This window comes from Cryptomeria japonica, chromosome 9 (assembly GCF_030272615.1).
Source record: "Cryptomeria japonica chromosome 9, Sugi_1.0, whole genome shotgun sequence".
Classification (NCBI taxonomy): Eukaryota; Viridiplantae; Streptophyta; class Pinopsida; order Cupressales; family Cupressaceae; genus Cryptomeria; species Cryptomeria japonica.
Window position 1 is genome coordinate 480,490,097 of NC_081413.1, and position 72,089 is coordinate 480,562,185.

Here is a 72,089-nt window from a genome sequence, read left to right on the forward strand (position 1 = left end):
CTAAACATCAATCATGCATCTATATTCACTGAAACAATGTCTTTTCCCAACAAGAATGTGTGTGTGTAATATCAAAAATATTATCCCTTGTAATTAATGTGACAAACGATGCTTTTCCTCCATGTCATCAGAGGTCAAGATTCGCCATTATGTCCTTTTGTCCACTTAGACCATCCATGTCAGCTTTGGCTGAAGCATTACCAACTCTGCCAACTTGTCACCTTCGAGGACACATACATGGCACAAAGACATCCGTGCGACACACTAACATCCAATGAATATGATAGTTTACAGGTGGCCATTTGAGAATTACTCATATGCTCGAAAGGAATCGTAATGCCTCTGTATGCGCCCACCGACATATGAATTCCTTCTTGGGCCCTTATCTTTCACTCTAGAGGTATTTTGAAGGGATTCTTTGGGAATTTTGGCAATCTTCTTGTAGGTTGAGCTCTTGGAGATGAATTTGGACAACATTCCATCACCACCATCATTGTTGCAGTATCTCAAGCACACTACACCAACGTGTTCAACAATTGTTCATGAAAGAGGAGTTTTCCTTAATCTCTTTCTTTCATTTTCTAATAATTTTTATCAATCTTTTGTTGCATCCTTTCAATTATCTTTATTATATTATCATTCATGTGGCTTCTTGGGTTGTCCGTGGAGGTGGAAACACCAAAATAGGGTTCTGACCTAGGCAGGCTCCAAAACAAAACCCCAACATTTTCCCTTCTTGCTTGTGTGTAGGTTCATGGAGGTGAGAGAATCATCATTCATCAGGAGGCTTCAATCGTGGACCAATTGTGAGTGTTTTCATCATTTTCCTTTCCTTTTGTTTTATTTAAGTCGTTACGCATCTCTCAAATTTTATCTTAGTTCATTCATTTTTTGCATTATCCACGTATTCAAAAATTTCCATACATGCTTTGTACTTCATCTGTACAGGATGATAATGTGTCGTACTAGTGTCTCAGCTCTGCACACTCATCCTCAGGATATAGGTTTGATAGAGCTGCTTGTGAGTCCTGGATCATGGACAATTCCCCTGGTTCATCTTAGCGCCACTTTGCAGAGGTAATCAGAAGGAAAATTTTTCCTCAAGGATCCATCATCCTTGAGGTAGCAAATTCCCTCCATTACATTTTGGTGAACCCGATGTGAAACGGGATTATCTTTGCATCACTTGCTTTCCACTTCATTTAGGTGCATTTTCTGTTAAATTTTTAAAAGTTTAAAAATCTTAAAGAAAAACAAAATTATTTGCATTTAGTTTAAATCTCTACGTTTTCCGTTTATCATTTAAAAACCTACTTTATCATTCGATGTCCCTATAGTGTGGTCTTGAACATCGTGTGGCTTTTCTATGAGCTTTATGACTTAGACTAAAATAGGAGCTATAGTCAGGAGGCCATCTAGGTAGAGTTTTCCCCCTGATCACTATAGTCCTCCTCTACCTGACACCATGAAAGGTGAGCAGTCATCAAATCCCAATGAGCTCTTGAACTCTTACACTCTAAAATTTTTTCTGACTGGGGGGCCTTCTCCTTCTAATTCACAACCTAACTCTCCTAGGAGTTCTACCCCGTCTTCCCCTCCTATGGTTGATCATGATTCTGTGATCACTATAGACTTTGAGAAGATCAATATGTTGGAGAAGAATCTGAGAGACTTTGACGGTTTCTTGAATAGAGAGAATGTCCTCCCCCAGGCCAAGAATATTGTGAGTACCTTGAGAGATATGTTAATCTCTGACAAGAGAGGCCTAGAGATGTTGAGGGCTTTGTCAATGATTGTTAAAAGCCATGTGTCCTTGGTAGATGCACCCTTTGTGGACAATAAATATGATCCTTTTAGTTCCCAGGTTAGTGTTATCATTCCAGGGCTAATCATGCACATGGTGGAATCCACCATACCCAATATTAGGGCTTCACTCACTCCCTTGGGCTACACAGGCATGGTTAGTAGTTTGACCTCCGTCGCTGCTTAGGTTTCATTGATCAGTGCTAGCACTACATCTACCAGTGGCACTAGTCCTTCTAGAGGTTCTGGTGGAGGTTCAAGTGGATCTGGCCCACCTCCACCTCCTCCGCCTTCTAATCTTGTCCTGAATACAATCTTACAGAACATGGGGCAGTTGCAGTTGCAACTGACAAACCTAGCCTCTGCCTCTGGTCAATCATATATGTTTGCGTACTATAGGAAGAGCCCCCTTGACATTACCATCCTAAATACTATCCTTCCAACTGATATTGAGTCCTTGAAGTTTGATAGGTTCAATGGTGATGGGGACCTGAACATGCATATATATTCCTTTATGACTATGTGTAGCGACTACCATAGTCTAGATTTCATGTTGCTAAAATTGTTCTTGCATTCCCTCAAGGGGATAAAATGAGAATGGTATAGCTCCTTACCTGACCACTCTATTCATACATTTGATCAACTTATGGACCTTTTCCTTTAGCGGTTTCAGGCAAACATTGGTAGCAGGGTCACTATCGCTGACCTTGTCCATTGTAAACAGAAGCCCAATGAAAAGATCACTGATTTCATTTTGATATATCAAGATATCTCAACCAAGATCCCCTTTGCCCTGCCAGATAGTGATCTGTAGAGGATGTTTATTGGAAATCTAAAAGCGACATTGAGGGAGAAATTATCTCTTAATCGATATCAGAACTTCGGTAACATGTGCTTTGCTCTCACTGATTACTAGCACACTATGTCATAGTTTGGAGATACTTCTTCAAACTCTCACAGTGGGTCCTTTGTAGGCACAACCATGGATGGGTCTCTAAAGAATAAGGATATTGCTAATGTTGTTGCTTTTCCTTCAATGGCTGTTGCACAAGCCCCACAACAAAATAGAGTCTTCACTAAGTTGACTGACTCCTACTTGAGCATAATGCAACAGTTGTTGAAAGACAACCTCATTACCCTTCTGAAAATCAAACCATTGTTTGATAGTCGACCTTATCTGTGTTGGTATGATGGTTCAAAGTTCTATCATTATCATCATGTGCTTGGGCACGACACTGAGTGATGTTATCATCTTTGACATATTGTCCAAGACCACAGCGACAGTGGTGCAATCAAGGTAGATGCATGGAAACACAAATCAAACAAGTATGTTGATAAAACCAACAATGACTTGCAGATTTATACTGATCCTTTCCCTCCACATTTGACAAACTTTATCTCTGCATCTATTCCTTCTTCAGATGATGGTACATATGTGAACATGGTCACCATCACTCCCATTAGCTTACCTACAACCCAGAAGGGGAAGGTAACTAACTTGTCCTTGTCATTTGCCCCTCTGGATGCCTCATATTGCGGAGAGCCTACTCCTCTTTACATCCCTGCCAAGTTGAATGATCAAACTATCATAGGTGTGATGGTTGACCCATCTAGCAGAGTCAATGTTATCACAAAGGAGACTCTCTTTGTGAATGACTGACATAGACCGACATATGATGAGTGCCACACAACTTTTAGGACACATGATGGGTTCTCTATCTACCCCTTGGGTAGTATCACTTTGATGATCCTTGTAGGACCTAAGGTGGTGTCCTATGTGTTTGTCATCATTCTGGAATTGGACATCTTCCAAGTTAAGATCAGAATTCCTTGGTTGATTTCTATGGAAGAAGTCCCCTCGGTTGTGCACAAAGGTCTCAATTTTCCCCATGAGGGCATGGTGCATGTCATCTGGGACACTGGATATTGACCCCTGATCACCCATGGGGATTTTTCATTGGATCACTATTGTCTTGCTCTAGTGGGGCCCATGCTTCCTCATGGTGATTTAATGTATCACACTTATTATGATTATAAAATGGGGGAGTCGACCCCTAAATCTGTGCAACCAAGTGTTTCATTGCCACCTCCTGCATTGACCCCTCCTCCATCGATTCTGGTCTTGGAGCGGGTAGTGCGTCATGTCTCCTCATCATCGAGGGCCAAGGCTAAGCCTCCTCCCTCGAATAGACCTCCGCATCCACCTAGGACTACAAAGCCTCCAACAATGTTTATTGTTCCTACGATTGCACCCAGCGCAGCTAAGGGAAAGGCATCCATACTATCAAAGTTCGCAACCTGCCCTCCCTTTGAGCTACCCATCATTGTTGATATTCCTCAGCCCTCTCATTATGAGAAATTAAAGTGCTCTTCTCATGTCCCTTCATCACAGCTTGTGCCGACACCCTCTGTTCCTCCAGCCACTCCTCAAGCGAAACGAGGTTCGGTGCCCGTTGCTGTGGATGTGGTGCCTCTCCAGGATGTACCTCTTGTTTCATCGATTGGGCCTTCTCCCATCCTTGACATAATTCTGAAGGCCTCTCCTATGGAACACGATGCTCCTGAATCCTCTCCGGATCCAGTGGGTGGTCCTCATCTCTATTGGAATTAGCTTGCACATGAGCATAAATGCTTTTGACGGGCCTGGGCTCGTGAGCATGATGCTTCCTTAGAGTTTTCTAGTGTGGCTCCGACACCCAATGCTATTGTTTCAGAGTCTATTCCCTCAGTTTCTCATGTCTCTACACCTATTTCAGTCTCTCTCCCTCTCGCTTCAGGAGCTTTCGATCAACCTCCCTCTAACTGGGTGTAGGTTTTCATCGCTCCTTCTTTGGATCCTCCTCTTATCACTTCTCTATCAGACATGCCTCCCTTGTCCTGACCCCTTAACATGTTACATATGTAGGTGGTGCTGAGTGTAATTTTTTTTGCCATGCCTTCTTTGTCACCACTCTAGCATTTGATTTTTCTTGGGGTCCTTTAGCCTGCTACGATTGATAGGAGGCTTGACACTCCTATCTTGTGTAAACACAAATTTGAATAGGGCCATGTTCCAAAGTTACGACGATGCAATTCTTTGTAGGTATATTCTTCATCCCTTCCTTTACTTGTCTTAGTGCCTGCTAGTTTACTTGTTTCTATTTGCATGATCGAGAAGGCCTCACCTTGTCCTATGTTTGTCATTTCCCCTCTTCCAAAGGTTGCCATTCCTATTCTTGTTTCATCTTTTCCAAGTGAGTAACTTGCTTCCTCTATAGAGGTTTGCATGTTCGGATCCTTGGAGGACATCTCAACCTTGTCTACCATCTTCACACGATCGTTGACCCTCACCTCCTTCGATCCTGTAGATGAAGATGTCGCTACTGCTTCATCTCTTGCTCTCATTGCTGGTGAGGCACCCAGTGCGGCCCTTGAGACTGTCCCTCTCCGAGCTAGTCCCCCTTCTCCCTATGACCTAGATTGGGAGGACGCAACTCTTCTTAAGGATGATGATCTCTTGTAGTACGATCCCTTCCTCAGGGCTGATCGTTAGGAATTTTATTTTTATCTACATTTTCTTTCATGTGTGTGTGATTGTGTTTCCCTGTGCTTGTTTAATCTATTTGTTCCCTCCCAGAGAGCCCAAGTCACTCTGTAGGTACTTGGATATGGGAGGTTGATTGTTTTTATCTGTTGTGCTCTCCTAAAGGACCAGAGTTACTCCATAGGTGCTAAGATATAGGGGATTTTCTATTGTACACATTCCTCTCTTTATCTACCTCCTTCTTCTATTTGTCATATCTTGCTTTTCAACATTCGGGAATGATGCAAAGCATTGGGGGAATTCTTTTCCTTCTTCCATGTTGACCCAAATTTTTAAATATCTCTTTGTCTTCATGTGCTTTTCTTCAGATCCGAGAAATTCGGCACTATGACGATGCACCCATCTTGTAATGATACTATATATATTTTTGACATTGCTATGGGTTTTGATGCCAGACTATCGGATCCCCTTGTCCTCTTGCATTTCATCTTTTGATGTTGTGGATATTGTAGACACCCAAAAATGGTCAACGCTTGCGAGGTCATACTTTAACATTTGCGCATTGCCTCATTTTGGGTTTTTGCGTCGCATTAACATTTCTCCTATGTCACGCACTTGGTCTTTATCATTTGCGAACATCGAGTCATTCTTCTACATTTTTCAATCATCTCATCCTCAAATTTGGTCTTGTCGACAACATTATCTAGTCATGATTTTGATCGATTTTTATCTTATTGCATCAATGAGCATGCTTATTTGTCATCATTTTGGACATCGTCAATCCTAATTAGGGTTTTGTCCTCCTAGCAATCTTATCAATCTTATCATTTTGGACATCGTCAATCCTAATTAGGGTTTTGTCCTCCTATCAATCTTATCAATCTTATCATCAATCTCATCATTTTGGACATCGTCAATCCTAATTAGGGTTTTGTCCTCTTATCGATCCTGTCAATCTTACGATCAATTTGTCATCGATCGTTGTCCTCTTATCAATCTTGTCGATTTATCATCAATCCTTCAATCTTGTCGTTTTACGATCAATTTGTCATTGATCGTGGTCATGTCTAATCTTGTCATCTTGCAATCTATTTTGTCAATTTTGTCATTTTGCAATCAATTTTGCTATCGATCATTGTCTGTCTCAATTATGTCAAGTTGGATCAATTTGTCATTGTTCCTTGTCAATTGGCGCATCTATCAATCAAATCATTCTGTCGCATTGGTCCTTTATCAATTCAAAATCATGACATTAATTATCTCTAATCAAGACCTAATTGTCATCTTCGCATTTCTAATTCGTCTTCTAGGGTTTTATGATTTGGTCATTTAACCTAATTTGCCATTTCTTCCTCTAGGATTACTAAATTATTTATTAATCCTAAGTCTTCTTATTACAATTAAATCTTTATTTAATTGGCTAATTATTCCTCTTTGTGAATTGATTAATAAATGAAAAATTATTAATTAATTCACTAATTCACTAAATCCTATTTTTCATCAATTTCTAATTCCAATTTCCTAATTGGTCATCAATTTCAATTTCCTAATTTTCAAATTTCTAATTCTTTTTCCCTCCTATTTCATCTCCTAATTCTATGGGAGTGGCATTTCAATTTGTCATGAAATTGTCATAATTGATTAATCAATCAATTTTGACATGAAATGTGTCATAATCAATCAATCAAAATTGTGCATGGAAAGTGCATAATTTGCATAATTTGTCATAATTAACATATTGATTTGCAATTTCCATTTGAATTGCATCATGCCAATCTTGTCACTTCTCCAATTTCTCTATAAATTGGATAATTTTTCTTCAATCAACCCCTTCAATCACTTCATGAATTCCGAATTGCTATCAAACTATCGAATTTTCGTTCTAGTACTCTTGAGCTTTTTTGCTTTCAATTGTGAGAGCACTTGTAGGTGAGATCCACAAACCCATTGAAGAGGAAAGAACAACAATGGAGCCGCATGGAAGGAGTATTCAATTTCACATCTGGTTTGCACAATTTTATTTTTGAATACTTTGTTTCCATACCTCTATTGAATGTGCTTAGGATTAGGTTCATTTCAATGAGTGTTCTTTTGATTATGTTGTCATGTTTTGTGTTTTGATTGATCTACTTATCTTGTGATGAATCCTAATTTCTACGCTACATTAACTGGTGAAGCTGACGTGAATACTAACCTTCTAACCATCTTACTATGTTTTGGAGTGCTTCTAAGCTGATTTGCAGGTCAAAACTCAAAAACAGGGCCGTGCAGTGCATTCTGGACACATCCTGCGCCTGTGTGAAGCATCTTGCGCTTGTGTTGAAGAGTCTTGCGCCTGTGTCAATACATCTTGTGCTTGTGTTTGACAACCTGTGCTTGTGTCCTATCTTCTGCGCCTGTGTAAAGTCCAGATCAGAGGGTAAAAAAATACAGTTTACTTGAAATTTTTGATGTTTTTTGCTTTCTGTTTTCTATGCTTTGGATTTTGGTACTAATTATTTGTGCAGGATCTTGGCGTATGCATGAAAAAGACTAAAAATCAAATTACTAATGTGTGTTATGCAGATTCGATGGCCAAAGACAACAAATCAAACTTCTGACATGTGTTTTGCAGGTTGCCTTGGAGAAACAACCAAATTGTGTGTTTGAGTTTTCTAATTAGGCACTTAGTGATTTTTTTAAATAGGTTGGAAATGAACCCTTGTTTTCTTTGTTTTTTAAGTATGACATTGGAGTAGGAGAGTATGCTCTCATCCTTCATAGGGTGATCAGAAATCCAGATCTTCGATACCATGCTTGTCTTGTTGATTGTTTGTCTCCATTAGAGGGCCTGCCTTCCCGACCACTTTGCTTTAGCAAGCAAGTGATAATCATGAGAAGGGAACGACCCAAAGTGAGTACGGCTAGAATTCCTGGGCATTCTAACTCACTATAAACAAATACCTGATGAGCGAAAGCTTTGAAGGAAGTGTTACGTGGGAATTGTAGTTACTTGGGAAGTGATGCCCCTTGAAACTCTTTCTCATATCAACATCTAAGTAGGGCCTCTTGGTCTAAATCGCACTTGCATGACTACATTTGTTGGTATCTTGATGGGCTTAATGTCTCAATCATGCTTGCATGACATCAAGGAGTAATGCTTAACAGAAATCCTTACTACATACCTTGTTCTTAGAGGCCAAAAACCCTTCTAGTTGCTTGAGAAGGACAAATTCGGATACTTGGAAGAGATACTAAGTTCGCCATGGGGAGGTTCCATGGGGACTGATGCTTGGCTGCCCTGAGAAGTGAGTGCCGTGGAGGGGAGCCCGTGGGGTCAAGCATCTATGTATTCTCCTTGAATCCCATAATGAGTCTACCTCTCAAGTACCTAATGTCTTTGCCTACCCTAGGGAATGTGGAAATGAGCATGATTGTCTTGAGTCTAAGTTATAACATCTTGTATTCTTTGATTGTCAAAAGTTGAATACCATTTCAAGAACAAACACATTAATATAACATAAGATCAAGCACAAGAGACATTCATCCAACAAACATTCAACAAGATTCAAAGATCATACTTCAAGCATGGTTGTCCAACATTGGTCAAAAACTTGTCTCAACTCTTATGTCACTTACATTAGGTTCATCCTAGGTTGCATTTAGCAAATTCAATATCAAGTATCAAAGTTAGGATTCACCTAAGTCATACTTCTTTTGCTTATCAATAAAAGTCATCCATTTACATGAGTCCTCTTGCATAAGAGTAATATCATTTCATAATTAAACCTTAGGTTTCATCTTAGGTTGACATTGTCATACATTGGTATTTGTATATCCCAAGTCTCTTCATTAAGCCTAAGTCATTATCATATTAAGATCATTTGCATATTAATTATCCTTTTGCATATAGTATCAAACCTAGGTCTTGTCATACTTGAGCAATCCAAATCTTTGGTAAACCCTAAGTCATTGTTAAGAAGTCTAGACCTCATCAAGTCTTTTGTCCTTTTTGTCACCAATATGATTTCGTCAAACCTAGCTTAGTATCCAAGCATATAGGTGAGACATTGTCAATTTGTCCTTTTGTCACTTGGTCCTTTTGTCCTTTGAGGCCTAGGCATCATTTCAATTTCCTAAGGGTCCATCTCTTAGATTTGCATTTCAAAAGTTTGTCGAAATCTTCAAAAACAACCAAAAACATAGATTGCATTTTCATATATTTAGTTTGCATTTAGTTGCATATCATACATTATCCTTGAAAATTTCCAAAAAAAATTGCATTTGCATAAGTGACATGCCAGTTGAGACAAGATCAAGATCTAAAAAGATGAGTGAACCAATGTATCAATCCATGGATAACATAGTAAATTCGCAGTGTCAAACCAGTCAAACAGTGCAAGTTGAAGGTTCATCAAACACATCTCTACCACCATATGGAATGGTTCAACTTGGACCACCTCCATTATATGAACCAGTATTTGTACCCATGAAACCAGGACATGGGAGTGTTCCACCAACTCCAAGAGGAAGTGCACCTTTTAATTGGGATCAACCAAATTTGCAACATGACATTCGAACTCAAACACTGTATGAAGATCAAACTCTTTCACAAGGATTCGGTTCAGACCAAGGTATTCAACAAGAAACGAATCCAAATGTCCAACCAGATTCTTCATCTGATTCTGATGCTTCTGATGAGGTTGACATGTTCCTTCAAGATCCAAAGGTAATAAAAAGGATGGATAAATTCCTGAGCAAAGTCTTTAAAATGTATCCTCAAAAGTATCTTCACATGATGAGTGATATGGTTCCCTTAAATGAACCAATTAATGTACAAACACAACAAGGCAGTGAGCCATTAAGTTTCTCTTCGCATCTTAATGAAGAAAATGTTCAACAAGAGCTTCAACCTACATTGATGAGTAAACGTGCGTCAAAGGCATTAACAGTGACTATTCCTCAAAAGTCGTTGTTTGAGACGATAAATAATCCATTATTCAATACAACGCCTGCAATACAAGATCAAATGAAGACTATGCAAATATTGATAGCAGTTCCTCAACAAGAAGTGGTTCCTCATATGCATAAAATTGGATCAACATCCAAGATACAAGAAAGTTTCACAACTGGAATGCCTAATGTCAATAATGTCCAAAGCACTTCCATGATGCAACAAAATTCTTATGTATCTTTGTCAAACACTATTGTGACAAATCCTTCGATAATGGCTACACAAAGAGCTAAGGATAGTGGTGTGCACCATCAGCAATTGTTGCAACAATTGAGTAATACGCAGAAGGTACGATCGAATGTGCAAACAAATGAAGTGCAACAACAACAATGTCGCATTCGACAAGAAATTGCAGCGCCTTCGGCACCATTACAAGTTAACACAAACTTGCAACCATCACAAGCGATTGGACAAACAACACAGCAAGTTAATGTAAGTGCTATACCCCATCCTAAGGAGAAGCAACGAAAATCATCTAAACAAGCTTTTTTACAAATGATTGGATATACACCGCGACAAAAATTGGCACAAAGTCAACAAATTCCAACTCATCAACACCAACAATATGTGCCGCAATATGTGCCAAGACAAACAAGTTATCCTACTTCACAACCGCAAGTGGTGCCTATGCAATATCAACAGCCTACTCAATTGCAATATCAACCTGGGCTCCAAGAAGCACAACAACAAAGTCAATATCAAGGCATAGCACAACCGCAACAACAAGAAAAGTACCAAGAACTTTATATGCAAGAGATGCCAAAAATGGCCATTGCGGAGTATCAACAGCCAATCAGAAATACGATATATCAACAAAGAATACCAACTAGGATTAATGATGAACTTCTACAATCTGATACAATTGCGCAACAACTTGAGATGTTGCGACGAAAAATTGATGCATTAGAAGCTAAAGGAACAAAGAAGTTGTATACAGATCAAGATTTATGTCCTAATCCCTTTGACAAGAGTGTATACATGCCTCCATTCCCCAAGCATTTTGAGGCACCCCACTTTGAGAAATATAGAGGGAATGGCAATCCAAGAGATCATATTCGAGCATTTTACGCAGCATGCACAGAAGTAAGCTATGAGGAGACATATTTAATGCGATTATTTGCACGAAGTCTTGCTGGACAAGCTATGGATTGGTATTCACATTTGCCAGGAAATATAAAGACTTGGTCAGAACTGGCACAAAAGTTTATATCTCATTTCGCGTTCAATATCGATAGCGATGTGACTATGTCGGATTTATGCAATACCAAACAAAAGCAAGGTGAACCATTAGTGACCTTTTTGCAACGATGGCGAAGTTTGTATAGTCGTTCTTCTCTCGATATACCTGAAGAACAACAAGTGAATCTGTTTATCCAGAATCTAGTCCCAGAAATGATGTATGAGCTAAAATTGAAAAGTCCTAGTACTATAGAAAAACTCATTAAGAAAGGAATGAATATTGAAGCAGCTCTTGTAGCTAAAGGAATTATCAAGCTCAATAAGGACAATGACAACACAAATTATTCAGGGGATAGAAACAGATTTTGGTATAAGAACAAGAACGTCACTAATGATGGTGTTGTTGATGCGAGAGTGGTAAATGCAAATCAACCCCCATTCACAATCAAGAAGTTGAGTATTCCTAATATGTCGACTATGGAACAAAATCAAGTACCTAGGAACAATGTTACTCAACAGTTGCAGCATACACAACAGTCACAATATCAACAACATGCTCAATAGTCGCAATATCAACAACGTGCTCAACAGCCACAATATCAACCGCATGCTCAACAGCTACAATATCAACAACATGCTCAACAACAGTATGCTCAACAATGCAATCAACAACAAGGCCAACAACAAAATCAACAACGCAAACCCTTCCGATCGTGGGATGGGCCTCCTCGACAGTTTACACCATTGGGAGAGCCTATCGAATCAGTCATGAAGCAATTAATACAAGCGAAGTTTATCAAACTACCAGATATTAAGGCAGAACCAGCGGAAAAACCGCATTGGTGGAATGATAATGCGTACTGTGAATATCATCGGTCTAAAGGACATAAAACCGCTTCATGTTTTCAATTAAAACATATGATTCAAGATTTATTGGAACAAGGAGTAATTGAGATAGATCCAACCCATCCGACCTCTAATACTGATCATACTATTTTCAAAACTCCTTTGCTTGATCATGACAAGGGTAAAGCGTCTTCTTCCAATTCTGCTCAAACGGCTAATTATGCAAATATCAGTTATCACAATGTCATTAATTGTTTTCATGCGTCAAATGAGTATGTGTCTACCTTGAGAATAAAAGGACAAGATCCTTCTTGTGCAGTCACCACTCGTCGATCCAAAATAGTCGTAAAAGGAGCCCCTGCAGCTCCTCCCAAACCAGTGCCTGCGAGTCAGTATAATCTTTTGGATCATCTAGGAAAAACACCTGCACAAATATCCATCCTAGAGTTGTTGAAAATGTCTCCCATGCACCGTGCAGTCCTAGATAAAGCCTTGACTGAGTCCACTGTCCCAACAGACATTGATGTTGACCAATTTCAAGCGCGGATTGGACATTTAGCTGTTCCCCGAAGTGTTGCATTTTCCGATAGTGACATCTCACCTAACAAGCTTCCCCATAATGACCCTTTGCACCTAGAAGTCTTTGTCCACAATTGCAAAATCCGACGAGTCTTGATAGATGGCGGAGCGGGTCTTAATATCTGCACCTTAAGAGTGGTCATTGGCCTCGGATATTCAGAAAATGACATTGATGCTTCCAAAAGGATAACAATAAAAGCCTATGATGATGCTGAGCGCCCATCCAAAGGGATAATTGTATTGCCCATCAGAGTTGGTCCAGTAACGGAAAATACTTTCCTACAAGTCCTAGACCTTGACCTCCCTTATAATATGATCCTTGGCCATCCGTGGATTCATGCCATGAAAGCAGTTCCGTCCACTTATCATCAATGTCTGAAATACCCTTACAACGGAACTGAGATAACCATTCCAGGAGATCCTAATCCATTCCAGTTTTGTGCTACCCTAAGGGATACTCCTCAGCGGCAAGTACCAGTCAATACAGAAGCCAAACCAGACAGTTATGTGGATCCCAATGCATTGTTGGATGCTGTTAAAGGAAAACTGAAGATACAAGACCAAGGGTGTGGAGAATATTCAATGGACCAAACATTCCTCATTGGGAATTTGCCGATGTCTCCAAAGTCATATGGAAAACCGCATTTATTGCAAAAGGAACCCAAGGTCGTTATTCAATATCAGCCTCCCACTACATTTGCAAGATGGGGAGAACTTGACAAAGAAACTATAGATGATGATGCCATAGATTGGCTCTATAAGGATCCAACTGAAACTCCACCTGTCAAGTTGCCAGTGGAATTATATGGCAAAGGATTTACTATGCTGCAGAAGAAAGGATATGATGGCTGTAGTGGCTTAGGCTTGAAAAACAATGGAAGGATAGAACCCATCATACCTGAGAGGTGATCCCCGACTTTAGGGTTAGGTTTTGTACCATTACGAATTGGATCCACATCTACCAAAAGGTCCACGTGTCGAAAAGGGCGTGATTCTGATGATGAAATAACACCTGAGGTTACCCAACCAGAGACTGATTCTAATGACTGGGAGTGGAGTTCCTTTTCTTCCAGCTCCTATGCCCTTGACAATATCTTCATTGACCCTGATAACTTGCCTATGGAGGATAAACATGAAATAACTCCTCTTCCTAAAACCTGTCCTCATGCTTGGATCGAGTCATTTTGGGATCCCAGCTCCGAATCCGACACAAGCAGTTCGGATAGTGACACCACGGACATTCACATTTTTACCATATCAGCCCATTCTATCCTTACAATCGATGATGACATGCCCCTCATATATCCCCAACTTATCCAATATGACCAACAAGAACCGCTCACGTTGGACTGTTTTCAGAATGACGAAGCAATTGCAGAGTTCCTGGGACTACGGGAAGGTATACCACAAGGCGACCATAAGGCAGGCTTTGCTATTGACCTGGATTCAACGGCATATTTTGGGGAGTCAACTCCCTCTTCCAGTCATGAAAAAGAAAAAGAAAAAGTAAAAGAAAAAAATCAAAAGAATAGATCTTTGAGTGAAAACCGTAAGGCGCTCTCTGATCGTACAAAAGTAAAAATAAAAGACGTACCTGCGGGTGAAAACCTTTCTGAGGCACCCAAAGGTGGAAGAGTGGACGTACCCCTATCAACTCAGGACAAATCCACATTGTTGGTAGAGATGACCGAGGAAATCAATTTGGGTACACCTGATAACCCTAAGGTCATTCACTTCGCTGCCTCCTTGTCAAAACAAGAGAAGATTGATTTCATTAATTTCTTTCTGGAGAAGAAGATCAGCTTTGCGTGGTCTTATGCAGATATGCCTGGCCTCGATCCAGAATTAGTCCTTCATCATTTGCCACTGAAACCAGGTGCTAAACCTGTCAAACAAAAACTTAGAAAAATGCATCCTCAAGTGGCTCTTTTGGTCAAAGTGGAATTGAAAAAATTGCTAGATGTGGGCTTCATTAGACCCATTGATTACGCAGACTGGATTTCAAATCTAGTGCCAGTTAGCAAAGTAACTGGGGGCATCCGCATCTGCACAGATTTTAGGGACCTGAATAAAGCATGTCCTAAGGACGATTTTCCATTGCCAAATATAGACATCATAGTAGACATGACAACTGGTTATGAGATGCTTTCATTAATGGATGGTTTCTCTGGCTACAATCAAATCCGCATTGCACCCGAAGATCAGCATAAGACCGCATTCACCTGTGCTTGGGGCACCTATTGTTAGAATGTGATGCCCTTTGGCCTCAAAAATGCCGGTGCAACATATCAAAGAGAAATGACGACAATCTTTCATGATTTCATGCACACTTTGATGGAGGATTATGTTGATGACTTGTTGTGCAAATCTGTTACCAGAGATAGTCATCTAGCCATCCTGGGCCCAATTTTTGACAGAATGGAAACCTACAAACTCAGGCTCAATCCAAAAAAGTGTGTCTTTGGTGTTACAGCTGGCAAGTTGCTTGGATACATTGTTTCCCACCGAGGCATTGAGGTCGACCCTACAAAAGTCAAAGCAATCATGGATATGCCTCCACCTTCCAACCTCCGGCAATTAAGAAGTCTGCAAGGAAAGCTCCAGTCAATTCGTCGCTTCATAGCTCAGTTGGCTGACAAATGTCATCCATTTCAACATCTATTGCACAAAGGTGTCGCTTTTAAATGGACTGAGCAATGCCAATCAGCCTTTCAAGCTCTTAAAGACTATATGTTGTCGCCGCCTATCCTAATGCCTCCTATCGAAGGCAAGCCATTCTTATTGTACATCTCTGCAACTGAAACAGCATTAGGAGTTCTTTTGGCTCAACAATATGAGAATGGAAAAGAAAGAGCTATTTACTATATCAGCCGGACACTGGTAGGCTATGAGCTAAATTATTCAACTATTGAGAGGGCATGCTTAGCAGTGGTATTTGCAACACAAAAGCTCCGACATTATATGCTAAGCCATCAAACATTGTTGATTGCCAAAATTGATCCTTTAAAATATTTGCTCAGTCGAGCAGCTTTGACAGGTCGCCTAGCAAAATGGGTCATGATTCTCAGTGAATTTGACATTGAGTATATGGAGCGAAAGGCGATAAAAGGACAAGTCATAGCAGATCAACTAGCAGATGCTCCTATTTTAGACGATCATCCCATGTTGATTGATTTCCCAGATGAATCAGTCTTTCCTCTCACACCATCCAATGAATGGAAGTTATACTTTGATGGGTCCCACACCAAGTTCGGATCTGGCACAGGCATTTTGTTTGTCACCCCTCAAGGTGATGCTATTCCAAAGTCATACAGAATAAATTTCCAATGTACCAACAACATTGCAGAATATGAAGCATTGGTCACAGGACTTCGAGTGGCAGTCCACTGGAACATCAAGCATTTGCAAGTCTATGGAGATTCTCAATTAGTCATCTGACAAGTCAATGATGACTACAAGACAAAGGATGAAAAGCTTATTCCTTATAAGCACATGGTAGACTTCTTCAAGACCAAATTCACAGCTATCCATTTCAGTCAAGTGCCAAGAATACAAAATAAGTCGGTAGATGTGATGGCTACAATTGCTTCTATGATAAATATGCCTCATAATATGGACAAGTGTGAATTCCTGGTCGAACAATTGCTAGTCCCCTCTTTTGACATTCCGACTGCTGATGTGATGTGCGTTCTTGTTGGTCCCAATTCCCCTTGGTACAATGATATATATCAGTATTTGAAATCTCAGACTTTACCACCTAACCTTTCCGCTAACCAACGCCGAGCCTTTATTCGACAAACATCCAAATATGTCATCATCGCCGACACCCTTTACCGTCGTTCTTTTGACCATACCCTCCTCAGGTGTTTGGATTCTGATGAAGCATAAACAGCTTTACACGAGGTTCACGATGGTATATGTGGGGGCCATTTCAATGGTCTTAGCCTAGCCAAAAAGTTGATTTGTGCTGGGTATTACTGGCCCACTTTGGAAAAAGATGTTCATGAATTTGTTAAAAAGTGCTACAAGTGCCAGATTCATGGAGATTATATTCATGCACCAGCTCAAGAGCTTCATTCTGTTATATCTCCATGGCCCTTTTCTCAGTGGGGTTTGGATCTTATCGGCAAGATTCAGCCAACATCTGCAAATGGACACAAGTTCATTATTACAGCTACAGAATATTTTACAAAATGGATTGAAGCCATCCCCATGACCTATATCACTGGTGTCCAAATTTCAAAATTCTTGCTAAATTATATCATATGCAGATATGGGGTTCCCCTTGCCATAGTCATAGATAATGGTCGACCCTTCAAGAATAAAGATGTTAAAGAGCTTTGTTAAAAATTTCATATTCAACACCGTTTTTCTAGCCCATACTATCCACAGGGTAACGGTCAAGCTGAAGCATCAAATAAAACCATTATCAAGATCCTGAAGAAAGTTGTCAATGACGCTGGTCGAGATTGGCACGTACAGTTAAATCCAGCACTGTGGGCCTATCGCACTTCTATCCGCACACCTACTGGCGCAACACCTTATTCCTTGGTGTATGGTGCGGAAGCCATCTTACCTTTGGAAGTTGAGATTCCTTCCTTGAGAGTTTCCTTGCAAGACCTGATTGATGATGAGACACACAGAGTCTCTCGGCTGCATCAGCTTGAGATGTTAGATGAAAAACGTCAGACAACTCTGACACATTTGCAAGCATACCAAAACCGTCTCCGTCGCTCTTATAATAAGAAGGTCAAAGGGCGACACTTCGAAGTGGGAGACCTGGTTTTAAAGGCAAATCCCAAGAATGCACAGTCTACTGACATCATCAAGGGCAAGTTTGAACCCAATTGGGTTGGGCCTTTCATAGTAACTGCAGCCTATGGCTCGGGGGCATATCAGCTTGCGACTCCCGAAGGTGAACCTTTGTCTGATCCTATCAATAGCATGCATCTTCGCAAGTACTGGGCATAGTTTGCTGTCAAATTTTTCTTCAAATATGATCCTGAAAAAATACAAAAAAATGAAAAAAGCAAAAAAAAATACAAAAAAATGAAAAAAGCAAAAAAATACAAAAAAATAAAAAAAGCAAAAAAAATAAATAAATGATTCGCCCTCTAGTGAAAACCTGGCAAACAGGCACTTTGGGCAAGTACCATGGTGAAAACCTGGCAATCAGGCGCCATGAGTAATGAGATTATTGCTCTGTCATCTATCATGACTTCTAGATATGCTTTCTCTTGACCACTTTGTCATGCCTATCTTGATCTCGACCTAATGTTCTATTCCAAGTCTGTTATTGGTCAACATCGCTGTCTTGTCTACTCTAGTTTCTTGTACATATGTGTTGGTCCTAGTCTATGTGTCTTTCAAATGCGCATTAGGTGCCTTCCCCTTGTCATGATCGGTCACTGGAGCTTTTTGGAATCGAAAAATGTCCTGAAAAAATCCACAAAAATCGAAAAATGTCCTGAAAAAATCCATAAAAATTGAAAAAAATCCTGAAAAAAAAAAAAAATCAATCAATGTCCTGAAAAACTTCAAAAAAATCAAATAATGTCCTGAAAAAATTCAAAAAAATCAAAAAAATGTCCTAAAAAAAGAGTCATAAAAATCAAATAATGTCCTGAAAAAATCCATAAAAATCGAATAAAGTCCTGAAAAAAATCCATAAAAATCGAATAATGTCCTGAAAAAATCCATAAAAATCGAATAAAGTCTTGAAAAAAGTCATAAAAATTGAAAAAAGTCCTGAAAAAAAGTCTTAAAAATTGAAAAATGTCCCAAAAAAATTCAAAAAAATCAAATAATGTCCTGAGAAGATCCATAAAAATCGAATAATGTCCTGAAAAAATTCAAAAAAATCAAATAATGTCCTGAGAAAATCCATAAAAATCGAATAATGTCATGAAAAAATCCATAAAAAATCAAATAATGTCCTGAAATAATCCAAAAAAAATCATATAAAGTCCTGAAAAAAAGAATGAACACAAAAAAATTGTAAAATTCCAAAAAAACCAAAAACATGCATTTTTGCAATAAAGTATTCCCTTTATGCATTGACAGATCACTGAGCATTCCTCCAATGACTCGCAATCAAACACTGTGCTTTAATGAAATCACGCATTACCAGATGAACTTTTTCAACTCAAACCAAGCATTCAAACTGATCCAAATTGTCTTATCAATCAAATATCCGCATTAAAAATCATTTGTCCTTGTCACATTATCATGGGTCTTATACAGGGTGTGGTATACTCGAAACCAGACTGTGTCCTGTCTTAGACGGGGTATCACATGTCCTGAAACCAGACAGCATGATCATCCTATCAGCACTTTCAACTTTTGACAATAAAGATCAAGATGTTTGTTTGATTTGCTTAAATTTGTGAGTCTTATCTTCTTATTGATTTATCTTTGGCTTCGATCATGTTCCTATGTTGCTCGATGAGGTCACTGAGTGATTTAGAGTGACCGGGATGGCTCATGGTCTCTTTCTTTGATTGTGATTGTCGTTTGTCTATGCTATGTCTGTCTTTCGCAAATCGGGTTGCATTTTAGCTCTGGCCTTCAATGCCATGATGCTACGCATCCATTTTGCTAAATAAAAATAAAGGTTCTCACCTACAAAGTGCATTACTGAAAGCAAATTTTCATCATCTCTAATTGTCCTCTGTCTTATTTCTTCTTATTAACACTTCTTCCGTCCGGTCAGATAGTCAGTTCGGTCTAGTGCTCCGATATCCAAAACCATATTGTGTCCTGCATACATTTGGTTAATACATTTGCATTCCATTACATATTACATCACGCATTTTATACATTTCATATTATAAATACATCCAAAGTACATACAATGCATTCATACATGTTCATAAACCAGTACATAAGTCATCCATACATAGCAAAATCACTACATCAGTCATAACATATTGCATCCATCATATCGATGCATATCATATCACATATCATAATAATGTCGGAGTACAAAATCGGACTGCCTGTCCTAAGTATGGCCCGCAGGCTGACTACATAATGTCAAACTACATAATGTCCACTGTCTGTCATATGGAGCACATGCCTCTGTCACTGGGTGCTCCCTCTGTCCTCCTCATCCCTACCATGTCTCGCAGATGATGTACCTGGTCCTGGTCCTGGCTGCGGTGGTCTCATCGGTCCACTCCCTCCTATGCTGCTCAATGACCTCCGAGAGCGTGACCTGCTCTCTGTCCTCGATCGTGCCCGATATGAAGGTGCTCTCCGCTCCGGTGGAACTGCACCCTCATATAGTGTCCTCCAGTACAGTCTCTCCTCGCCGGTCTCTACCAGCATCTGTGCCATCTCCCGTGCACTGGCATCCCTGATCGACCCAATGAACTCAGTGACTCTCTGTCCCTCTCGCTGTGCCTGAGCTATGGCTGTATCCCGAGCCTCTGTGAGTCTGGCTATCTCCGCTCTGAACTGCTCATGCTGTCTCTCCAATGTTGCAATATAATCCTGCTAGCTCGCTATGGTAGCCCGGTACATGTCTATCTCCTCTGTCCTAGCTATCTCTGGCTCTATGGGAATATCCTGCAAAGTCTCCTGATCTGCTGTGTCTGGCTCCTCATCATCCTCCCCACCATCATCTCCCTCATCCTCCCCATCACCTCCATCAGCTCCGTCCTCCTCTCCATCACCCTCATCCTCATCAGCCTCATCATCCTCCTCGTCCTCATCCTCTCCCTCCTCTCCTGTGAGTGGGAAGTCCTCCTGTCTCCTCGGTACTGGAATATCCGGATCGGTCAAAGGCACTGGCCATTGCTGTGCGAACCATGTCTCATACTCCTCTGTAGTCCCAGCATCTACCACATCTGACATCCAATCCCACTATCTCTGCTGTAACTATGCAAAGTCGGCATATACTATACGTGGCTGAATCATACTACCCCACTGACTCGTCTCTCGGTGAGATCGAGCAAAGCATGCAGTCCTCCAAGGAACATCCTGTGTCTCTCCAAACTGTCACCGAACTCTCTCTGGAAGGTATAACTCAATCACTCTCTGGCGATTCACTGGTCGCCCAATCAAGTACCTCTCCTGTCTGCAGTATGGTAACTCCTCATGATCATCTGACCATCCGGGGCAATCTAGATATGGCCTCCATATGAACTCTCTCAGTCTGTCTAGCTCATGTCGCCAGTATAATATGTATCCAAATGGACCCTGTCTCAGTGCTCCACCATAGCTGTACACATATGGTCGGTGTGGTACAACCTGTCTATCTGTAATCGGCCGACATATGGCAATATGCTCAAATGCCCATACCTGAAGCAATGTCACTCCACAACTCAGCGTCTGCACTCCCTGATATGCTATCTGATGCAGCTGGAAATATAACATAGCAAGTACACATGGTCCCCATGCATACACTGTCCCCTCTGTCACCATCTGCTCTAATACTCTTCCCCAACCAATAGGGAATCCATGTCCTCGTCTGTCACCTGCCAGAAGACATGCTATCACCACTGCTATCACCACACATCGCTGCTCATACTCGGCTGCCATAGTCTCCCACCGAATCTCCCTCTCGACAATGTCTAGATCCTCTGCGTCACACTCAAACAGTCTGCATAACGCGTCTCTCCCTATCACTGGGTCGTACTCTATCATCTCCCCATGTATAGGAATGCGGAGGATGCGCCATACATCCTCTAGAGTCACTGTCGCCTCGCCAGTCGCCAAATGGAATGAGGAAGTCTCCGAATGCCATCGCTCTGCCAATGCGGTAAGCAATCCTATGTTTGCCCTAATCTCGGGCATATATGTGATGTAATACAATCCCAGTCCAGCTAATGTGTCTCTCTCTGTGCTCCTGAGTCTATGTCGTAGCATGAAACAGTCCGGTCGATTCTCCCGTGCGATCAATGGATATTGTCGACTCTGTATCACAATTGGGGCATCATTTTGTCAGTTTTCGGGTTTGTTCCTATAGGTTGAATGTCCTCATTTTCATGTCCAAATTGGGGTGTTTTTCATCTACATTGGCCTATCCTACCCATCCCCCCCCTTGTCAGGTCCTTTGCATGCCATTTCCAATCAAAAGTGAGTCATTTTTCAACTCTTGCGCTTGTGTAAGCTAAATTGCGCTTGTGTCAGGTGAATTGCGCTTGTGTCTTCCTACACAAGCGCAGAACATCATACACAAGCACAGGTTTAGATGACACAAGCGCAGATGTCCATTTTGGTGTCCCCTGTGGGTCCCGCAATGTCCCGTAAGCCATCAAAATTCATGAAATCAAAAACATGGGTTTTCGAGATACATACCGCTGCTCCTGCATCCTTCGGTCGTCTGAATGTGCGTACACGTTCTCCAAGGTGATCCGTCGTTGGAATGTTCGCCATCTGTTTGCAAGTGTCCTTGTCCAGAGCAACAAATCCTCCTCTTTAGCTAGTGCAAATGAGTCATTTTCACCCTCTTGGTCTCATTTATAGCTCTTTGTCATTGCATAGATAGACGTGCGTCCTCTCCATCTTATGTTGGTCGCGGTCTTGTGCACATTAAATTGATTGTCTGTCATGCATCCGATCTCCGATTGTCAGTCCGTTCGATCCTGTCATTTTTATCGATCAATTGGCCTCTTTTCTGCATGTTTCCGGCCAATTCCTCGAGGGGGCATGCATATGTCATTGTTATTATCTGGGGCATTTTCGTTATTGTTCTTTGAAACAATGCTCAGAATCGCATTGTCTCAAAGAGGGGCAAAATGTAGACACCCAAAAATGGTCAACGCTTGCGAGGTCATACTTTAACATTTGCGCATTGCCTCATTTTGGGTTTTTGCGTCGCATTAACATTTCTCCTATGTCACGCACTTGGTCTTTATCATTTGCGAACATCGAGTCATTCTTCTACATTTTTCAATCATCTCATCCTCGAATTTGGTCTTGTCGACAACATTATCTAGTCATGATTTTGATCGATTTTTATCTTATTGCATCAATGAGCATGCTTATTTGTCATCATTTTGGACATCGTCAATCCTAATTAGGGTTTTGTCCTCCTAGCAATCTTATCAATCTTATCATTTTGGACATCGTCAATCCTAATTAGGGTTTTGTCCTCCTGTCAATCTTATCAATCTTATCATCAATCTCATCATTTTGGACATCGTCAATCCTAATTAGGGTTTTGTCCTCTTATCGATCCTGTCAATCTTACGATCAATTTGTCATCGATCGTTGTCCTCTTATCAATCTTGTCGATTTATCATCAATCCTTCAATCTTGTCATTTTACGATCAATTTGTCATTGATCGTGGTCATGTCTAATCTTGTCATCTTGCAATCTATTTTGTCAATTTTGTCATTTTGCAATCAATTTTGCTATCGATCATTGTCTGTCTCAATTATGTCAAGTTGGATCAATTTGTCATTGTTCCTTGTCAATTGGCGCATCTATCAATCAAATCATTCTGTCGCATTGGTCCTTTATCAATTCAAAATCATGACATTAATTATCTCTAATCAAGACCTAATTGTCATCTTCGCATTTCTAATTCGTCTTCTAGGGTTTTATGATTTGGTCATTTAACCTAATTTGCCATTTCTTCCTCTAGGATTACTAAATTATTTATTAATCCTAAGTCTTCTTATTACAATTAAATCATTATTTAATTGGCTAATTATTCCTCTTTGTGAATTGATTAATAAATGAAAAATTATTAATTAATTCACTAATTCACTAAATCCTATTTTTCATCAATTTCTAATTCCAATTTCCTAATTGGTCATCAATTTCAATTTCCTAATTTTCAAATTTCTAATTCTTTTTCCCTCCTATTTCATCTCCTAATTCTATGGGAGTGGCATTTCAATTTGTCATGAAATTGTCATAATTGATTAATCAATCAATTTTGACATGAAATGTGTCATAATCAATCAATCAAAATTGTGCATGGAAAGTGCATAATTTGCATAATTTGTCATAATTAACATATTGATTTGCAATTTCCATTTGAATTGCATCATGCCAATCTTGTCACTTCTCCAATTTCTCTATAAATTGGATAATTTTTCTTCAATCAACCCCTTCAATCACTTCATGAATTCCGAATTGCTATCAAACTATCGAATTTTCGTTCTAGTACTCTTGAGCTTTTTTGCTTTCAATTGTGAGAGCACTTGTAGGTGAGATCCACAAACCCATTGAAGAGGAAAGAACAACAATGGAGCCGCATGGAAGGAGTATTCAATTTCACATCTGGTTTGCACAATTTTATTTTTGAATACTTTGTTTCCATACCTCTATTGAATGTGCTTAGGATTAGGTTCATTTCAATGAGTGTTCTTTTGATTATGTTGTCATGTTTTGTGTTTTGATTGATCTACTTATCTTGTGATGAATCCTAATTTCTACGCTACATTAACTGGTGAAGCTGACGTGAATACTAACCTTCTAACCATCTTACTATGTTTTGGAGTGCTTCTAAGCTGATTTGCAGGTCAAAACTCAAAAACAGGGCCGTGCAGTGCATTCTGGACACATCCTGCGCCTGTGTGAAGCATCTTGCGCTTGTGTTGAAGAGTCTTGCGCCTGTGTCAATACATCTTGCGCTTGTGTTTGACAACCTGTGCTTGTGTCCTATCTTCTGCGCCTGTGTAAAGTCCAGATCAGAGGGTAAAAAAATACAGTTTACTTGAAATTTTTGATGTTTTTTGCTTTCTGTTTTCTATGCTTTGGATTTTGGTACTAATTATTTGTGCAGGATCTTGGCGTACGCATGAAAAAGACTAAAAATCAAATTACTAATGTGTGTTAAGCAGATTCGATGGCCAAAGACAACAAATCAAACTTCTGACATGTGTTTTGCAGGTTGCCTTGGAGAAACAACCAAATTGTGTGTTTGAGTTTTCTAATTAGGCACTTAGTGATTTTTTTAAATAGGTTGGAAATGAACCCTTGTTTTCTTTGTTTTTTAAGTATGACATTGGAGTAGGAGAGTATGCTCTCATCCTTCATAGGGTGATCAGAAATCCAGATCTTCGATACCATGCTTGTCTTGTTGATTGTTTGTCTCCATTAGAGGGCCTGCCTTCCCGACCACTTTGCTTTAGCAAGCAAGTGATAATCATGAGAAGGGAACGACCCAAAGTGAGTACGGCTAGAATTCCTGGGCATTCTAACTCACTATAAACAAATACCTGATGAGCGAAAGCTTTGAAGGAAGTGTTACGTGGGAATTGTAGTTACTTGGGAAGTGATGCCCCTTGAAACTCTTTCTCATATCAACATCTAAGTAGGGCCTCTTGGTCTAAATCGCACTTGCATGACTACATTTGTTGGTATCTTGATGGGCTTAATGTCTCAATCATGCTTGCATGACATCAAGGAGTACTGCTTAACAGAAATCCTTACTACATACCTTGTTCTTAGAGGCCAAAAACCCTTCTAGTTGCTTGAGAAGGACAAATTCGGATACTTGGAAGAGATACTAAGTTCGCCATGGGGAGGTTCCATGGGGACTGATGCTTGGCTGCCCTGAGAAGTGAGTGCCGTGGAGGGGAGCCCGTGGGGTCAAGCATCTATGTATTCTCCTTGAATCCCATAATGAGTCTACCTCTCAAGTACCTAATGTCTTTGCCTACCCTAGGGAATGTGGAAATGAGCATGATTGTCTTGAGTCTAAGTTATAACATCTTGTATTCTTTGATTGTCAAAAGTTGAATACCATTTCAAGAACAAACACATTAATATAACATAAGATCAAGCACAAGAGACATTCATCCAACAAACATTCAACAAGATTCAAAGATCATACTTCAAGCATGGTTGTCCAACATTGGTCAAAAACTTGTCTCAACTCTTATGTCACTTACATTAGGTTCATCCTAGGTTGCATTTAGCAAATTCAATATCAAGTATCAAAGTTAGGATTCACCTAAGTCATACTTCTTTTGCTTATCAATAAAAGTCATCCATTTACATGAGTCCTCTTGCATAAGAGTAATATCATTTCATAATTAAACCTTAGGTTTCATCTTAGGTTGACATTGTCATACATTGGTATTTGTATATCCCAAGTCTCTTCATTAAGCCTAAGTCATTATCATATTAAGATCATTTGCATATTAATTATCCTTTTGCATATTAATTACAGATGCAGGAAAATAAAGACCTGAAAGAGGCAGCAAATGCAATGATGATGTTGGTCAAGGATGCAGAAGAGACTATAAATATTTTCACCTGAAATGTAATTTTGTTTTAGGTGTGCAAGTCTCTCGCTAGCCTTTTGCTGTTCTTTACTTTGGCCGTTGTCTTTTGTGTTGTTCTTTTGCAGCCTTTCTCTCTTTGTTCTGTCTTATCTAGTTTCTCTATTGCTTTTCTTTTCAATATGTAAGCGGGTTTTAGGTCCCTTAAAACTTGATTTTCCTTAATCAAAAACAATATCTATAAAAAATCTCAACATCATCTCATTGGGGGCAACCTCTTTGGATCAACGAAAATCTACCTCCCCATCGCTACTATTCTTTCTTTATATCTTCCTCTACTTTAGCTTAAAGTGGGGGAAAAATGTAATATCAAAAATATTATCCCTTGTAATTAATGTGACAAATGATGCTTTTCCTCCATGTCATTGGAGGTTAGGATCCACTATTATGTCCTTTTGTCCACTCAGACCATCCATGTCAGCTCTGGCTGAAGCATTACCAACTCTGCCAATTTGTCACCTTCGGAGACACATGCACGATGCAAAGATGTTTGCGTGGCGCGCTAGTGTCCCATGAATTTGACAGTCTATAGATGGCCATTTGGGAATTATGCATACGTTTGGAAGGAATCATAACACCTCTACATGCACCCACCGATGTCTGAATTCCTTCCTAGGCCCTTATCTTTCACTTTGGAGGCATTTTGAAGGCTTTCTTTGCCAAGTTTGACAATATTCTTGTAGGTTGAGCTCTTGGAGACCACTTTGGACAACATTTCATCAACACCATCATTGTTGCAGTATCTCAAGCATACTACACCAGCATTTCCAACAATTGTTCATGAAAGGGGAGTTTTCCTTAATCTCTTTCTTTCATTTTCCAATACTTTTTATCAATCTTTTGTTGCATCCTTTCATTTATTTTTACCATATTATCATTCCTATGGCTTATTGGGTTGTCTGTGGAGGTGGAAACACCAAAACGAGGGTCTAACCTAGGTAGGATCCAAAACACAACCCCAACATTTTCCCGTCTTTCTTGTGTGTAGGTTCATGGAGGTGAGAGAAACATCATTCAGCGGGAGGCTTCAATCGTGGACCGATTATGAGTGTTTTCATACTTTCCTTTCCTTTTGTTTTATTTCAGTCGTTTCACATCTTGTAACTTTTATCTTAGTTCATTTGTTTTCTGCATTATCCATGTATTCATAACTTTTCGTACATGCTCTATACTTCATTCGTACAGGACGATAGTGCGTCACACTGGTGTCCCAACTCTGCATGCTCATCCTCAGGACAGAGGCTTGATAGAGTCCCCCGTGAGTCTCGGATCGTGGAAAATTTTCCTGGTTTGTTATTTTATCCCCTGGCTCATCTCAACGCCAGTTTGTAGAGGTAATCAGAAGGACAATTTGTCGTCAAGGATCCATCATCCTTGAGGTAGCAAATTCCCTCCATTATAGTGTGATCAAGGTTTTTTAGGTCCACATGTTTGTCATGCCATTATATATAACATTTATGATTACATTCAAAGTTCATTGCACCATCATCAACAATTGTAGATATGAGGTATATCTCCTTAACATTTATTTCAATATTTTCTTTGTTTCATTAAAGGTTTTTCATTCCTAAACTGGGGTTTGACTTATGCAAACCCCTATCCCCAATATCTTTCCCTTTCTTTCTCTATATAGGAAACATGTACAAAAGATGTACTCGAGAATTCCGACACTCTAGATAGTGACAAACAAGTGTAGCTTTCGATGACAAAAAAATTGGAAGACTAGGGAGGATCTGTGCTACCTGGTCTTGAAAAATCAAGCCAAACTTCTGAGAATAGGTTCTAAACATCTTATTTTGCCCAAATATCAGTTGGTGGCTTCTTGGGACATGTTTAGCTTACTATTTCTATCAAATTACTTTAATTATCCCTCATTATACCCTAAATGAACTTAGAGGATAATCAATAAAAACTAGTTGAATCCAATCAAAATTTTAGTCTCTCTCCTCACTTGGATTGAGCCTAGATCTATTGGGTTTAACCCTCTTTCAATGTAGTGGTGTTAATTGGATTATTTAGTGGATTTACTTGGTGAAACCCTAATTCCCAAATTCCCTCCTTACATTTTGTTGAACCTGGCCTCTTTTATGCTTAATTCTGATTTGTTATCTTAGATCTGATTTGTATGCATTTTAGCTTTCAAATTTGCACTCATAGATCATATTTTTAATTACTAACATAATTTTAGTGGTTAATTTCATAAAAACCCTAATTTATTTTGCTCATTTTGGGTTGTGGGTTCCATAATTTTTCACTTATATTTTCATATCTGTAGGGTCGTAAATTGTACACCCTTAATTAGGGTTGTCCAATTTCACATTTAGGTTAGCACCCATCTTAGTGTGTTACATTTTTCATTTTCAAATTACTTTAAGTATTGAATTATTAATTTAATTAAATCTAAGATCCTCTTATATCATTCCACACATTATAAAATTGGGCCCTTAACCCTAAGTGTGCCCCTTTTTATTTTACCTTAATTAATTAGTTAATTAAATCCTAATAAAGTCCTATTTTGACCTTGAAGGCTCAATTTCACACATCTAAACACCTTGGATTGATGCACCGAACTGGATTTGACTTTGTAATCATGATACCTTGCATCCCAAAAAAATTGGAAAGAAGTCAACCAATACGGTCTGACCACCATACCAGTCTCGACTTTTTCTCCCCAAATTTTGAGATCATGTTTTGGTGGTATTATAATGTTTAAATCTTGCTTTGTGCTAAATTTCATCAATTCTAGGTCGACCTATGATCATAATTAAAGTCAGGGTTTCATATATATAACCTTTTCTTTCCTCATTTGAAGGATGCATTCTCTAGCAATTGAAGGAAACCTCTTATGAAGTGAAAGTGTAGGTTTAATGTGGAGTCTAAAATCAACACAATCATCATTCATCAAGCCTTCATAAACCTTTTTAATCATCAATGGAAGCTTAGGAGATGTTGAAGAATAGTAAGGAGATCACTGACTGTTGATTGGCTTGTACCTCTCCCTTAGGGTTTGGTATGGCTTGATGTTATTTTCATATCTCTATGTGAGTTTTCAAATCTATATAATTCATTTTCAGATTTTCTTTATTGCTTTAAATCCATATTGTATTTGTGGTTTGAAGCATTTACATTATGTTAATTTAGGGTTTTTTATTCCAAACATAGGGTAATACTCTAGTTTTGCATTCTAGTTCAGTAGGATCTTATAAACACATGAGATTATAGGGCACACACACTTTTCAATACTTTATTAGCTATTTTTAGAGGTGAAAATCACCAAAAAAAGGGGTTTGACTAAGGTAAAACTCTATATAGCCACCCATACACCATTTTCTAGATTGCAAGTATATTTGCAGGTTTTTGTTGGAGTTGTAATCTTTCAGGAAGTCAGAATCAACAAGAACATATTCAGATCTAGTATCAAGACTCTAGCCTCTAGGATTGGAGTGCCCAGTGCTTTGGTCCTGGACCAGAGCACCTAGCGCTTTGGTCCTCTGCATTTGGTGATAGTTTTTGGTAGTTCACATCTCAGGTGCCTCAATTTGTAGACCCTTAGTTTCCATCTCAGTTCCGGAACATGGACCAGAGCGCACAATCAGGCTCAAATTCTAGTGATAGATGCACATTAAAATTTGATTTTTATAACTTTAAGTTGTGTCTCAATTTCAATTATGTATCTTTTTATTATTGCAATTGATATAGTTGTTTTCATACATTTCACTAGCTTATCATACCATTACTTTGCATTTGACTAATTTCCCTTTCATATAAGCAAAGAAATATAAACCCTATAAGCATCCCTTGACTCTCTTTCACAAGAGGAAGTCAAAGTGAATCACTTCCTTAGGCTCTTTTGTATTCCAATGTGTGAATGCGAGTTGGATTAGGTCTTAGTCTACCCGATTCCATTTTCACCCAATACATTCTAGTGAAGTCGACGTGCTTACATTTTGGTTCATCGTGCTTACATTTTGGTGAGCCTTACCTTATTAAATTTGCATTTTTTGATTAGATCTAGTAATTTCATGCTTTCCTTTAATAAAAAACATAAAAATATCAAAAAGAAATTGTTATATGCATTATGTGTTTTAAAGTTTTATATGCACTTTTTGTTTAAAAAATGTTAGATCTTTATTGGCATAATTTTCACTCATATGATGATGCATTTGCTTATGATGATTATATGTTTAGTAAGGAAGAACTTTATGAGGATCTTGATGAGTTTCTTTATCCCAAGCCTTCTAGACCAACATTTTTTCAGAAACTAATCAACATAGTTACTATGCCATTTTGTAGTGATAATGGAAATAAGGTGTATGACTCTTCCCATGAAGTCATTCCTATTAAGTCATCCTCTAAATCTAGCAACATGGTGGTTTATAAAAATACCCTCTATGATGATTTGTCTCCTTTTGAATCCAAACCCAAACCATTTAGTAGTCATGACCATGCTATGTTTGATGATGCTCTTAATGATTTCATTTCTACTACAACTTCTTTAAACAATGATCACACGTCTAAGAGATTGATTTATATGATAAATGTGAATGAGAATAAATTTCAAACACCTCCCAATAAAACCATTATTGTGGTTCAAGGTGCTTTTCCTTCTCCTGCTTCACAACCTCTTAACATGCCTCCCTTTGTGGTTTAGGGTGGTTATAGTAATGATGCCTTATGCACCCCTAATAAACCAGTTATTATTATGCAAGGAGGATATCCCACTAAGTTTCTTGATGAGTATGCTAAACAAATTACTCAAGAGTGTTATAATTTGGTTTCTCATACATATAATACAAGAAATAATAGGCAACCTAATCCTCCTTCGATTATCCCTTCTTCACTTCCTACTTCCCAACCTACTCTTCCACAAGCACCTCGTATCTCACAAAACCTTGGAAAAGAGTATGATGTTATTGAATTAATTAAAGCTACCCCTACCAAGATATCCCAATGTGATTTAATTCAAAATTCATCTGTGCATCATGGAATTTTACAAGATTCTTTAAAGACTTTAGATGTCCTATCTGTACTAAGACCTAATAATGTGGTTTCTTTGATTGACTCTATGACTACCCCTAAAGCTCAAATTGTGCTCACATAAGATGAATTACCCTCTCATGAGTATCAACAACAATACAATCCACTCATTATTGTCATCCCTATTAATGATAATGCTATAAGACACACTCTTGTTTATAATGGCTCTGGCCTTAACCTATTGCATAAGATCAAGGTGGACACTTCCCTTATTAAACCTAATTCTCTTACTATTCATGGCTTTGATAAGGTGTCTAGATATTATTTAGGTACTATAACCTTTCCTATCAAGGTGGGACTTGTTATTTTACCTACATCTATTCATGTCATGCTTGATACTCTCACTTATAATCTTTTGTTAGGACGACCTTGGATTCATTGTATGCAAGCCGTTCCTTCAACTTTGCATAGGCAAATTAAGTTCATTTACAAAAATAAGATGTATACTTTGTTTGCTAAAACCAATTTACAATATTTTTTGCAAATCTCATATTCTAAGGTTTCTTCAACTACTTCTGATTCTTCTTCCAATACTACTTCTTCTTCAAGTACTCCCGATTTTTCTTAAACTCAAGCTGAATCACCCACTTCTCCTAAAGATAATTCTTCACTAGAAGATGTAATCTTAGGTGATGAATGGGGGTCTTTAGACTTTGCACCTTCTTTTGCAGGACAATATAAAGTCCCTCCAAGAGAACCTAAGTTTGAAAAGGAGAGCGATATAGAAGAACCTAACAAAAAATGTACTTTGTTTAAATAACTGAGTAACAAATTTGTGGCTACTTCTAAATATGAAAATTCTTCTAGCCCTTCTACCTCAACTAATTATGATATTCAGACATATGAGGCCCTACCTTCCCTTAAGGAAATGACTGCTCTTTATGGTCCTGTTTTAACATCTTAGCTAAGAGTGGATATAACGACAATGATTGTGGTGCGCAAGAATATGGGATAAAGGTTCCTTTAGAGAATAAAATTCGTGAAATATCTTTTGGACTTAGATATAATCCCTTCAAACCCACAAAAAACTCTAAGAGACCATACCTTAATTTCAATGTCATCTTCTCCTCTAATTCACTTTCATTAATACATCTTGAATACATTGAATTTGATTCTTATCAACATTCCCTAGATGTTTTCTCTACTGATGATTCATTGGTTGAGTTTTTGGGAGCTTATGATAATCTTCCTCGATATCGTCATAATCGTGGATTTCCTTATTGTTTAAATGTTGGCGCATACTTTAGGAAAGACACTGAATTAGATATTGATAATGATGATAAGACAAATAAGTTCCCTCAACCAATGGATGTTCTACAAAAAAGTGTTGGCAATTGACACTTAATTGGTTGGTTTCGCTATGTTTTTAATGATGTCAACATGGCATGGTGTTCTGGCTTCATGTTTTAGTTTAGTGGTGTATCGACAAACACTTCACAGATTCTACACTGGCACCAACAGGACAAAAGGATTTCTTTGGTTACCAACAATGCAGGCCGACATGGTTTAGTAAATATTATTGGTATTGGAGGCAGACATCTCTTGGATCTAGCATCAACAAATAGTTTTAATAGTTATGCATTTATTTTATTTGGCCGATATATAATTTGATATTGTATATATCTATGTAAGCCGACGTAAGGCATGATAATTTGTATAGGGTATATAGGTTAGTTTTATAGATCATTTTGATATAGATAAGAAAATAGGAGATTATGGATATGTGAATGTAATATGATGTGAAATATATCAGAGTGATCATGTATGTGAGAAAATTCATGTAATGGTTATTTTGGTAAAGGGTCTAGGGTAAGGGTACCTGAGCATATTGTAGAAAAATATTCAATCAACATATGCTTCATGTTAAAGAAGGATGAAACACTTATGGAAGCAGTTAAGCCCCAAAAAATTTGGATTGAAGAAATGGGTTGTGAGGTGGACGCACATATTCTTGATGCCTATGCAAAAATGCTGATTGATGCACCAATTGATGAGGTAGAGGAGAATTGCAGTACTACACAATAGAAAACACAAGAGGTTGAAACAAAGTTCAACCAGAAGAAAAGAGAGAAGTGAAGGGAAAGAAAGAAAATTTGTGGAGAAGGTCTCAAAGGAGATCAAAGCATTAATTGATGATGTCCTGGAGAAAGGCAGGAAGAGGAAGAATCTTAAAGTACACATTGAGCCTGTTACTGCTGAATCAAAATCTGAGGATGACACACCATTGGCATTTAAGAGGGTCGTTAGGAAGAAAATAGAGGAAAAAAAGGTTGAAGCTAAGAAGCCACCAGTTAGGAAGGTTACAATTAAAATACCGGCACAAAAGCAAGCACCAAAGGCAACACCTTTAGCTGCATCCGATACTGCAAAGAGGAAGAAGAAGAGTGACATTGACTTAGTAATTGAATTTGGTAATGTGACTATCATACCACCTAAAAATTGTGAAGAATTAGTAGATGAAATCAGTAAAGATGACATGTTGAAGAATGTTCAATTTTATTATGAACACTTAGAGGATGTTGAACAAAGAGAGGTAGAGGAAGTAGTCTTATTATACTTAGATATTTATAAGAAAGCCTTAATAGAAATTGAAAATCAAATACCAGCTGAATTGTATAATATGTTAGATGCTAGGAGGTTGTCTACTATGCAAAAAGATAAGCATATTAAAATTCTAGAGCTATTATCTATTTGTGTTACTATTTCTCCGGATGAAATGGAAAAGACAATTGAGGTGGTAGATAGAAAAGTTTTTAATAGCAAATATAGAACAACTAATTTAATGCTAGGAAGAGAATGAAATAATTAAGGAGACTAAAAAAGAATGGGATAAATTTCTTGGAGAGAACAAAGGATTCTTTACTTCACCGGAAACCAAGATAGACACTGTAGATACCCCAGTTGAAGGAAAAGGAAAGGGGATTTTGGATACTTCACCCTGAGTTTGGAAAAATATTAAGATAGTAGAAATTGAGCCCCCGATAAATATAGATGTACAGACAGATATTGAGGTACCGGTTTACATAGAGAGTGAACAAGATAATGTTGTACAGGATAATACTATTGAGGACAATAGTCCTCCAGATACAAATGTACAGGTTGAGGTTACAGTTCCTATAGAGGAACCGACAGTTACATAGACTGCACCAAGTGGCAAAGCCATAGATGTAAGTGAGGAGGTTATAAAGGATAAATCTTCAGAGGAGAATAAAGGGAAATTCGGCAGGGAACTGATAGTTGGTCCATCAATGTTGTCAATTGACACCTCACAGGTCGTAAAGAAAAAACATAACAAAGATGAGTCCTACTGAACTCATGATGATGGCAGCACAAAAACTAATGAAGGAGGGATCCACAGATAAAGGGATTATTGATCAATCAATCACTATTCTACACAGTATGTCCCAGAGTGTAAGATTGAAAATAAAGCAAGCCCATCTGGCAAGCTTAAGACAATTATTGAGCATAGTTCAAAGGATTTTCAATCCTTACAATAGATTTCAAACCAACAAGCACTAGAGAGGTTTACTCAAGCTAAGAGAGATGCATTTGATCAAGTAATTGAATCTAAGAAGAAGAAGATTCATGAGAAGCTAAAAGTAATAGAAAAGTCTTTTAAGTAATGTACACATATTTATAGGGTATGTTGTAACACTGATATACTTACACCTAATGTGGATAAGAAGATAAAAGAACTTCAGGAGAAAATTGCAAATATAGATAATTATTTTGATGGATTGATTTCATTGACTACATCAATTGATGGTCAAATTTTGATTTTGGAGAACCAAATTTTTGTTCTTGAGAAAGAAAGAGACAAAATAATAAGAATAGCCAGAAGTCTGAGAGGCTTGGTGAGTCCCTGGTTGGATTCACTCAGTGTACATAAGAAAGAATGCATGGATATGGTGGGAAAGACCACACCGACAGAGGTAAATGAGAAAGAGTCTTTTGCACATATGTTGAGTGGACTTGTATCTATTTCTGGCACATTCAAAACAGGTTGGGATACTTATCTTGAGCTATTGGAGAAGGCTTATCCAGAAATTTTGAAATTTGTCAAGCTCCGGTAAGATATTTTGGGATATTCATTATACAGTTATTTTTCTTTGACATCCTTTTTAGAATTTTTGATGGCATTGATGTCAAAGGGGGAGTGATATAGATGTGAAAAAGAATAAAAAGAGTTGTATAAATTAGGGGAAGTTATGGAGTTATAGAAATGTGAATTATTTTGCATTAATGGATATTCAGCTCAGGGGGAGTAGTGCAGGATGAAACCGATAGATGAAACCATGACCATTTTTCACATGAGTGTTGCCATCAATGCCAAAGGGGGAGATTGTTGGCAATTGACATTCAATTGGTTGGTTTCACTATGTTATCATTGATGGAAATATGGTATTGTATTCTGGCTTCATTTTTTAGTTCAATGGTGTACCGATAGACACTTCACAGATTCTACACCGACACCAGTAGAACATAAGGATTTCTTTGGTTAACGGCAATGCAAGCCGACATGGTTTAGCAAAGATTATCGGTATTGGAGGCCGACATATAATTTGATATTGTATATATCTTTGTAAGCTGGCACAAGGCATGATAATTTGTATAGGGTATATAGGTCATTTTGACATATCATTTTGATATAGATAAGAAAATAGGATATTATGGATATGTGAATGTAATATGATGTGAAATATATCATATGTGAGGAAATTCATGTAAGGGTTATTCCAGTAAAGTTTTTAGGGTTTTAGATTGAAACAAACATAGCTTAAACTGGAACTGTATTCAGGCATAGAAGATGCTATCTTAGTAGTTCAACACGTCTTTGGATTGTAGTCTGAAATTTTATGTAGTCAGTGAGGCTCCTTTTGTGATTGAGCAGTGTGCTCTAGGCTGTAAGACTTCCTGCAAGTGTAGGCCCCTCATATTTTGTAATATCTCTTCATATGGCCAGTGGATTGATATTGTGGGTCACAAATCCCACCATGGTTTTTCCTCTTTGAGGTTTTCCATGTAGAATTTTGTGTGTTGTGGTTCTCATTTATGTGATTGGCTTATTGGTTTCTTTACTTCTTTCAATTTTGTATGTACCAGTATACCGGTTGGTGTATGCATGTTTTATTAAGGCTAAAATTTATTATTCCAGTATAACACTGATTCACTCCCCCCTTTCAATGTTATTGGATTCCAACACAAATTAATCTTCTTGTGAGTGATACAGCTGATGTTAAGATGGATCCTTCTAAGGAAGAAAATATCATAAAGAATGGGAAGTGTTTAACTAATGAGGAACATAAAGAATATCTTGTCTTATTACATGAATTCCTTGAAAGATTTGCTTGGATTTATTCTAATATGCTTGGCATTGATCCTAGAATTGTCACTCATAACATTGTATTGATTCCTAATGCTAAACATGTGAAGAAGAAAATTAGAAAAATGAATCCCAAAATAGCTTTACTTGTTAAAGATAAAATTGAAAAACGTCTAGATGCACTAGCTTTATTCACTCTATTGATTATTCTCCTTAGATTTTCAATATTGTGACCATTTCTAAACATGATAATAAGATCAAGATGTGTATTGATTTTTGAGATCTCAATAAAGCTTCTTTGAAGGATGATTTTCCACTTCCAAACATTGACATGATAGTAGATTCTCCTATTGGTAATGTTGTGTTATCCTTAATGGATGGTTTCTTTGGATACAATCAAATCTTTATTAATCCTCAAAGATCAATTTAAAACTACTTTATCTACTCCTTGGGGTACGTTTTGTTGGGTTATGATGCCTTTTGAGTTGAAAAATATTGCTATTTCTATCTATCAACGTGCTATGACTGTCATCTTTCATGGTTACATGCATAAAATCTTAGAAGATTATGTTGATGACATCTTAGCTAAATTGATATCTCATCAAGACCATGTTAAGATCCTTCGGCAAATCTTCAAAAGAGTCTATAAATACAACATGCTCTTGAACCCCCAAAAGTATGTTTTAGGTGTTCATAGTGGAAAATTATTAGGGTTCATAGTATCACATTGTGGTATTGAGGTAAATACAAAGAAATTAGCTCTGCTATAGTCAACATGCCACCTCCTTGAAATATCTCTCAGTAGAAAAGTTTGCAAGGAAAAATTAAAGATATTTGTAGGTTTGTTTCACAACTTGCAAATCAAACTTTCCCCTTTACTAAGTTGCTTAAGAAAGATACTACATTTAGATGGAAAACTGATTGTCAACAAGATTTTGAGGGTCTCAAAAATTATTTGGCTAATCCTCCTATCTTGCAACCTATTGTTTCTACTCAACCTTTCCTTCTTTACACTACCACGTCTTCTCAAGCTCTTGCAACTTTATTGGCACAACATAATAGTGAAGGTAAAGAATGTCTGGTTTACTACATAAGCCACACTTTACTTGATTATGAAGTCTGATATACTATAATAGAAAGACAATGTCTTTCTCTTATTTTTGTAACTCAGAAGTTGAGACATTATCTTTTGAATGCTGAGACTCATGTCATCATTGATTTTGATCCTCTAAACCATCTCTTTTATAAAATTGATCTTTCAAAATGCTTAGCAAAATGGGTTATGATGTTAACATAATTTGACCTTAAATTAGTGTCTCAAAAAGCGATTAAAGGACAAGCTTTAACTGACCATTTAGTTGATGCACCTTCTCCTCTCAGCTTACCTAATCCAGAATCCTTTCCTAATGATTTCATCTTTCCTATTAATATTGATAGGACTTGGAAATTATATTTTGACGGATGTAAGTATTGAATTGGTTTAGGAGCATGTATTATTTCAATACCTCCTTCAAGAAAACCTACCTCTTTATCCTATCATCTCAATTTCCTCTGTACTACCAACATCATCGAGTATAAAGCTCATATTGCTAGTTAATAAGAGGCTTTATCTTTGAAAGTCCGACACTTACATATCTATGGTGACTCACAATTGATTATAAGGCAAGTTATGGGAACATATCAAGATAATCAAGATAAATTATCACAATATCATGACTTGGCCCTATCATTGTTAGAGAAGTTCACTTCTTACACCATGGAACTAGTTCCTTGAAGGGATAATTTGTTGGTAATTGACACTCATCCGGTGACTTCTGGTGGTTTTCGATGGATAATTATTGGTTTAGGGTTGTCATTGATGGCAACTCTTCATGGAGATTTGATCCGGCGGTCACAATTCTTCTTATCCAGAAGCAGGTGTTAATGGTAGCTGACTAACCAGTATTCTAGGTAGAACAAATCATTTTTGGGTTCAAAAGCTTTCCAGTGATTCTGGTGCACTGAATTGTGTTCTTTTTGATTGGGTGTACTTAGAAACATCATTTTATTACTATTTTGATGATCCAAACTTATCTTTTTGGATCCAGTCAAGCCAAAATGTTACTATACGTTACACCTTCAGGCCGACATAATGTATGACCTATTTTATGGGTGTCGGTATATAAGTTTGGTGTAGATGATATTTTTGGTGAAATATGCGAATATATGTGAGTGAGAGGTGATCGAGAATCCATTTTGGTGTAGTTTCATGTGCACATTCTTGATCCGATAGCTGACTGAGACAGTGAATAGGGCAAAACAAGGCAGAACAAAGAAGGTGCTCTAGTCAGTTCATTTGTGCTCAACCAAAACTCATCCAATCAAATTAGATGCTATCTCAGAGTTCATACATTGTAATTCACCACTGTAATTATCTTGTAAGTCGGTGATACTTCCCTAAGGGTTGTAGCCCTCTGGGTTATTGTAATTGAGCAGTGAGCTCTAGGCAGTGTGCCTAAATGTCTGTGCATTCCCATTTTGTAATATTATTTTTCTACTAGCCATAGTGGAATAATATTGTGGGTTCAACTCCCACCGTGGTTTTCCCATTTGGGTTTCCACATAAAAATATTGATGTTATGATCTTGTGGTTATTTGTCTCATATTTTTGCATTTCAATTTTAAGCATTTGCATCTAGTGGTTGAAAGTTAAGTTTGAAAATATATTAACTAGTAGATCACTGATTCAGCCCCCCTCTCAGTGATCCCTGATTCCAACAATTGGTATTAGATCCTAGTACCTCTAAGGAAGCTTAACCACTTGAGGAAGGTCCGAGAGATTGATTCAACGAATTTTGGTTTTCAGAGACAACTTAGTGTGGCACTTGAGGTCTTGATGCACCTAAAAATGAGGTCTGTACCTTGAAGAAGAACTTGAATACTGCTGATGAATTCATTAATGACCTAAAGGATCAAACAAACATCTCTAGAGAGAAGAAGGAATTAATGGACAAGCTAAAGGAGAAAGAAGATCGGATCATGGAATACTAGGATAAAGTTGATGAAGTTAACAAGCTTGAAAGAGAGAATGCTAACCTGAAGAATGAGATGTAATCCATTGTGATGAGGTTGACCAAGGAGATTGAGGACTGGAAGAAAAATGAAGAAAATATGGCACAATCATTGAAGGAAAGAGCAAATGAATGCTTCAGGATTACCTATGAGAATGATCAATTGAAGCTTCAGTTGACACAATCAAGGAATAATCCTTTGGTAAGACAACCTAAGGCTCACAAATTCAATGGTATACGCTTTAATTGCAATAAGTTTGGTCATATGGCAAAACAATGCAGAGGTAGGATGAATAATGGAATGAACAACATGAATACTATTCCTAGCTTTATCGGTCAGTGTTTCATATGCAATAATTTTGGTCACAAGTCAAATATGTGTAGAGAAGTAATGAATAACTTCAACAAAAAAATATTCTATGCTTATGGGATGTTTGGACATATCTCTAATCAGTGTAGGATGAGACCAAATCAAATGAACTTCAGACCTATGCAACACAATGTTCTTTGTCGAGCATGCAACAAAACTGATCACATTGCAAAGTACTATAGAAGCAAGAATAGTGTTCTAGTAAACAAGAGAAAATCAAATGAGAAGGGAAAAGTGAAAGTAGAAGAGATCAAGGAGAAGCATGAGAAGATGGGGGTAAGAAAAGATGAATCTAAAACTGAAAATGGGTCTGCACCCGAATCTGGTGGAGGATCTTCATCCGGTAACTAGGGCTTTATGCCTTGGGGGGAGCTTTTCATGCAAATTCTAAGAACCCCGTCTTCGGTGTTCTACAATCGATTCCAGAAGATTTCAGAAGGCTTGAATCATGAGTGCAGATGTTATTCGGAAGTCTTTAAGATGATTTGGTGATTTGGTATGTGATTTCATGAAAATCATGATAACCGGTTGCTGCATTTATTACAGTGGAAAATTATGTTTTTGAAGGATAAAAGTGCATTTTGAAGTTTCATTTGGCACATTGTGATCAAGCCAGTAGAGTAGAGAAGAGAGCAAGTGATTTGGCGATTTCAACAATGATTTAAGTGACTCCAAAGTGAATTTTAGCATTCGGTTGTGAGGCAAGGTATTTATCTATTGAGGCTTCCAGCTTTCACAAACCCTAGCATTTGAAATGGCTTTAGCTTCTGGTGTTGCTACCCCATTGGTGGCTGAGATTAAGGATAGGGCCTGACCAGTTTTCAAGTTGTTCAAGGATGATCTAGAAGGTGCATTTTTCATCTGTGCCCTACAACGTTCTCCATAACGAAGATATCAGAGCTTACATTCACTATGACCTTGAAGAGCTTGGGAATGCAGACATGCTAGATGTATACATCAAGCATTTGGCTGATGGTTTGGGCAATCTAAAACCCAAATACAAGGTGCTTCAAGATAAAGGTTTCTTGTAGTTTGTGCATTTTTTGTTGTTCGATGAGGCAGAATGGATCCAGTACATTCTTAGCTGTGTTCATGATGAGTTCATATAGCTTTATAGGCCACACAAAATCACCAAGTAGGTGATTCATACCACGACAGGCCTAGATGAAATCGGTGATGTGCCCAGTCTGAGGAAAGTGTCAAATGAAACTATCATAGCCACCACAGGATCTAAATTTGATAGCAGAGCAATGACCATTAACGACATCCTAGAGAATGATGTGAAGTTTGTATCAATGGTAGTTGGTTACAATGTTACCAATCCAGTAGGTACAACTTTGCCTCTGGTACTGTTATTTACTCTGCATACTAGATGCTTAAAGAAGATAAAAGGTATGACCTGTGCACTACCCTCCTAAATGAGCTATTGAGAAATTTGAAGAAGATCAAGCAGGATAAAAAGAACACATTCAAATATGTTACACTTATTTTCTTGGATTTGTACTTCTTAAATGAGATACCAAGTATAAAAGGTAAGGTCCAATGGGCGTATGATAGGCTGGTAGCTATGCAGATCAAAGAAGGATTATGTGGAGTTGGAGATCCAACCATGAAAATATCTTCTCTCTGGGATACTTCAAAACCTTCCAAACAATAATGAAGAACATAGAGAGGATCCCCAAGGAGGTTGTTGAAAAGTATGAGCAAACCATTTGCTTCATGGTCAACAAGGATCAGTGCCTAATGGAAGTAGTGGAACCTCAAAATAGTGTGGGTCATGCCCATGGGGTATGAAGTTGACTCTGTTACACTCAAGGCATATGACCAAAATCTTCTGAGTCAACCAGTGGATCCCAAGGAAGGGAGATTTGGGACTTTCAAAGAAAAGGACCTTAGTTTGCACATGCAACTCACTACACCAGCTTGGAAAAGAAAAGTTACTAAGATGGCTGAGGAGGTGGCAATTCAGATGGGTTTCACCTGGGAGGCAGTGAAGAAATCAAGGGAAATTTATGTGATGAAAGAGGCCAAAGAGGAAACTAAGAAACCAAAGGTTAATCTGGTTTCCTCCAAGGTCAAACCAAAAGAGACTAAGTCTTCTCCTAGTCTGGTGACTCAATCTGCAAAATCTAGCCCATCTGGGAAAGGTGTGATGAAGCAAAAGGAGAAACTTAAGAGAATCTATTTTGTAGTATCCCTGGTAGCTTTAGAGACATAATCTGAGGAGGAAGAAGGAAAGGTGAAAAAGAAAGGAGAATTTGTGAGAGTGGTGAGGAAGTTGCAGACCGGTGGAGTCCAACAATCCAAGAAAGCAAAATCTAATCCTGCTCCTACCAAAAGATCCAAAAGAGGTAGGCAGGTGAAAAGTCAACTTGATAAAGACCTTGAGTTTGGTAACATACAAGGTAAGTACAAAATTGTTCCTCCACTATCAATAGATCAGTTGATAGATGAAATAATATTTGATGACAATTTAAAGAATCTTGGAGTATACTTTGAGAATTTTGATGAAGGTGATAAGAGAAAAGTTGAAGAAGTAGTTGTACTATATTTACACAACTTTAGTAAGACATTGATTGAACTAGAAAAGTCCATTCCAAAGGATTTGTATAATCTGATTGATGCAAGAAGAATGACTGCAAGTAAGATTGATAGGGAGATGAAGGAAAGAGAACTAGTAAATGTTTGTATTTGTATTACTCATGATGAAGTCAAGAGACTCATCGAAGAGGAAAATAAGAAGGAATTTAGAAGTAAAAAAATGATTAACAGATTGATGATTAGAAATGTGGAGGAGGTGAGGAAAGAAACATAGGAGATATGGAGAAAGATCATTCAAAATGACCCTCTGTACAAAGATGCATTCAAGTCATCTCTGTCGCAAGAGAAGCAAAGTATTTTTGGAAGTCAGAAGGTTGAAACTCAATCCGAAGATCATCTAGAAGAATATGATAACAATCCACTTGATGCTAAGACCAGTGATGCTCCTCGGATGGTGGATAGCTCTACAGCCCCTAAGATCCAACAGGTTGATACTACACCAAGTGGCAGCATCGGTGCAACAGATAAAGGGGATAAGGAAGAGAAGAATGATGCTGAGATAACAAAGGCTAAGGTTTCTTAGGTTGACAAAGGAAAAGGTATAGATGATCCAACAATTGTCACTCCTCCAGTTACAGGGACCCCTCCGTAGATTCCTATTAATCTTGATGGTTTTGTTGATCTTGGAAATATGTCTCCTACTGAAAAACTCATGCTCATAGCTATTGTACAAGTTCAGGCTAGCCAAGATTTGGTAAAGTTTGAATCAAAGGATAAAAAGCTAATTTTAATGTCAATAGATGTTTTGCAGAAGGTGGTCCCTACTGTACATATGGATTCAAATAACAGCCCCTCCGGTAAATTGCTACAATTGATTAATAGTGTAAATCCCGATTTTGATTCTTTGGAGAAGACAACATCACAGAAAGTTTTGGATGAATTCAAGGATGTTAGAATTCAAAAATTCTAGAAGATGATTGAAAATGATAGAGTAAGATTAAATAAGAGATTGTAGAGTATTTCTGACACATTTTCAGAAGTCGGAAAATTGTACAAATCCTGCCTAATTTTGCCTAAGTTCACTGTAAATATTGATAAGAAAATAGGTGTTTGCTAGGTCAAGCTTGTAGGTATTTCTTAGTCCTTTGATCCAAATGTAATATTAACCAGAAGTGTTGAAGGGCAGATTATAGCTCTACATGATCATATCTCAAGCCTCGAAGCGGACAAGAATTTTTTTTTGAGAAAATTAGGTGAACTCCATAACTTGATTGCCACCCAGCTGGACACAATATTAAGTAATAAGGTGGATTGTATGAAGATATGGATTGACCTATATCATTGGATCTAAGAGAGAGAGATAAATTATTGCCAGTGTATTTAGTGCTTTCATCACACTTTTGGATAACTTGAAGAGTGGGTGGGATACTCACCTAGGATTTTTGAAGACTACTTATGCTGATATCTTCAAGTATTTATAAGTATCCCTGTTTTGGGCACCGCCCCATCTTTGGCATTACTATCAAAGGGGGAGAGGAATGGTGAAAAATGTATAGTATTGGATAGTGGAGTTCTTTGTCTAAGGGGGAGCCTTAGAGATTCTCTTAATTCTTTTGAACCGGTGTACAATGCTCAACACTTAGTCATTTTTCACGAGTGTTGCCATCAATGCCAAAGGGGGAGATTGTTGGAAATTGACACTCATCTGGTGACTTCTGGTGGTTTCTGATGGATAATCATTGGTTTAGGGTTGTCATTGATGGAAAATCTTCATGGAGATTTGATCCGACAGTCATAACTCTTCTTATCCAGAAGCAGGTGTTAATCGGTAGTTGATTAACTAGTATCTCATGTAGAACATAACATTTTTGGGTCTGGAATCTTTTCAGTGATTGCGGTGCATTGAATCATGTTCTTGTTGATTGGGTCAACTTAGAAACATCGTTTTATTACAATTTTGATGATTTGAACTTATCTTTTTGGATCCGATCAAGTCTACATTTGACTACACATTACACCTTCAGGCCGACATAATGTATGACCTATTTTGTGGGTGCCGGTATATAAGTTTGGTGTAGATGATCTTTTGGGTGAAAGTTGTGAATATATGTGAGTGAGAGATGATAGAGAATACATTTTGGTGCAGTTTCACATGCGCATTCTTGATCCCGTAGTTGACTGAGACAATCAACAGGGCATAACAAAGAAGGTGCTCCAGTTAGTTCCTTTATGCTCAACCAGAACTCATCCAAGCATAGTAGATTATATATTAGATTTCATACATTATAATTCATCACTGTAATTATCTTGTAAATCAGTGAGAATTCCCTGAGGGTTGTAGCCTTCTGGGTTATTATAATTGAGCAGTGAGCTCTAGGCACTGTTCCTAAATGCCTGTGCATTCCCATTTTGTAATATTGTTTTGCTACTGGCCATAGTGGAATAATATTGTGGGTTCAAATCCCACAGTGGTTTTCCCATTTGGGTTTCCATGTAAAAATACCGGTGTTAGGATCTTGTGGTTGTCTCATGTTTCTGCATTTTAGTTTTAAGTTTTTGCATCTGGTGGTTGAAAGTTAAGCTTGAAAATCTATTAACCGATAGGTCACTAATTCAGGCCCCCTCTCAGTGATCCTTGATTCTAACATAATCAACATGCGGATGCGATGGCAAGTGCAACTTCCCTCATATCCCTTGAAGATCCTTCAATGGATTATCATTTCACAATTCACAATCTTTCTTCCCCAGCTATTATTGACAATTCTAGTTATATAACCTATTGTTATGCTTTAAATTTTGATGAATGGTACTCTCATATCTCATGATATTTGACTGGTGGTACTTTTGTAGATTCTACATTAAGTAACAATGTTAGAGCTAGAATTTGTAATCTTACTACAAGATACAATATCCTTTCTAATGTCCTTTATAGAAGAGGTTATAATGGTCTTCTCCTTCACTGTCTCAATAAAACTGAGATCCGGATTTCTCTTGAGAAGGCACATTCAAGTTCTTGCAGGGAGAATTTCACTGGTAAATCTTTGGTTCAAAGGTTGCTCCAAATGGGATACTATTGGAAAACCATGGAGAGAGACTCCTTTGACTTTGTTAAAAGGTCTCACTAGTGTCAGCAACATACCAATTTGATTCATGCTCCTGCACATGAGATTAGGTCACAAGTGGATTCTTGTCCCTTCTCCTTGTGGTGTTTGGGTCTCATTGGAAAAATTTATTCTCCCTCTTTCCAAGGACATACTTCCATTCTTACTAACACAAATTTTTTACGAAGTATGTAAAAGCTATTCCTCTTTGATCCACTACCACTGATGTAATATATCAATTTCTTCTAGAAAACATTATTTCTTGATTTGGTATACCTTCCACTTTGATTTATGATAATGGTACCTCATTTAAGACCAAACATGTGAAGAAATTCCTCGAGAAATATCACATTCAACATCCTTTTTCTACACCATATTATCCTCAATCAAATGGTCAAGCTAAAGCTTCTTATAGGATCATTGAACAAATCCTTCATAAGACTGTAAATAAGCATGGTAAGGATTAGCATACTCAGTTGACTTATGCTCTTTGAGCCTATCAAACAAGTGTTCACTTAGCTACTGGTACTACTCCTTACAATCTTGTTTATAGTGCTGACGCAATTATTCCTGAGATTCCTTCACTAAGAATCTCTCTTAAAAAGATAGTTGATGATGATTCTTATAGAGAACAATGACTTCAACAACTTGAAATTCTTGATGAATGGTGCATAAATTCTCTTGAACATATTCAAGCCTATCATAAGACCTTACGACAAAGCTATAATGACAAAGTCTTTCAATGTTACTTCTTTGTGGGTGATCTAGTACTTTATGAGAATCTGCACAACGTGAATGCCTTACCAGAAGAAAAAGGAAAGTTCAGCCTGAACTGGCCTGGACCTTACATCATCATTGAGTTCTATGGATCAGGTGCTTACAAAATAGTGGATGTGGAAGGTATGACTCTTAATGAGCCCATAAACGCTATGCATCTTTGTAGATATTATGCTTAAATTTCTTCCCCTTCTCTTTCTTTTCATTCTTAATTGTATGATATGTTAGCATGTCTTTGTTAAATTATATGGTATTAAATTATCACTTAATCTGTATTGCTCCATTATTGACAAACATATTTTAATTTTGGTTCTCTTGAATTCATTATATAATTTATTATGAATTTACATTTTGTTATGCTAGCTTATCATGCAATTTTCTTAATGTATCATGTTAAGTTACATCATGTTGTGTTTAATTAGAACATTAATTAAATCACATTTGTTATTTAGTTTAACATAAATACATTACATAACCATTTTTTAGGATTTAATTAAACACTTAGTTGTTTAGTTAAATCACACATTTATCAATTTAATAATAGAGTATTGAGCAAATCAATCACATGAGAATTAAATTAGACATACACATACATTCACCAAATTTGTTACTTTAAATCAACACAATATGACACAATATTTTGCAATTTTAGGAACAAATTTGAGACATCAAAAGATCATTATATATATATAAAGGTTTTGAGTACATCATATACATCATAGCCACTAGATACAAAGTGTGGCCTCTACATCACCATCTCTAAGGATGGTGGCTACCCAAGCCCTCTGGCCCCTATCATGGCGGTCCCATAGGTGTATGTCGATTAGTAGAAGTAGATTGTGAGTGACTCCTCAATGAGTTCCTCTGACCTTGATCCATCATTATAACTCTGAACATGGATGACTCCATACAGGCCTCTATAAGCTCCCGATGTAGCTTCTCCATCTCATCTCGGACGAGCTCTAGCTCTAATCACACTGCATCAAACATATCATCATGTCATCCAACACTCCACTATGGTCTTCGTATGATCTATGAAGATTGTGAAATGCATGATGTTGTGATGATATCACTAAGTGTGTGATGGATAAGGTCACACCATTCTGATATGTTGACTGTAGAGAGAAAGAGAATATTATACATACATATATCATCATAACATTCAAAATTAATTTCTTCAAATAAAGACTCAGTTCTCCCTCCCACCAGTCGGATATGATAGGAGCTTATGATATATTAGTCTGTGGTATGACTTTCCTACTCTCATCGTGCTCATACCACCTCTACACCTTGAGATGTAGCTCTGATGGTGAGGACCTATGGAGTCTGGACTCGGTCTCTCTAGGGATATCTCCTCCTCCACTGCATTCTTTGACCTTTATCCTCTACCAGAGGAGGATCTAGGGATATGGTCTCATCTCCTAGATGACTAGGTATATCCTCCTCCTCTTCCTCTTCCTCCTATTAGAATCAAGAAATACTGAGAGGGGGGGGGGGGGTGAATCAATGTTTTACTGGTAAATAATTTTTAAAGATTATTCTCAAACCACCAGAAGCAAATGCAAGAAAGTAAAATGCAGAAACACAAGATAATCAACCATAAAATCATAACACCGGGATTTTTACATGGAAACCCAGAAAGGGAAAAACCACGGTGGGATTGGAACCCACAATATTCATATACTGTGATCAAGAGTACATAAATATTACATAACAAGAATAAACTTGCATTTAGGCACACTGCCTAGAACCAAAGGTTCAATTACAATATGGAAGTCTCATTGATTTACAAATCAATTACAATGATAAATTCAATTGTTGAACTAAAAAATAGAATCAAACAATGTCTGGATGAGTTTCAATTAAGTACAATAAGTCTATCTATAACACCTCTGCAACTCTTCTCTGTTATGCTTCTCAGTTAGCTACCTGATCAAGAATGCACACGTGAAATTGCACCAAAAAGGTTTCTCAATCACAACTCTCTCATACCATCACTCGATCACAACTTGCTCATACCATCACCCAAAAATATCTTCCACACCGGTCATATATATCGACAATAAAAAATAAAACATTCATCAAGTCAGCCAAGCACAATATGCAATGTAAGGTGTAACCGGGTGTCAGCTTAAATGTGTTGGAATCAAGGATCGCTAATAGGGGGGTGAATCAGTGATCTATCGACAAACAAATTTTCTGACTTAAACTCAAGCCACTTGAAGCATATGCAAGAAAGTAAAATGTAGAAACACAAGATAATTAACCACAAAATCATAACACCAATATTTATACGTGGAAACCCTAATGAGAAAAACTATAATGGGATTTAAACCCATAATATTATTCTACTATGGCCAGTAGAAAAATAATATTACATGAGGGGAATGCACTTGCATTCAGGCACACTAGCTAGAGTTCACTACTCAAGTTACAAGAAAGGGATACAACCCCAGAGGAAGGCTCACTACCTTACAAGAGATTACACACTTATTGCAATAAGTGAAGAACTGGAAAATAGCATTTGACTATGCCAAATATCAGTTCTGGTTAGGCACAAAATGATCTGCTACACTATTTTGTTAAACTACTTTGTTCTTCTCTACCAGATAAACACAATTTTAAGTGCACATGTGAAAATGCGCTCAATCACTCCAAAATGGTCTACCACATCACATTACATCACCTCCTTAATACATCATCCAAATCAGTCCTACATATATATATATATCTAGATCAACAAGATTAATCTCCCACAGGTCAGCTTCCAAAAATTGCATAACATGCAACATGAAATGTGTAGCTACAAGTCGGATTCAATCTTATCAAAAAATTTATATCGAACCCAAAAAAAATTATCACATGCTTCCTATAGGTCTCACATAACTCCCAAATACAATTCCAACCACCAGAATTAACTTAAACAATCTAGCCACACACTACATCATCAAACATGAAGAATACTCTACTTTGCTGCTCTACTGGATACCAAATCTTCAAACAAGTGACAAGATAAATACTAGAGGGTAGATTTGCATGATAATAGGTTTCTGATACTTAACCAATCAACCCTAATCACAAAAACCAAAATCTGCTTCACCGAAACTGAAAAGTTCTCTCAAACCTGTACATTGAGCTTCATTGGGCAAACTGATCACATAAGATATATTCTAGATTACCAGTTAACCAAAAATTCATACTGGATCAAATCAACAAGCTAAGTTGCCATCAACGATAACTCCTAAGCATATGCAATAATTTGAGACTACTAATCTTCACTAGAGCATCACCAGAACATCAAATGCCAACAATCTCCCCCTTTGGCATTGATGGCAACACTAGTGAAAAATGATAAGCATCCCAAAATTGTACTAACACCAAAAATATGAATTCTGTACACTCAATATATATTGACTCCCCCTGAAATGATTACTCCATTTTTCACTTCTCTCTCTCTCTCCCTTTGACTTCAATGAAAAAGGGTAGGAATCCACGAAAACATATAAACAAAAGAATGAATGAATGTACTTATTTATATAAACTTAAAGATGTCTAAGTAAGTCACCTTTAAGGACTTCAAATACTTGTTTCATCCTCTCAGGAAATAATGAAAGACATTTATTAAAGCAATGTACATAAATGCATGAATCTCAAGACTCGGAAGGTTAGATGGTACTGGTTTAATTAATGCACTAATTGCATCCTGTTGTGCTCCCAGTAAGGTATCCATCAAGGGAGTTATCAAACTCCTCAGTTCACCAACTCTGCCAAAAATTCTATCCTTGTCTTGATTCAAACTCTTTCTTTTAGCAGTGTAATCCAGAATTTGTGTTTCAAGGGTACTTGGGAAAACTAATTAAGGTGTGAAATAATGTCCTATATTGGCTAACTTACCCTCAAGTTCTCTTATTTGCTGATCAATGTCTGCAGTGAATTTAGGCAAAAATAGACATGATTTGAAAATTTTCATGCCTTCATCTAATGCCTCTTCTACACTCTTCATTGCAGAATCTAGGCTCTCTTTATCCCTCTCTACTTATTTCAAATTTTCTTGTAGTCTTATCTCATTGAACCTCTTCTATACAAATTCATCCACAACCTTTTCTAATGATACAAAATTTGAGTTAACAACATTCAACAGGTTTTTAATCTTTTGGAGGGAGAAACATCAGAGTCCTGACCAAAATTGGGTAATAATTTCTCCAAAACCTCAGTGGCAAGAGTAATAACTTCCTTTTCTTTTGACTAAGATTTCAACAGATCTTTGCTTGCCTTAATTTGAGCTTTGGTGGAAAGTCTCAGTGCTTGAAGAGGGGAAAGAGTACTCAAATCAATCAGACCATGAGAAAAGTCATCCTCTCAATCAATCTCCTTACCTTTGATGGTGACAACTACTGCAATCATGGTTACCAGAGGTTTCTCTGATTTCTCATTACTCTTCTCCTTCTCAACCTCTACATTCACACTCTTTTCAACCTTGGCAATCTCCTCTTCTATCATTTCTACAATTACCTTAATCTCAGGAGGGTCCTGAGTAGCATCACTAGAGACATCTGCAACTGGATTTGTATCTTGTGTTGCTTCTTGCTCAACCTGCTCAACAAATGGTTGGTCCATCTAACCACCAAAGACCTCTGCATGTTCTTCCATAATGGAAGTGTCTTTAGGAATGTCCTCTATTGGGTGGGTGCTAACCTGAAGTTTATTTACCTCATATTTTTGCTCAAGCAAAAAATATCTCATAATCTGCTCAGTCTCATTGGCAGCTTCTTCAATTTTACCAATCATTATTTGGTTGACCCTTTTCTTACTTTTGAACTTTTCTTTGGCCAACTTTAATAATTTATTGATTTCTTCTCTAGAAATATATGAACAATAATTAACCAAAACATACTCCTGTATTTCCTCATCTTTTTGGCAAGCAGTATTTCTCTGGATGTCCAAACTATTGTACAATTCCTTAGGCAACTCAGATGATAACTAAATTAAGGCTCTACTGAAATTATTCATATATAGTACAATTACTTCCTCAATTTCTATTCTCTCCATATCATTCGCATTCTCATAATATACAACAAGATTTTTTACATTTCCATCCTTAATGATTTCATCCTTTATTTCTTCTAAGGATTTTGGAGGAATAATATCAACCTTTCTAGATTCCAAGGCTTCATATTTTTGCTTCCTGGTTCCCTTGGACTTCCCGAATGGCTCGCCTTGAATCTTTGTCTTCATAGAAGGAGGAGCATTGTCGGATGGCTTCCAGACTACATGAGCATAGGTTACAGTCTTCTTGACTTTCCAAACTTCTTGATCCGACTTTGTTTCTTCCTCTACTCCAGCATACTACCTAGAAGGCTTCTCATTTTTCCTCTTCTCAACTCCATCGGTTGATACTACAGGCTTGGGATTAGGTGGAGGAACTAGTTTCTTACTTTGGAGACAGGTGCAAACTTACTAAGTTTATCTTTGGGTTGCATAGGAGGGTTTACTGATTAAGGTTTGATTACATCCTCATCCTTTATAGTGTTTTGATCTCTTTCCCTCTGCACAACTTCCTTTGTCAGTCCCATCTTTTCTGCCATTGCCTCTACTTCCTTTCTGATCTTCCTCTTCCGGGCCACTTTGGAGAACTTCTAATGTAAGCTTAAGTCCTCCTTGAAAGTGCCAAATATCTCTTTCTTTTGGATCTACCGGTTGCCTCAATAGGTGTTGAGCATATGCCTCAAGTGTGATAGAGTCATCTTCATACCCCATGGGCATGATCTAGACTATCCTAGGCTCAATCGCTTCCATTTGACATTGATCTTTATCAACCATGAAGAAAATAGTTTTCTCATACTTCTCCACAATCTCCTTAGGGATTCTTTCTCTGCTCTTCATGGAGGCTTGAAAGGGTTTGAAATAGTCCCATAATGTGGATATTCTCATTGTGGCATCTTCTACTCCCCACAATCCCTCTTTGATTTTCATTGCCACCGGTCTATCATAGGCCCATTGGACCTTTCCTTTTACTCCGGGTATCTTATTCAAGAAATATAAGGCCAATCAAATAAGAAGAAATCCATACTTAAAGGTGTGCTTCTTATCTTGCTTAATTTTCTTCAAATTACTCATTAGTTCATTCAGAAGGACTATAAACAGATCATGCCTCATGTCATTCTTGAGCATCTGATATGCTGTATATATGGCAGTTTCAGAGATGGAGTTTTGTCTACTTGATTGATAGACTTTGTAAACAACATCATGCTCCAGATTGTTGCTGATAGTCATTTCTCTACTATTGAACTTGGAATCGGTGGTGGCTATTACTATTTTATTCGATACCTTTCTTAAGCTAGGTACTTCACCGGCTTCACTGAGGCATGTCATAACATGAATTTCATGTTTAGTGATCTTATGAGGCCTATCAAGCCATATGAACTCATCATGAACTCGACTGAGGATATACCGGATCCACTCTGCTTCATCGAACAATGGAAAATGGACAAACTGTAAAAAAACCCTTGTCCTGAAGAACCTTATATTCTAGTTTGAGGTTACCCAAGTTGTCTGCCAAATGTTTGTATACAGGGTCAACATATCAGCGTTGCCAAGCTCCTCAAGGTCACAATGGATGTAAGCCCTAATATCCTTATTGTGAAGGATATCGTAGGGTATCAAAGAAAATTCTCCTTCTGGATCATCTTCGATAGACTTGAAAGGGTGTTTCTTGAAAATAGGTTTGGATCTATCCTTAATGTCAATAACCAATGGGGTAGCAATTCTAGATACCAATGCCATTTGAATCTAGGGTTTAAAATCAATAGCTTTGCGAAACAGATAAATACCTTTATTCACAACCAGGTGGAAGAATTCACCTTTGGATCACTATAAGAGTGGTTTAGATCACCAAATCGCTTCACTTCGTTGTACTGCTCTATTCTCTTGGACGCATTGTGAGAAATGAACTTTTGAAGTGCCTTTTTAACCTCTAAAAACCTAATTTTGCATTGTAATAAATGAAATCACTTACCAGAGCCTTAAATATTTATCCAATTTTTTGGATAACATCTACATACATGATTTAAACTTTTTGCAACCTTTCAGAATCGGTTACAGATCTCCAAAGAAGGGGTTTTATGAATCTGCATGAAAAACTCCCCCTAAGGACAAAAAGCCCTAATTACCAGATGAGGTTCCATCATTGGATGGAGGTGTGGAGCCATTTTGAACATTGGAATCCTCTTTCTTAACCCACATCTTCTTATATTGATCTCTGATTTCTTCTACTTTTGCTTTGCCTTTGTTTACTGAACCATTATTCTTGCTTCTGCAGTGTTTTGCAATGTGACTAGTCTTGTTTCATGCATGGCAAATAATATTTCTCTGCAAAGGTCTAAAATTCATCTGATTTGGTCTCATCCTGCATTGGTTAGAGATATGTCCAAACATCCCACAATCATAACATCTCTTGTTCTGAAAATTGTTCATTATTGCTCTACACTTGTTTGACTTGTGACCAAAATTATTGCATATGAAACATTGATCAGTAAAGTAGGACCATTGTTTATATTATTCATCCTACTTTTGCATTTTTTCACCATATGACCAAATTTATTGCAAGTAAAATATCTACTATTGAATTTATGAGCATTAGGTTGTCTTACCGGAGGATTCTTTCTCTTCTTGTGATTAGGTTTGCATTACCTTGTCCAGATCCAGAGGATTATCCCTTCTCAAATCCAAGTCTCCACATGTCCTTTCCATGTCTTTGACTTTGCAACATCTCATCAAGCCTTGCTGAGCTAGCATTGAATTTGTCTTTATATTCATTTGTAGTAATAAGTTCATCTCTTAGGGCAACAATATCCTTAGTTAACCTCATCATAATGGATTGTGTCATGCTAAAAATGTGGTATAAGATAGGCATACACATATAATGAGACAATAAAAACATAATTGAAAAACTTAATTGAAAACTAAATCATAAATGCAAACCATAAGCCTTCCTTGAAATGTCCCATTTTCCTCTATTCTTGAAGACCTTGAAAGTGTTGGATTGATGGGCTCTCAGCAGAGCAATGACCTCCAAAGTGACAACTCAAGAGTTGAGTAGCTATTTGATCATGATTAACTATGGAAATGATATGTAATGCATGATTCAAGAAACTAGATTAACATGCTATGATTAATCCAAAAGCTAATTACTAGATAATTGAAATGCAAATTGCCTATAGTAACAATGCCTAAATTGATATGAGATGGGATCCATATTGCTCCAAAATGAGGGGTATTTATAGGAATTCCAAGGCCAAAGCTAAGGTGGCAGGAATCGACGGTCTAGATTTGATCTGAAGATATCAAGGGCCAAGATTGAGGAAGTTGGAGAAGAGGTTGGAGGAAGGGAAACTTGTCATCTCTATGGTGACAAGTGTCAAGGAGCCTTGCTCATGAGAGGGAAAGTGTCCAAGGGAGGAGACATGTGGCAAAAGTGCCATGTGTCTCAAGGAGAGAATATCCACACCATGAGAGGTTAGGATAAGGAGGTTAGAATGTGCAAGATAGGATAGGTTTAGCTAGACCCAAGATTAGATTGAATGGGTTAAGTTAGGGGATGGTTAGGTTGGGTGGTTAAAGTTAGGAGCCATGTGCTCATTTGAATTTAGAAATTCAAATAATAGAAAAATGGTAATTAATCTCAACAAACTTGAGTTTGTTAATCTTAATTAGGGATTAGAAGAATTGATTAGTATGGGGAGACATTAATTAATTGAGAATTAATTAATCAAAGGGGGATGTGAGATGAACTATATAAATAAATCATTTAGATTTATTTACTAGTAGATGAATAGAGAAATTAATTAAATTGCTTGTGAATTCAATTAATTGGGAAGGGGAATTAATCAAATAACTACGTATTTAATTAACTATCTTTAGACCATTTTTAGGTGTATACATTTTGTCTCTCTTTGAAGCGGTGTGTGACGATGCGTTGGTTCAAAGAAAGCTCGATTGATGATGTTGCTGATATTGATTTTGATAGTATGCAGATTCGATCTTGATTGGATGCAGATTTAGTTTTGGTGTGATACTAATTTGTTTTGGAGATGATAAATCTCAATATGATGTCGATTTGATTTTGGAGATGATAAATCTCGATAGATGCCCCAGACGCTAATTGATAGATATCGATGTGAGGATGCCCCCTCGGGAGATGAATCGGATAATTTTCGAATGTTTTTGAATTTTTCACGATTTTTTGATTTTTTTGAAATTTTTGAGATTTTTGCGATTTGTAAATTTTAATGATTTTCTGATTTTTAGAGTCTATCCGATTCATTTCTCAATAAGAAATTTGAAAATATTGTCCTACCAGGTTGATTAGTTGATTAGATGATTAACAATAAGTGGAATAAAAATCCCACTTAAATGCCCCATTATGAGTTTAAAAAGGTGAATTCCTTTTAACACTCCTCATTTGTGCACTGCAGTTGTTGGAGAAAAATTGCTTTGGAGAAAGGAAATGGTGATCTCGTATCGCCAGCATAGGTTTGAGAGAGTTCGGCGATATGAGCATCCTCTGACATACGATCCACCGATACGTACTTCAAGAAAACCCAGCTTTGTTGATTTTTTAAAAAAAATTTAGCTTTTAGCATAAAAAAATTTTTTTAGTGTTTTCGTCAGATAGGTTGGAAAAAAAATTGCATTTTTGAGATGGGTTTTTCGATTAGTGAAATGGGTTTCTTCGGTTTTTTTTTTAATTATTTCATGCTTTTTTAAAAAAAAAAAAAAATACATTAAAAAAATGTTTTTTGAAATTTTTTGGGCAGGAAGGGAAGAGGCAGGGTGGTGGAGGCCCGGTGGCGACCACCACCGGTGCTGCGGGCGGTGCCAGCTGCGCCACCGCAGGGCTTAGAATTTTTTATTTATTTTTTTAAATTTTTTGACTGAGTTTTTCGATTTTTTGATGATTTTGATTTGATTTTTTGATTTTTGATTTTGATGAGTTTTTTGATTCTTCAAATTTGCTATCAATTGGATTTTATTTTTGAAAGGGTAGGATTTGATTTGATTTTTTGATTTTTGATAGGGTAAGATTTGATTAGCTATCTGTAAAGCGGAAAAATCGAACCCTAGTCGTTATCCCCTCCCCAACTCCAAGGAGAGAGAAGGGAGAGTCACTAGGGTTGATGATTTTCACTTAGGAGGGACTTTACATTCAAAAGAGGGGTTGAAACCCACAAGATCCAATCCCACGCAATGCAAGATTGGATTCTAAATGAGTTTCAAGGGTTGTGATAGCAAGGCTACCCTCTTTTGTAAAGAATGTAGATAGAATGATTAAGCTAGGAATACATAGAAAGTGAGAAAGATTCGCTTATAAACTGAGATAGGGATATGATATGAAGTTGCGGACCTGGAATTAGCAGTAAAAGGTCGGGACGGTGCTGTTTTGCAAATTTGAGCAAAAGTTGACGGGACGATGGCGCCCGGCGTGCACACGGTCCTCCGAAAAATCCACGAAACGAAGGGGGATCTGTTCGTCTCTGCACAAGGATTCCAGATCTTCAATTTCAGCCGCGTACCTGCAACCTACACACAGAAAAGCAAAGATGATTGGGGGGTTAGGGATTAGGGGTTTGCCCTTAGGTCAAACCCTAGTTTTGGAATTAACCAAGAAATGAGAAATGCTGTAAATGTAAATGACTGTAATGTAAAACAAGTACTAGTACCTTGTTGTAAGGATGTTTGTATTCTTATATGCGAAGGTATAGATGTTGTTGTTTGTTGTATGTTGTATGTTGTATGTTGTAGCATGTGATCTCCTCTTCAATGGTTGAATCCTTGTCTTGAATGCAACACTTAGCCTTGAATGGAGACTTAGAATGATCAATTGCTTGAAGGAATGTTTGAATGCTTGAATGCTTGAATGCTTGAATGTTTGAGTATCATTTCCACACCTTTTTTCCTCATACCAAAATGAGAGAGGAAAAGTAGTTTATATACTTGCCAATTAGGGTTGATAGATTGATTTTTCCGACCTTGGGCCGACCAGGAAGTGTTATTTTCCAATTTACAAACTTAAAGACCCGAAGTCCCATAGGAGACCGGGCCCAAAATAGGGCCATGGACCAGGGCGCTGGGCGCCCTGGTCCTTCACGCCCTGGTCCTGAAGGACCAGGGCGCTGGGTGCTCTGGTCCCACCTCTCGGGACAGCAGGGTGCAAGGAGGGATCAGGCAGGGTGCTGGAAAAATGCAATTTTTGATGTTGTGGACAAGTTTCGGGGTCTCCATTCAGGTTCAGTGTTGCGTCGCCATCGTGAAGACCCAAATGCGGTCGAAATTGCAAGTGTCACAATTTTAGGACGCTACACTATCTAATTGATAAAATTAGATGCTCTTGATTGTTAAATTTGCTTATCAGTTCTGATTATCTCGATGCATGCGTGAGATGAGATAAGATTGATAATGACCTCATGATAGATGAACGACATTGATAGGGGCCCAATGAGATTTGATAAAAATCTCAATTGAGCAAAATAGACCAATAGATAGATTGATTTGATAGATAGATAAATCAAGAAACTGATATGATGAAGTTATTTGATTGTAGGAGCACTTTAGCATTCTTCAGTCTCGGGAGTGTTTCCCGAAGACATGGATGCTGATACCCCACCTTAGTTAGGCGGAGTGAGATCACATTAGCAGATGTGGTCTGTCTTCCCTTCTTGACATGCCCCGACCTCTGATAAACCAGGGATTACTGACAACTTTAGTAGAGCACCGGTATAGTGAACATAACATGTTTCACTTGCAGACTGGAGAGATGACGGTGACACTTGAGGATGTCTACTGAATTTTGTGGATCCCTGTGATGGGCGATTTAGTATATTATGATCTCAGCGAGCAGGGTGGGATAGAGGCACTTTGTCTCGTGTTTGAAGATGATGAGATTGGCGGGTATGATATTGTGTGGCAGGAGATGTTAGAGCTAGGGTATGCCATGTTACCAACTGTGCTTGCTGGATTCATTGGAGGCTTCCTTTGTCTTGATCATAGGTGAAAGGGATTATCTATTGGATGGGGTCATCTGCTTGAGCAGATGGTGACAGAGGGGACCCAATTTTCATGGGGATCATGTATGTTAGCGCATTTGTATCATGACTTGCACCGAATTGTATACCAGGGATCAATTGCATTATCAGCAGGGGTGACTTTGCTTCAAATATGGGTCTGGGAGAATTTACCTATCACACGACCATTGGTGGATAGAGAGAGACCTGTAGGTAGACCTTATGCTGAAAGTACCCCATGGACATGTGAAAGCTATCTTTTCTTGATCTTCAGGTGCTATTTTAATCTGATTGTATCCAGAGAAACCATCCATTAGAGAAAACATGGAGTGTCCAGCTGTTAAATCTACAATGATGTCAATGTTAGGTAGAGGAAAGTCATCCTTTGGACATGCATTATTAAGATCTTTGAAGTCTGTGCATACTCTAATACTTTTGTCTGGCTTTGAAACAGGAACAATGTTTGATACCCATTGAGGATATGCTATAGGTCTGATGAATCCTACATCCATTAATTTTTTTAGTTCTGCTTTAACCAAGAGAGCAATATGTGGATGCATCTTTCTTAGTTTTTGTTTGACTAGTTTGGCTCTTGGATTGACATTCAAGTGATGCATAATAAGCTTTGGATCCAACCCTGGCATGTCTACATATGACCAGGCGAAATTGATTTGCCATCGTGTAAAGAATTCCATATATTCTTTCCTTTCTTTTTTTGATAAAGAAGTTGATGGATGTAGGATCTTTGGCTATTCTATTGTCCCAATATTAACTGCTTCTGTTGGTTTGATCAAAATTGATGACCTTTCATGATAGTACTCAGGTAAAGTGTCAAATCTCCCATCTTCTGGCGCCTCAAGGAGGTTTTCACCATTAGATGCATCCTTTCTTTTTACTTTTTCCTGATCTAATGTTGCCAAGAAATGGTTTTCAACATTAGACCTGATATTGTTTTCTTTATTTTCACTTTTGTGAATAGGAGATTTGGCACCCACTTGACTGGAAGATATGTTGCTAAAATTCCTGGTGGAAGTTGTTGCGGGTTCAATTGCATTAAGATATACGGATATGGAATAGTCATTTTGAAAGGTATCAATGGCAGTATGTCCTTCATTTTCCCATTCAATAAGTTTGGGGTGGAGTAGAGGTAAAGGATCATCTGGTTGAGATGTTTCGAGAGTATTTAGGGTCATGATTGAGTTATCAAAGTTTTTGATATGTATGTCAATGTCTAGAATGGTACCCTCATCAGAATGACCTCGCCCACGAATTTCTTGATCGTCCTCAATTAGGTCCAAGTCAACCGAATGTGATTCTAATTTTAGTGAACTAGTTCCTAACGTTTTCCCTGCATACGTGTGAACTACATCAACTCCTACATCTTCTTTAAAGTAATTTTCTTCAGCTGATTCTTCAAAATTATAGGAATCCCATTCCCATTCGTCAGAATTTGTCTCACTTGCAGCTTGCAATCTACAAATTTGTTCATATAGCTTTTGATGTGTTTCTTTTGTTTGTCTTGCTATATCTTTCCTTCTTTCATTTTCAACTTGTTCTGGACTGAGATTGAGTTCTATCAACTTTACTATCAGTTCTCCTTGATTAGTACTAAGTTCATGCTTGTTTTGATTGAGAGTTAATGCTGCTTAGGAGGTATTATTGGTTTGTTTCTTTTGCCATTTCATGTTTGGTTGTGCTCGTTGCTTTGTAGATGCTTCTTCCTTTTCAATTGCAAGTTGTTCTTGTCTATTTTCATATTCTTCTTTTTGTTGGTTAGAAAATGTGTCTTCTAGTAGAGTAACTTGTCCATACCCTAAGCCTACTTTATCTGTAGCTTGCTGATTATGAGGTTGGATAGGTTCTGAGATACCTTCTTTTCTTTTTTCTATAGGACCTGTTCCAGTGTATCCCATCTTTTGAAGAATGTTGAATCCTTTTCCATATTTTTCTGTAGGTATTCTAACATTGTTGACCATTTGTTGAATTTCTTCATCTTTTTATAGCCATTGTAGCACATCTTTATCTTCTGTCTCCTCTGACAAGGTTCCAGCACTAATGAATGTTCCATCAAATATCGGAAGATGTTTCACAATTGGTTGTTGTTTAGAGTTTGATGGTTTTCCAAAGGATTTAGGAGAGAGTGGTAATTGTGATATTGAGTATTCTCCATTTCCTCAAACTCTTAACTGCATTTGTTTTTCCATACTTGATAAAATAGAGGCAAAGGATTTTTCTTTGGATTGTGTGTTCAAAGATGACACCTCCCTGTTATGAGGAACAATGACTTCTTGAGCCATTTTTAGATTGCTGCAATACTGGAATGGATTTGAATCTGCAAATATTGTGATTTCTTGTCCATCATAGGGAAATTTGACACACTGATGATAGGTTGATGGGATAGCTTGCAAGTCATGTATCCATGGTCTCCCCAGGAGTATATTATATGATAAGTCCAAGTCCAGAACTTGGCATGCTGTGTTTTTCTGTAAAGGTCCCACTCTGATGGGTAGTATCACAATTCCCTTGGAGGAACACTCTTCTTCATCATAGGCTTTTATGGTGATCTTTTTGTGGGGATCAACTGCATCTTTTGAATATCCTAAGGCACAAACAAGACTCAATGAACAAATATTTAGGCTAGCTCCACCATCTATTAGAACACGTTTAACTCACATTTTGTGAACGAGGACTTCAATATGCAAAGGAACGTTGTGGGGGTGTTGCAAGGACATGTCATCTTCTTCGGTAAATGATAAGTAGTGAGGAGTTGTGAGGTGTCTCACCATGGTTTGGAATTGATGTATATCAAGATCTTTGGACACTGTGGTATCTACTAATGCTCATTCAAGAATCTCTTTGTGTGCAGGTGACAGTTTTAAAAGTTCTAAGATGGATATTTGTGCGGGTGTTTTCTGTAATTGATCCACTAGATTGTATTGTTTGGTAGTGGATGACGTGTTTGTTGTAGGACCCGACAAAACTACTTTGGCTTTACTTTGTGTGATAACATGAGCAGGTTCGTGATGTTGTTTCTCTTTAACCACTATTACATTTACCACATTGTCATATGCATGAGCATAGTTTATCTTTGCTTTACCTTTACTGTTCTGCCCTATTGATGATTCACCCTTCTCATAATTAGGAAGTGGAGTTTTGAAAGCTGTGTGAGATTCATTTGTTGTATGTCCATCCACAGTTATTATTCCATTATCAATCAAATCTTGGATGACATGTTTTAATCGTTGACAAGCATCTGTTTGGTGTCCTTTGTTTTGATGGAAATCATAGTAATGGTTGTCATTCCACCAAGTTGGTTTTACCTTGGGTTCAAAGTTTCTTTCTTCTGGTAATGTAATCAATTTGTTTGTGATGAGTGTTTTTAATGCGGACCCAAGGGGTTCACCAATGTTTGTAAATTGTCTTTGAAAGAAATTTTTGATAGTTGCTTTTTGGTGATTGTTGTTTTGTTGAGCTGCTGCTGAGTGATTGGATAAGTTGAAAATCAGTTGCTTTGGTTTTACATTGTTGTTATCCACTATCCTGTCATTGATGACATTACGATTTCTATTCCAAAATTTTGGTTTATCATTGTGATTATTGTTGTTAGTGTTGTTAGGAGGGTGAACTCCTTTGAATATTTTCAACTCACCTTTCTTTATCATGGCTTCTTCCATTCTGATTCCATTATCAATCATTTTTGCAAAACTTTGATTTCCTTGCATTTTTAAGTAATAACTCATTTGATCATTTAAGTTATCTATGAAAATGTCCATTTTTTCATACTCTGGCATTGTATGAGGATACCTCGAAGCTAACCGCCTCCATCGTTGTAAGAATGTTATGAAGGGTTCTCCGCTTTTTTGTTTTGTGTTACACAGGTCTAGCATTGTTATTTTGTGTTGGATGTTATAAGCATATTGGGATACAAACTTATCCACCAACTTTGAAAATGATCTAATTCCTGGTGGAAGTTTTGAGAACCATTCCATGGCTAATCTAGATAAGCTTTTTGGAAATAGTCTCATTAAGTATGTATCTTCATGTGCAAACTCCATGCCCATTGTGCAAAATTCTCTTATGTGATCTTGAGGATCAGTGCTTCCATCATATTTTTCGTACCTCAAAGTCTTGAAACCTATAGGAAAAGGTATCATGTTGAGGTTTCTGTCAAGCGGATAAGGACATATTTCTTGAAGCGAGTATCATCTAACATTTCCTCTTTGCATATCTTGGATTTGTGTTTGCAATGTTTGTAGTTGTTGTGTGAGAGTCATCATAGGATTATCAACATGATTTGTTCTTGTATGACCATGATTTTGCATTCTAGGAATATATTGATCTCTTCTTGTGTCATCTCTATCCCTTCTTGTATCTTCGTTGGATTGAGTGTTATTTAGAATTTCTACTTCCTCCCTTGTGGGAATGTAAGTTTCCTCATTATTTCTGGTGTTGCTAGGAATTGACGTGTTATTAATTTTGAGACCAAAGATGTCCTCATATTGTTTGTCATTAGGAGGAGGACCACTTTTCTTTTGTCTCAATTTGTTTACATCAAAATCTTGGGGGAGTGTAGCACTAGATTTGGCTAACATTAGGAAATATTTTTCTTTTTCTCCCTCCAATAATTTCTTCATAAATTTGTCAAATTGAGGATCTTTCTTGATGTCTCTGATATTTTGTTCTGTTATTTCCTCTTCAACTTGTATTTCATCTTCAACTTGTATTTCATCTTCGTGTTCCATGGTTCTATAGTCTTTAGTTATCTCAAACATTTCTATTTCTGTTTCTGCAATTTTCCATCTCTGAGCCCTAGTTAGAACGGGCATACACGTGTTTTGAATGTTTTTCGGGGTTTAAATCTTGAGTAATGTGTCGGTATAAGTGATCAATTGTTGAGGTGAAAGTTGTAGATGTATAGACACAAAATGATCTTTTCAAGTATTTTCTTGTTTACAAGTTTTTCGTTCTTAGTTTTTGGAGTGCAAATTTTGTGATTTTTGATATGACCAAGTTCAAATAGGAACGATATATCCTATGATAAAGAATGAGGTTATTCTAATCAAGCGTTGTAGTTTCATGATTAAAGGATGATAGGTCATGATGAGAAACTATGTTTGAACAATCAGTTTATCAAAGACAATGTGTTGTTGCACTTTAAGGTGTTTGATCTTTAACTTGTTTGAGGTGAATACTTGAGACTTTTTGTGTGTCTTGTTCTTGAATCTATTTTTGACAGAAGATAACTTGATTAAATGACCCAACAAGATGACCTACTCTCTATGTTTGACTGTTTGAGAAATGGGTTGTTTTTGTTTTCTGATTTTGATGTATTTTACCAGAAACACTGACAAAATGACCAGGAACTCTGTTGTTTAGACTATGAACTCTACTGTTTAGACCAAAAACGTTGTTGTTTAGACTAGAAACTCTGACAAACTTACCAAAAACGCTACTATACTGACCAAAAATGCTGACATACAAACCAGAAACGCTGACTGACAAACCAGGAACTCTGTTCTTCTATACAGTGACTCTAAAGTTCAAATAATGATATGTAGGTTTAGCAGATTGAGCGTTTGAACTTAGGAGATTGCAATTTTGACCCAACTCTATAATATGCTCAACCTTTGAGAGTTAATATTGAAATATGAGAAATTTGACATTAACACCAAGAGAACTGACCTTTGGATTGAAAATGCGACTGTTTGGACCGAAGGTGCGACCGTTTGGACTGAAAGAGCTAATGTTTGAACTGTAAACACTAATGTTTGGATTGAAAGAGCAACTGTTTGGACTGAAAACGCTAGTGTTTGGATTGTTAATGCGATCGTTTGGACTGAAAATGCTAGTGTTTGGATTGTTAATGCGACTGTTTGGACTGTAGATGCGATTGTTTGGACTGTAGGTGCGACTGTTTGGATTGAAAGAGCTAATCTGCTGCAAAACTTGTGAATTTGATAGTTTGAAGTTTGAGTTTTCAATGTTTGTTGTATTTTAATGGATGATATCTTGACTTGACTTACAAACACAGAAATCAGATTATTTTTTTGTTTCAAAAGGTTTTTAATTGTTAATAACACATCAATTAGTCTATCCTAAGGAGATTGGCTAAAAATGAAAACCTTTGCTTGCTGACTTAGGTACACACCCAATAGCTAATCAGAATACAATTGCCGAGTCTCACACAATGGATTCTCAATGTTGTATTATCTGACTCCAAACGCTAATGGGGGCACGATATGACAAGTGTCTTGGGAGAGTTACTATCTCTCTTGCACAAAGATTATCACCCTTTCGGAGGTGAATCAGGTAGCTTCTATTTTTAAAGTTCTTAGTCATGAATTTCATTTGAAATTACCCCCTAAAGTCACGCAAGCATGATTGAGGCCTATAGCCCAACAAGGTACTGAAACAAGTTGTAGACGGGTGAACTCACAAAGCTAGTTCCCACTTTTTGGTACATCCTGATTTTTGTTGAAATCATACTTTTTTTAAAAAATATAATGATTTAAGCTTTAAGAGGTCCCTTTTGAAATAATTAATTGAAGAGAGTTAAATCAAAGGCTCTTAGATAGAAATTTCTTGGATAGAACCTCTCTACTTCTAAATCATACTTGGAATGGAGTCTCCTTTGCATCTATCAAATGCTGATAAAAAACCAATTTTACATTAGCTTTTGCGGGGTCAAATTAATTAATTAAAATTTTTTTAAAAAAAAAGTATTTAGTCCTTATTATAAGCTTTCCAAATAGTTTAAATTTTAATATATTTAGTTTCATTAATATATTTTTATTTTATTTCTTATGAATGTAGGTTTTTCACTGAACATGAACTTCTTTGTTCAATGCATTGGAAAAAATAGTAAACTAATTCAAAAAAAATTTGAAAAATATCTATGCACTAGGTATTGGTGTTTTCTTTCTAACAAAAAAAAGAAAATTGAATTTTGATATATATAGAACAGGTTATGTGTTCAAATGTACACCTATATCCAAATTATAATTAGTCGAACTTCAAAACTTAATAAAATAAAAAATATTCAACATATCACTATCAAACCAAGTGCATGCGTTGGGTATTGATGTTACAAACCAAAATTCAAAAGAATTAAGTTTTTATCATTTATAGAAAAAAAATTATGTGTTTCGGGATACACATCACTCTTAAAAAATGTTGTTTGCTGTAAACAACTACTTTTTGAGGGAGATCGAAAAAACAATAAAATTTATTCAAACAAATTTGCAAAAAATATATTTAGAATCTACAAACAAGATGTTAAAAATCACTAGTTTATATCATCTTCAAATTCTTAACGGTTTAAAAGTTATAGGTGTCAGAAAGTGAAATTTTTTTTCAAAATATTCATCTGTGTCAAAGTTGGTCAAAAAGTGGGAACCAGTATTATGAGTTCACCCAGTCACGTAAACATGATTGAGACCGCGAGGCCCTACAAAATGCCTGATATGAGAGATCTCAAAGAGAAAACTCAAATAATCCCATTCTTTGAGACTTTAATCATCAGAGACCTATTTATTATAGTGAGTTGGAATGCTCAGGTCCAGCTATACTCACTTGGGTCGTTCTCACAGGGCGATTACTTTTTCCCACTGTGACAGGCCCTCTAAAGATATGCAATTTAAAGAAAAGGATGAGTCTAGCTTTCTGATCACCTAAGAAAGGTGAGAGCATACTCGCCTATCATCAAGACACATAAGACATGTTTGTTCATTTCCATTGTTATTAGTCTATGCGCCTAATTTAACAAATATAAGTGCAAAATCCCATAGCTACAAACAAAGTTAGTAGTTTATATTGCATTCTTTGGCGGCGAAATAGTTTATGACTCCAGTCTTTCATAGTGAAATAAGTACCTGCAAAACCAACAATCTGCCAATTAGGTTCGAAAAAATGACAGTCTAGAAGCAGAAATGAGGAATGCAACATACAATATTTGCAAAATTAATAAAAAACTAAAAATGCTAGGGTGAACTCACAAAGTTGGTTCCCACTTTTTGGTATGTCCTGTTTTTTGCTGAAATCATACATTTTAAAAAAATATAATTATTTAAGCTTTAAGAGGTCCCATTTGAAGTAATTAATTGAAGAGAGTTAAATCAAAGGCTCATAGATCAAAATTTATTGGATAGAACCTCTCTACTTCTAAATCATACTTGCAATGGAGTCTCCTTTGCATTTATCAAATGCTGATAAAAAATCAATTTTACATTAGCTTTTGGGGGATCAAATTAATTCATTTAAAAGTTTTTTTTTTTAAAGTATTTAGTCCTTATTATAAGCTTTCCAAATAGTATAACTTTTAATATATTTAATTTCATTAATATATTTTTATTTTATTTCTTATGAATGTAGGTTTTTCACCGAACATGAACTTCTTTGTTCAATGCATTGGGAAAAATAGTAAACTAATTCCAAAAAATTCTAAAAAATATCTATGCACTAAGTATTGGTGTTTTCTTTCTAACAAAAAAAAGAAAATTGAATTTTGATATATATAGAACAAGTTATGTGTTCAAACGTAAACCTATATCCAAATTATAATTAGTCGAACTTCAAAACTTAATAAAATACAAAATATTCAACATATCACTATCAAACCAAGTGCATGCCTTGGGTATTCAAGTTACAAACCAAAATTCAAAAGAATTAAGTTTTTATCATTTATAGAAAAAAAATTATGCGTTTTGGGATACACATCACTCTTAAAAAATGTTGTTTGCTGTAAACAACTACTTTTTGAGGGAGATGGAAAAATCAATAAAATTTTATTCAAACAAATTTGCAAAAAATATATTTAGAATGTACAAATAAGATGTTAAAAATCACTAGTTTATATCATCTTCAAATTCTTAATGGTTTAAAAGTTATAGGTGTCAGAAGGTGAAGGTTTTTTTCAAAATATTCATCTAAGTGTCAAAGTTGGTCAAAAAGTGGGAACCAATATTGTGAGTTCACCCGCCATCATATGTGCCAAGAACACTACTCTGCACACCAAAAATGCTGCTTTGCACACCAGAAACGTTGTTCTACACACCAAAAACATTGTTCTGCGAACCAGAAACATTGTTAAACAAACTGAAAACGCTGATAAATTTGCTAAAAATGCCACCATACATACCAAAAATGCTAAAATACAAACTGAAAGCGCTAAAGTACAGAAAAACTTAAAAACAAAGTTGAGGAATCTCCCATAAATGTCATTTGAGGTTCCGGAACGCCACAAAAGATGCCAAAAACATGATTCGAGAGCCCAAGAGAGTTAATCTACACTCCGAAAGAGTTAATCAATCTGTCAATAAAATTTCCTACAAGCAAACTTGTTAAAGATGAAAGGGGCTAGGCCCCACGGTGGGTGCCAATTAATGTGATGCTAAAAATGTGGTATAAGATAGGCATACACATATAATGAGACAATAAAAACATAATTGAAAAGCTTAATTGAAAACTAAATCATAAATGCAAACCATAAGCCTTCCTTGAAATGTCCCATTTTCCTCTATTCTTGAAGACCTTGAAAGTGTTGGATTGAAGGGCTCTCAGCGGAGCAATGACCTCCAAAGTGACAACTCAAGAGTTGAGTAACTATTTGATCATGATTAACTATGGAGATGATATGAAATGCATGATTCAAGAAACTAGATTAACATGCTATGATTAATCCGAAAGCTAATTACTAGATAATTGAAATGCAAATTGCCTATAGTAACAATGCCTAAATTGATATGAGATGGGATCCATATTGCTCCAAAATGAGGGGTATTTATAGGAATTCCAAGGCCAAAGCTGAGGTGGTAGGAATCGACAATCTAGATTTGATCTGAAGATATCAAGGGCCAAGATTGAGGAAGTTGGATAAGAGGTTGGAGGAAGGGACACTTGTCATCTCTGTGGTGACAAGTGTCAAGGAGCCTTGCTCATGAGAGGGCAAGTGTCCAAGGGAGGAGACATGTGGAAAAAGTGCCATGTGTCTCAAGGAGAGAATATACACACCATGAGAGGTTAGGATAAGGAGGTTAGAATGTGCAAGATAGGATAGGTTTAGTTAGACCCAAGATTAGATTGAATGGGTTAAGTTAGGGGATGGTTATGTTGGGTGGTTAAAGTTAGGAGCCATGTGCTCATTTGAATTTAGAAACTCAAATAATAGAAAAATGGTAATTAATCTCAACAAACTTGAGTTTGTTAATCTTAATTAGGGATTAGAAGAATTGATTAGTACGGGGAGACATTAATTAATTGAGAATTTATTAATCAAAGGGGGATGTGAGATGAACTATATAAATAAATCATTTAGATTTATTTACTAGTAGATGAATAGAGAAATTAATTAAATTGCTTGTGAATTCAATTAATTGGGAAGGGGAATTAATCAAATAACTGCGTATTTAATTAACTATCTTCAGACCATTTTTAGGTGTATACAGATTGCATCTCATTCTTCAATGCAACATTCTTTCTAGCAAGCTTGTCACATTCATCAACTTTGTCCTGATTCTCCATGCATTGTTCTTCTTTCTCTTTCAGCTTGTCCATCAGCTCTTTCCTCTTGTCTCTTGAAGTGTTTACTTGATCTTTCAAATCATTAATGAAGTTTTCAACTACATTCAAGTTTCTCTTTAAGGAACTTATTTCATTTCTTTCTACATCAATATCCTCACACTATTGTATTTGGCACCAATTTTCAATGAATGTTTGATGAAATTTTCACAAACTTTTGTTGGATTACCAACGAAACACCCTTACAAATTTTGTTGCAAAAATTTCATCAAAAAAGCGACGAACTTAAATTTGTCGAAACCTCGACCAAGCATCACGGACAATGCCACAAAAAATGGAACTAGTTTTCGTCGGAAAATCAACAAAAACTAATATATTTTAGTCATCAATTTAGTAGTATACTAATATATTTAGTGGTTAATTTAGTCATTGATTCTTGTTAACTGGTCATTTACTTAGTCATGGTAGTCATTTATTTAGTCATTATAATCATTAATTGTCATTTAAATACCAATTGACTTATGTCTATTGGTAGTAAATTTAGTCTTTTTGTCATTTGTATCAAAACAATTAAGAGATAGTGACTATTATTCATAAGTTTGGATGTCATCTAGATATGAAATGTTGGTTAAATTCATTTTAATTCTAAATATTGCAATATTGCTACTAAAATGTCGATTATTATTAAATTTAGAGTTCAAAAAAATTTGTTGAATGTGAATTTACATTTATTTCCATATGAATGTTTATACTATCAAACTCACAAATAAATTATATATATTAATTTTTTTATGACTAAACTATTTTTTATTTTTATATAATCTAAATACATAAACTATTTAACATATATATAATGATTTTTATATAAAATAATATATATTTATATATATCACTTATATTTTATTTTATATAAAACAATTAAAATATTTAAAAATATTAAAATAAACAAAAAAAATAAAAAAAATAAAAAAATAAGAGGTTGTTGCCCCTCCTGCATGGGAGCTCGCAGACCTAGGTTTGTGGAACCCCATGTAAGGGGAGGTTGCAACCCCTGGGGATTGCAGTGTTAGGAAGTTCAAATAACTGGAAGACAAATGAGAGGGGGGGGGGTGAATCAGTTGTCATAGATTACCAGAACCTTTAGCAATTAAAATTTTAATACCGGAACCCAAAACATTAATACCAGAATGCTTAAACCAAATATCAGAATAATAGATAAACCAATTAAGCATAAACAATAATCAGGGAATAAATACCATCCACATGAGACCAAGATTTATACGTGGAAAACCCGGTAAAGGGGAAAACCACAGTGGGAAGCCTACCCATAGTTAGGTAATACTTTTGTAGTAAGTATGTGAATTACAATTGAGGGGCCTGCACTTGCAAGAAGGCCAACAACCTAGAGTGCATTGCTCATCACAAAAGGAGTCTCATTGACTACATAGAAATCCAGACTACAATCCAGAAGAATGAATGAATTGCAAAGATATCATCTCCTATGCCTGAGTACAGTTTTAGTTAAGCTCAATACCGAAGGACTAAATCCTCTTACATAAACCCAAAATGATCTTCAATGATTGACCAATTTCTCTACCTTAATGATATTACATTATTCCCACATTACATATCCATATCCCATACCATGATGATCTACAATGAGATCTTACATCATATGTATACAAACCCTCGACCATAAATAATCAAGTCGCACCAGACAATAAACCAATTACATAATTACAAAACATGTCAGCCTTAGACCAAAAAAATAATATCCAACCTATAAGACATCCCAAAAACACATTGGTAGGTCCAGTCCACACGTTACATAAAGTCGGTCCATAACCTAGATCAACTAGGACCCAATATAGGTCCACATACTAAAGCAATGATCCCAACCCGAAAAGTCTCTAACATGATCACCATCAGCATCGTGAATCCATACTAGAAGTTGCACCAACACCACTTATGTATATCATCAAAGATCTTCATCAAAGCTTTGCCAGAGAAACCCTCATCTGAACCACAACCAGGCTTTCAAGTAAATAGGATAGCATCTGATCATCAGATCAAAACCAACTAACTGAATATGAACATGAGTAAGCCAATTCCATAACCAAATCATATCAGAGCATACCAGATCATGCTAGATCCAAACCAACTAGAAACCACACAACCTATCGGGACCAGAAGGGTGTTGATAAAGCATCCAAAATAGCTAGTGTTGACATCAATTACAAAACATCAATACAACACATAATCAATTCCTCCAAATGGCCAACAATCTCCCCCTTTAGAAAGGATGACAATACTAGATGTGAAAAAAATCCAACTGCCAAGGAATGTCGAGCAAGTCTCCCCCAATGGAAGACAACCAACAATCTCCCATTCAAAGATATAGCAATGAAGTTCTGAAACAAAGACCAAACTCCCCCTATGAATGATATTTTTGTAAAGCTCTATTTTTCACATATATCTCCCCCCCTAATGTATACAACTCCTTAAGTTTTTCACATCAGTTTCTCTCACCCTTTGACATCAATGCCATAAATCTGACAAAAATATCAAAGCAAAAAAAATAAAAAACCACTGAAACACAAGGCTAAATACTCCCCCTGAGCAGTAGCATACCCACATTAGTGCCAAAATGAATAATATCTCTGATAATACATATCAGACCGATGCCAAAAATAATGAATCAGTTCTTTGCCAGAGGGGCAGAAACCCTTAATCTGTCTCTCAGGTACTCAAATGATTCTTTAGGCAAAGGTTTAGTGAAAATATTTGCAATCTACTCTTTAATGTTCACATAAACTAGTCTAACTTCATTTTCTTCCACCTTCTCCTTCTAAAAGTTATACTTGATAGATATGTGCTTTGTCTCAGAGTAAAATACCAGATTTTTTGATATGTCAATAGCAGTAGAGTTATCACAGTGAATAACTACCGGTCCAGTGAAATGCACTTTAATATCCTTCAAAATTTTCTTCATCCATAGAACATGTGTACAGTTAGTAGCAACAACAACATACTCAACTTCAACAATAGATAAAGAAGTACATGATTGTTTCTTGCTGATCCATGAAACCAACTTCTTTCCAAGAAAGAAAGCTCCACCAGAAGTACTTTTTTGGTCATCAACATC